Source organism: Papilio xuthus, unplaced genomic scaffold (assembly GCF_000836235.2).
Source record: "Papilio xuthus unplaced genomic scaffold, Pxut_1.1 DF827714.1, whole genome shotgun sequence".
In the NCBI taxonomy this organism is placed as follows: domain Eukaryota; kingdom Metazoa; phylum Arthropoda; class Insecta; order Lepidoptera; family Papilionidae; genus Papilio; species Papilio xuthus.
Genome location: NW_013530935.1, coordinates 4896835 through 4966749, shown reverse-complemented (window position 1 = coordinate 4966749; position 69915 = coordinate 4896835). Strand labels below are relative to the sequence as shown.

Sequence of the window (69915 nt, the reverse complement as noted above, 5' to 3'; positions counted from 1 at the left end):
CAATGTTGTCCTGGAAATTAAAAATTGCTTATAATACACTAGCGGACCCGACAGACGTTGTCCTGTCTATTAAAATAAAAAAATAAAATTAAAATTCGAATATTATTTAAAATTTGACACTGCGATGGTAGCGCCGTCTGTCGGATCCAATGTAAAACATTCCAAAATTAACAACTACTAATAAATTAAAAATTAATTAAAAAAACATTGTCCAGCGGACAAAATTGTGAATCTAAACCATTCCCAGATCCCCTTGAACACACACAAAAAATTTCATCAAAATCGGTCCAATCGTTTGAGAGAAGTTCAGTGACATACACACTCACAGAAGAATTATATATATAAAGATATAAAAACAAGTAATATTATCACGTTATTCTATTAGCGAAATCACATCATTTAATGCTAATATTTGGGAGATAGTAAGAATGTATTATTGGTCATTTTGTAGTGTCGGCCATCTTGGATTTATTCATAGTATACTTTATAACTTTTCGAGAGCGTCGTTGGCTCAGTGGTCGACTCGACTTGCAATCTGCAGGTCCTGGGTTCGAATCCCGCCGTGTACCAATGTGTTTTTCACGATTTACATATGTACATACATCAGACGTTGTTACGGTGAAGGAAAACATCGTGATGCAACCTGCACATATCTGAGAAGTAATTCAAAGATATGTGTGATGTCAACCCGCACTTGGGTAGCATGGTTGACTATGGCCTAATCACCCTTAACATAGGGTAGGCTCCTAGCTCCTCGGTGGGGAGATATAGTGACCTGATGATAATACTTTACAAGTCAAGCCTTTTCATATGATACCCATAACGTAACTGTCTTCTTGGATTTTTTAACGACAATGATTATAAAAAATTGCAATGTCACCGATACTAAAGGTGACAGTCAGCATCAGTCAGCTTTGTCGGTGTACACAGAAGCGTGTCAGTAGTGATATTATGTGACTCACATGACACAATCCATGATGGAGTTGTACTGCTTCTCCCCGCTGCCCTTGGAGATGGTCTGCATGCGAGTCTTCACCACGTCCATGGGGTTGACAGAGATCGCGGCAGTGGACCCAGCCGCGCATCCAGCCAGGAACGACCACCTACACACCACTCACAATCACATATCCACTTTTTTATCGAAGCTCCTAATGGTTAAATGTAGGGATTTCCGAACACGAGGTTGAAAGTTCGAATCCCGACATTCAACTATTGTTAAACATATTAGTTGGAATGATACAAAAAATATAAGTAAATCAACAAAAATCTACAAAATAATTTTACTAAAAAAATAAGAGTGGGCTGGAAACACCGAGATGATCAACGATATCCATGAACATCCAGTACACCAGAGGAACTGCAAGTGCGTTACTGACTTAAATAAGAATCTTAGACTAGGCATTAACTTACAATTAGCCTTATCATTTAAGACAGTGGTTCCCAAACTTTTTTTGTCTACTGCCCACTTTGAGAATAAATATTTTTAGCGCTCCCATATTTTCACATATTTAAAAACCACTATAACTTCAAATTAAATTAATTAATTATTGTTGTTAAGAGTCGAGAGCTCATCCAGTCGTTGTCTAAAAGCCAGGCCTCTACACAACGCCCCCATTTTCTTTCTGGGTCTCTTACCCCCTTGAGACCTGCAGCGCCCACAAGGGGGCGTTATCGTCCACTTTGGGAAAGACTGATTTAAGTGAATATTACTTATTTAAAAGTGAATTGAGTAGTCAGCCGTTAATTAATTAAGTAGTTGTTTTAAATGAAGGTATAGATTACCAGAATGGCGGTGCCTGTCCGTTTTTGATGCCCATATCGTTAAGTATAGCGAACATGGGGAAGTATATGACACTGAAGGAGACATCTCGCGCGGCGGTGGCGGTCACTCCGCGGTACAGACCGAAGATGCCGCGCTCCGCCAGCAGACGCTTCGTCAGCGCTGTTGCGGTCAACCTCTCTACTTTACGACCCTCTGCAACACATATATTAAACTTTTTAATTTATTTTATAACAAACTATTATCAAAATTAAACATCTGGAAGAACCATTAATTTGAATAAAATTGGTTTGTCTGTGTGTACGTTGAATTACTTATTAGTGTCGAAAACCTCATGTAAATTTATTAATGCTAAATGGTAATGAAAGAACATTTCTATTGATTAAAGTAGGTTTCTGAGAACAAATCTCCATTTGTAACCTGCAAATGTTTGCAGTGTAGATGGATGGATCTTTGTTAGAAGATATCTCCGGAACGGCTTAACGAATCTTGTTGAAATTTGGCATAAATGTAGAACATAGTCTGGAAGAACACATAGTATAAAGTGACCTGCTTTCGCCTGCGCGGCCACTCTGCCCGCGTCTTGCATCTGGATCTTCAGCAGTTCCATGGGCGTGGTGATGACAATCTGACAGGCGCCAGCCAAACCACCCGCCAACATCTGGTTCACGATCGGCAATGTTCTGCACACATAAAAGTAACCATAAATCCTTGTTTAGCTAGTACAGTCAGCTGCATAAATATGTATACCTTTAAAAGGCTTTCAGAAAATAATATACGATTTTGGTTTTAAAATGTGTATACACGTACCGGTCCGTATGCTTCCGACCACTAGTATATAATTTTATCGAATACATGCAGAAGTATTTTTGAAGCAGAAAGCATATTAAAGTTTAATAATGTACAGTCAGCGTCATATAGATCGACACAGACAAGATATGCAAATATATAGGTACATCAAAAGTAATCAATTATATCGGTACAACAAAAGTCCTCAAAATAATAGATACATTCACCCTGCTCAAAAACATCGGTACATACACAGCGTCAAATATATGAGTACATGCAAGATGCTCATAAATATCGTAGCAGCCACAGCGTCATAAGTAACGAAGCAGTCAAGGTGCGCAAAAATATCGGTACATTTGACAAAATTGAACTCTATCCCTATATACTTGTGATACAATTTGGAATAAACTACTTCTGTTACATTCGTTTGACACTTTGCATCAAACCATTTTTCAAAATTTACTAAAAGTGTTCGACGCGGATGACAGATATTAGGTAGATAAAACCAACATCAAATTTAAGTTTGTCATCATATATGCTAGTTTGGTCTCGTGGCCTTACCGTTCGCCGCCGTTGGTACGTAAGGTCGGCGGTTCAAATCCCAAGCCACTATTTTTTTTTTTGATATTTAAACTTTTTAATTTTAATATCGAAGCACATGTAATTAAATTCTATCGCCGTAGTTATTAGGTACTTTTTGATATTGCCTTGGACTAATGAGTTTGACCGTTAAAGTATTTTTCTATTTCAAACAAAAATGAAGGAGATAAAGCGATGCTATTGGCATGTAATTTGTATATTAGTCAAGTTTGTTAAACTTGTACCGGTAAAAATAACACTTTTACTTTTACCTTTTACTGATACTGATTATATTTAAGAAACAAAGAAAAAAACTGAATGTCAATATCCAAACAACATCAAATTTTTGGTCGATTGCAATAAACATTCCAGTGTGCGTGGGCGCGCACACATATGTAGATAACACTTGTACGTATAGTTTCCGCGCGTACCATTCTTAAAACCCGCAAGGACAATCCACGCTCCGCCCACTCACTTCACCCGCGATGGTCTGACCTAATTGTTGTTAACTTTATTTAAATTTCTTTCTACCCGACAGCGAAAATTATAAAAAAAAATTGTCGAGCAAAATTTTACATTACCAAATTTTTACTGGTTATGAAAAAATAACCCCGTGATTGATAAAATGAAAAAAAGTAGCCTGAGATTCGAACCGGTAAACTTACATATTACGGCAAACATACTAGAATACTGCGCCAATCTAGTAAATATTGTGACAAGGCAAAATTTGATATTAGTTATTACGTATCTGTCATATTCGGCGTGACAAACTTTTATATTTAAGCGTTATGACAGGAGAAGAAAAATATTGGGTTGCCCAGTAAGTTCGTGCCGCTTTATAAGGAAAATTGAAACCCTGTTTTCTTAAATTTTTGGAAATGTTTTTAAATTATATTGGTACCACTCTATACCTAAAACGTCTTTTATTATTGGATAAAATTTTAAAAATTAGTTTTTATCTCAACCAATGAAATGAAATTATTCACAACATAGAAATTTTTGTGACGTTTGATAATGGTGGAAATCCGAAAATGAATCCACTTCAGCTACAGTCTATTTTAAGCTTCCTATCGAAAATCGGAACGAACTTTCCGGACAACCTATAATGTTAATACAAAGTGTCAAATGAATGTAACAGAAGTAGTTTATTCCAAATTGTATCACAAATATATAGAGATAGAGTCCAATTTTGTCAAATGTACCGATATTTTTGCGCACCTTGACTGCTTCGTTACTTATGACGCTGTGGCTGCTACGATATTTATGAGCATCTTGCATGTACTCATATATTTGACGCTGTGTATGTACCGATGTTTTTGAGCAGGGTGAATGTATCTATTATTTTGAAGACTTTTGTTGTACCGATATAATTGATTACTTTTGATGTACCTATATATTTGCATATCTTGTCTGTGACGATCTATATGACGCTGACTGTACACATATTTATGTAGTTGGCTGTACATTAGAACAGTAGCGCTCGAAATCAGCGCTGGCATACAAATATTGTAATCAGTAACTGGCGCCAGTACGTAGCTCCATTCCAGGCCAGTGCTACTCTCCTACTGTACTGTCATAATGTAAACCAGGCATAAAATCAGAGCTCTATGTGTACCTTACCGTAGGTTTCTAAGAAAAAAATACCCGTTTACAAAATATTGTTATCTCTGTTTTGGTCAAAGATAATGACAGGGGTGACGATATGTTTTATCCGATGTATTTATTTAGGTGCCAGAAACCCCAGGTTAGAGAGCCAGAGAGCAACCGCAAACTTCTTGTATCCAATTTTTGCGTTACTTCAATAAAAAAAAGTTACTAATAATTTACTCTGATACTAATATTTCAATGCATATTCACTATCTTCGTTTATCCGTTTACACTATAGATAACGTATTATATTTTGGGGGTTTGTCCAATGCTATCTACGTATAGCGACATGACGAAACAGATCGTATCTTGACGTAGAAACACGATACCAAGATTGAATGCTACATACCGTGTTGTTATGGAAAGATTTACATTTAAGTTTAAGACATTTTAAACCTAATAGACACGTAGTTAAACCTTAAATTTGTCCAGATCTCTCCTTTCGTGTTCACTTAAAAAAAAAAACAGTATTATTAGTCCAAATGTTTCCATACCCATCAGGTCTCGTGAGATAGAATCTGAAGAGATCGTTGGCGGCTAACTTGATGGCCTTCTCTGGAGTAATAAGTAATATGTTGACACCAGAACCCCGGTACATGCCGAAGTAGCCCTCCGCTCGGTACGTCTTCTTGAAACAATCCAGCCTAAACAATAATAAATATCAAGTCATATATGTCCCCACTCAGGAACTCTCAGACTTCCCTAAGTCAGCAGTTAATGAACTTTAGTCAGCAGAAGCACAGGGGGGTAGACAAATATCTTTGAATTTCTTCGCAGTTATGTGAAGGTTGCATCACGATGTTTTCCTTCACAGTAAGAACGTCGGATATACGTGTTGAAAATGTATTGTCTTTTGGATATTAGCATCATCTATATATATAAAAGAAATTCGTGTTAGTTACACTATTTATAACTCAAGAACGGCTTTACCGATGTGGCTGAAAATTGGTGGTGGAAGTAGCTTAGATCCAGGAGACGCACATAGGATACTATTTAATCCTTTTTTAATTGTTTTTTTTTTCGAATTCATGCCTTGATGAGCTGCCTTTTATCAAACTTACTAATATTATAAATGCGAATGTTTAGATGGATGTGATGTGGATGGATAAATGGGTGGGTTACACTATTTAAGTTTTTTTATATATCCACGCGGACTGAGTCGCGGGCGACAGCTATTATTTTATAAATTGCACTTTAGTATACGATTATAGAATAAATTAATTAGGGTCAATGCAATGTAAATACAAGCTATAACAAATAAACATTGATATGTTGATCTGTTTGTGTCATTATTTATTTGTGTCAAGTTATTGTGTAACTTATAGCTTAACTTATTAATTTAGTTAGTAAAAAAATATCTTAAACAAACTATGTTATCACTCGCTTTAAGCTTAAAAAGGGTAGACATCTGTTTAAAGCTAAGACTAAAAAATACCAGGTAAAGACTTGGCGAAAGCTAACACGAAGGATCAAAGATAAAGTAATTGCTTACATGCTGGAATATTGCTTTTCGCCATTCGGCCCTATGGTCTGGTTCTGCAGCCTAGTCTTGACCAAATCAATGGGGAAGACCACGGATACTCCCACAATACCAGCGATACTGCCATTGATGATCTTTGGTAGTAGACTGAAATTAAACACAAAATTAAAAAAAAACCTCTTTCTGTGCAGCCCCTTCGCAAATTAGTTTATGGTTTTTATATCACTTCGATATTAAATTATTCAAACTTTCGTGAGACATTATAATAAACTGATATAAAAACGGCTATTGCTGGTATTATTTCGTAGTAGCACTCATCCTGATGAAGGGCCCCCGATTGGCTCGAAACTAGTCGGTGCCACCACCGGACGAATATACGTGAGTGTTTAGCCGTTTTTATATCAGTTCACTTCGATATTTTGGCGAAGTTAGGTGGCCGCTTGTTTGTTATATCTTACTAATGTTATAAATGCTAATATTTGATCGGCTGTATAGATCTCGCTGAAATCTGGCACAGATGTGAAACAGTCTGGAAAAACACATTGGCTCCTAATTACATTTTTTAATTCCGCGCGGACGGTGTCGCGGGCGTCAGCTAATTATACTATAACTTTCGTAGTTTTATTTGGAACATGATTACAACTAACGAAAATTCAAATCGTTGTGACAACGCGACGTTAAGAATCTTTGTAAATTACAGCGTGTTCACATTTCCGCAACATAAATAAATAGAAAAAATAAAATAAAAAAATGTTATTTATCTCTCTCTCTTTCTCTATGAATGTTGAGATAGCAACATTAATTAAAAAGTAAGTGAACATTTTATGTGATAAACCATCGACTATAATAACATCGATAATTTCGCGATTTTACGATAAATTTATTTTATTCTGTATTTAAAATATATTTCCTATTTTATACTATTACAAGTCGTTCATAAATCAATATTTTATATCAGACAAATATGTTTACAATATATCTAAAATGCAAATATCTATAATAATAAACGAGATACGAGTTTGCATGTAGAAGCAAAAGTCACCTTGAAACAAACTCGTTAACTTGCTAACATAATCTATTCTTTAAGCAAATCCACTATTCAGTGTCCAAACACGTCCAACGTAAAAACGCAAAAGTATGAAACTCTTTCAATTACAATAATAACTGTTTTACACAACTGCAATTGTTTTTAAACTCTATTCCGTAACAATTAAGGTGTTTATTCAAATAATACGTTATTTAAATTACTTGTTGAGCTGTAATTACTTAAATGAAGTCTATTTGACTCAATTATGTTAAATGTGGACTTTACTTTTTTTAATTTAACTAGGACAGTATCGACTATTGAATATCTTACTAATATTATAAATGTGAATGTTTAGATGGATGGATGGATGTTTGATTCTGATTCTGTCAATCTTGATTGAATTTTGCACAGATGTAGATGAAGAACATATAGGCTACTCATAAAGATTTTTTTAAATTATTAATTTATTGTCACACATTTTCATCCTTTTGTTTTTTTTTTATATCATAAGGTGACAAACGAGCGAGCGGCCACCTGGAATCGCTGAAATAGCGAAGTGACCATTGCCCATAGACATACGCAATTGCATATGTGTTGCCTACCTTAAATCGACGGAGGAGAGGATGCACAGAAAGAAGATATTTTCCATTTCCATGCATCCTCTCATCCGGAAAGTCCACTTCCAGTTCCCATCCTTTTCTTATAAGGAAAAGGGTGGGAAGGGAATGAGAACTAAATTAGGCCTCCGGGATGCACACTCATCAGACTTCTGTGTGGTTGTGGTATTTCACCGGGCGAGCCAGGCCAATTTGTGCGAAGATGTTAAAGCAGGCTCTACCACTGTTAAAGATATAGAGATTAGAGAAAGACTATGATTATATAAAAAACATAGCTGTCATTGGCATGTTCGTTGCCATGAATAAAGTCTATAACACGAATGCCTGCATCAACTACCTTCCCAACAAAGTCTTATCAAAATCGGTCCAATCAATCCAGAAATTACATGGAACATGCAACTTTACGGACAGGAAAAAACTTAAATATATAACATAAATATAAATACCCAACCAAATAGAAAAAAAAGGAACACTATAGAAAATAGTATTAAACTGACATATTTAATATAGTATAGACTGTCAAAATGTCTAACACAAGCCAAAAAGAATCTTATTTGTTGACTATAAGCCTTTTATCAATATTAAAAATATGTGAGTCATCATCATCAACCTGCCCTTATCCCTATCGAGGGTCGGCACAGCATGTACTACTCCTCCATACATCTCTATCAGCCGTCATATCCGAGTCTACCCCCTTCTTACGCATATCCTCTTTCACACAGTCATTCCATACTTTTTTTGGTCTTCCTCTACCCTTGTAGCCATCCACATTCAATCTCATTACTTTTTTGCTTATATCATCATCATCCCTCCTCATAACATGTCCAAACCACGCTAATCTTTTACTCCTCAATTTCTCGATCACTGGCGCTACTTTCAAACTTCCTCTAATATACACATTTTTAACTTTATCCTTCCTAGTCACACCACACATCCATCTTAGCATACGCATTTCAACTACATGCAATCTTCTTTCATCCGAAACCTTGGATAAAAAATATGTGAGTATGAAATACAATCTTTCCAAAATGCAATTTCAAAGTGAAGTTTATTTTGCAGATAAATATGATCAAAGTAATAATGTAAATGGTTGTAATGTTCACCATAACTAATTAAATTAAATCTCTTTGGTTTTAAATTATATAAATTCAACTTACTGGAATTCTGCTGTTTTCGGCTTATCTCCTTGCTTGCTCATTTTTGTGTTTTCTGTGAAATAGGTTATATTTAAGATTAAGACTAATTAAATGAAGACTAAGAAGAATAAGATTAAGAAGAGAACAATTATAAATATCGTATAAATATTATAAGTAACAAAAATACAGTTCCATGAAATGCTACAAAATGAGTAATAAAAGCTATTTTTTTTTATTCTAAATAGCCTTAGATAAATTATTGGAAGCTTTAAATGTCACTATTAATTGTAATAATTCAAATATCTACTTAAATTCTGTTATAGTCTAAATCCAGAATTATTTAATTCAAAAGTATGATGTATTCCAGTCATATAATTGAGTTGCAGTTTGTAAATCAATACTGTCTCCACCCTTTTACCTAACACACCACTTTCATGTTACATTATTAGAATAACGAAAATAGAAAAATAGCTAGTCCAAGACATATTAGGTCGCCTTTTCTAAGACATAAAAATGTATTTTTAAAAATGGGATAGTAAAGAAAATAATGAAATGTCATATTTACCTTGTTACGAAGAAATATTTGAAGAGAATATTACACAGTAAATTTTTAACAGTATACTAGAAAATATTTGAGGTTGTTAAATCCGGAGTAAATTTCTTTGCAAATGAAATTCGAAATAGCAAGAATACGAAATAGAATTTGGTATTGTGGGATGGATGGATTTGTGGATTTGAGTTTGAGACTTAACTAGCAGTGTGACCAGAGTTTAATAAGAATCTGCTAGATGTTCATAATTGGCCAATATATTTCTGTCACATTTGATTTCTTCGTTATCTTATCTTTAACTTTTAACTTATTTTGTAAAATCTTTTTAGATTTGTTTTCTTTGTGTTTGTCCTTAATTTTTCTTAAACATTACCTGATGATTACGGACATTATTTCCCCGAAACCTTGAAAAACTATCTCAAAAATTTAAGCCATTTATTTTTCGCTGGGTAACTAATTATTTCGTAACTTAGGGAAATTATATTTAGGTTCTTGAATAGCATAAAAATACCCAAACGACAATTCTGCTTCAATTTCAACAGATATTCACCAGCTACTTATCAATATATGGCGAAGAATACTTTATTATATTAGAATGGACTTTGAAGAAGATTGATTAATGCGAATACAAAAGGTTAAATTGCCTTATTTTTGGGTAAATTTTTACAGTGGTAACACTACACACTCTGTCAGTGCTAGGAAATTGAAATCCTGTCTTGTCAGCCTGACACTTTATGATCGTCTGTTTATGAACTCTTTGGTTTGATCAATACCAGCCAATTGTTATATAATAAATTGTACATGCTAATGGTCACCATGAAAAAGCTTCTCAAAAGCTCGATAAACTATGAGATAGCGAATGTTCGGTTATTTTAACCAGTCGGTTAGAGTTCCAACGTAACTAAGGCACTCCACATCCTCGAAAACTCATTGTATTTCATAGTATTGCTTACTTGCAAATATATCACTGATTTGACGGCATCTTAGCTGCCTCAGGTTGAATTCCGGTTTCTGTGTCCGGACTCCGGATTTACAATCGAATCTCTAATAGTCTAAAATCATTACGTCGTGTTTTAAAAAAAAATATTAATTGGGTATTCAATGGTCATCAAAGTTGAAAAATGAAAATTTGTAACTTTTATTATTTTTCATCATTATATACATTTATAAAAATACTAGCTGTCGCCCGCGACTTTGTCCCTGCGGAATTAAAAAAACATAACTAGTATCCTATGTGTTCTTTCACACTATGTTCAAAACAAATGCGAAATTTCATCGAGATCCGTTCAGCAGTTCTGAAGATACCTTCAAACAAACATCCATGTAAACATTCGCATTTATAATATTAGTAAGACAAGATTTAAAATCTAAAATGTCATTACATCTTTGTAATTTTTTTGTCAAAGCATTTTTGTAATTATTATAAATACAAATATTTAAGTATTTTTATCTTAATCGAAATCTCGTACTTGAAAACGATTTTGTTACGTCAGAGTGTTAGTTTTAGAGATCATTTTGAAAGTGAGGGACTTAATAACAGATGCCCATACTTCGGTACTTTGAACAATTACCAACATTGATCCGTATTCCTTTCTACTTTTTGTTTCGCTGAAAGTCTTCCGTATGGTATCATATAAAATGTATCAATACTGGGCGATTTGTATCATACTTCTTTTTGTAACACACCAAACAACTACAAACAAGATGTGTCTTAAAATCGTGGTAAGTTTTTTTTTAATTACAAAAAAAGTTAGATGGTTAGCCGTCTACTATGCCAATACCAAAACCATAGATTCAATCCCGAAAGGAGTTTTACGGAAAAGCTTCAAGTTCCGTTACACCTTAAAAATTCTTATTGTAATTCTTATTGTATCTAAAAAAGTGTTATTTAATTTTGTAGATAATTGCTGGTCTAATAGCCGTAGCATCTGCTACCGAGATGGCGGACAAGAGAAGTGCGTCCTGGGACTTAGTCACCTCGTCCGGATGGAACCCAGCCAGTGGTGGCAACGGAATACCCGCCACGCTGGTCATAAATAGCGGCGGCAACGGTAATTATATTCATAAACAGACTAGCTGTCGCTTGCGCGAATATAATTCGTAATAGATCTAGCATATATATTTTCTTAGGAGCTATGATCTGACTGGTCATCACGCGCATAATTTTTCTTCATATTTTAGGTGGTTGGTCATCCGACTCCAGTAGCGAAGTGGCGGGCGCGGTGGCGGCGGCTAAGGCTGCAGCTGGCGCGGTGAGGGCGGCGCAACAGCAGGTAGCAGCTGCCAAGCATGCCGCGTTGCACCAGCAGGAACTTGCTGGCGCCAAGGAGGCAGCAGCTGCGCATGCCGCGCATAAAAGGTACAATCGAATTACCTTCCCTTAGTACCTAGATCCGGTTTCATGTCACTATTAGAAGAATTGAAATAGTCGTCGCCATTCTATTTTAAAAGCGGGATAGTAAAGATAATACTTTCCTTCTTACGAATAAAACATACAGACGAATTGATAACCTCCTTCTTTTTGAGTCGGCTAAAAACTTAAAGAGGTATTAACTATATAAGGAAAATAAAGTAAGTGATTAGCGGGGTTGACTAAGTTTTAGTTTTTACGCCTAGTTACCTATATTTATTGATTTTAAACTAAAACGTTAATATTACTATAAGCCACACAAGCGTTCATCCGGCAGATAGTCATCCGCTGGATGATCGTCAGCAACTGGCCATTAAAAGACGTAGTAGCACAATACAGTATACGTATAATTCTTTTCAAATATTTTGGCGGCTCAGGGTCTTGGGAGCGCTGCTCAATGTATGTATCCTATATCCCGCTATGCCATAGTACACTTAAAATTGTGTTCTGCGCAGCGACTGGCGCATGTTAATAGTTGGCAAAATATCTGAATACTACTATATGTTATTCAAACCTCTGCGCAAACTCGCCCCCACCTCCAGATTCACGACTCGGAGCAATTTGCTTTAACGTTCAGTAGCGCGGCGTAAACCGCTGCAGTGGGCTGTCTGCTCCCCTGCACCGATTTACGTCCAACAATAACTCATATAACATTCATATAACACTGCAACTGGACAGTGTCTATACATAAAAAAATTATAAGATACATTATTACAGAGGGTGTTTACCAACACAAATTAAAGTGTTTTTTATTTAATAATTTTCGTCTATTTGTCGAGATGTCTGTAAGTTTGTGCCCTCAAAACATAAAAACGGCTTAACCGATTTGGATGCCGTTTTCATTTTTGGATTCATTTAAATTTCCCTTAAAATATAGTATCTGTTTAATTTCAATCGGCGCATAAATGAAAATGTTATGTCAATTGAAATGGATAGCTTCGAAAATTTTATTACCAATGACACTACTACTACAAATGAATAAAAAGTAACAGTGGTTTAGCTATAAATCTTAAAGTCTGAAACTAACAATAATATTTGGTCTCACACCTATTCTTTTAATGCATTAGCGAGGAAGCATCAAGACGAGCACGTGCGCGTGCGCTTGAAGCCGCGCAGTCCGCAGTGCATGCGCAGGCGCGTCTCGCAGCGGCCAAGGCCCGCGCCGCAGCTGCGCAGAGGATCGCCGCCGCAAGGGAGGCGGAGGCGGCCAAAGCTATACAACAAGCCGCTCACACACAAGCTGCTAGGCTTCAGAACGCTGGTATGATTTGCTAGTGTAGAAAAGTAGCAAACGATAAATTGTGTATCATCATAAGCATCTCCACTGAGGAGCTCGGAGCCTAACTCTATGGGTTCAAACACGCTGGCCCAGTGCGGGTTGGTTGACTTTAGACATATCTTTGAATTGTTTCACAAATGTACAGATGTAAAACGAAAAACACATTAGTACATGGCGGAATTCGAACCCAGGACCTACAGATTACAAGTCAAGTGCTTAACACCTGAGCCACCGACGCCCTCTAAGCAGTACTTAGTTTTAACAGTGGTAGAGTCCGCATCCAGCATTTGCTGGTTGCACGAATGGCCCGCTCGCCCGGTGAAATACCACGACCGCACGAAGACAGGCGTGAAGTGGAAGAAATTCCGCGTTTCGTCCTGATGAGTGTGTGCGGACACTTCTTTCCTACACTACCCCGGGTACAAGCTCGAACACCGCTTTTTACCACGGGCTAGGGTGTGCGTGTACGTCCGTGAGGATATCTGTTCTCGTCGCCTCGACCATCTTGAAGGCCGGGACCTATCCGTTTTATGGCTGCGCGTAGATAGCGATGATCATCCGCGAGTCTACGCGTGCCTTTATAGGTCCCATGGCGGAAATACCGATACAGACCAACGCATGGAGCTAGTCCAAATGGGCACAGATTCCGTGTTTTAGCAGATCCCTTCTGCTGTAGTCGTGGTACTTGGTGATTTTAATGCCCATCATGCCGAATGGCTCACGTACATCGGATCACGCGGGGAGGTCTGTTCATGACTTTGCCTTAGCATATGATCTAACACAGCTGGTTACCTCGCCTACGCGAATCCCAGATGTTGTTGATCATTTACCTTCCCTGTTGGACCTTCTGCTGACCACGCATCCGGACAGCTATTTGGTTTCCGTCGACGCCCCTTTAGGGTCGTCGGACCACTGCCTGATCCGGACAACAGTGCCAATCTCCAGACGTTTTCGGTCACAACCGATTGGTCTTCGTCGAGTTTGGCACTACAGGTCAGCAGATTAGGATAGGATGCGGTCCTTCTATGCATCCTACCCATGGGGGCAGGTTTGCTTCAATCTGGACAATCCCGACGCCGTTGCTGACTATATCGCCGATGTGGTACTCCAGGGGATGGAACTTTTTGTCCCATCAACTATGGTGCCCAGCGGTGGTAGATCTCGGCCTTGGTTCGGTCGTTCTTACAAGTTATCTTTACGCTACAAGCGAGAATGTTACCGTGCCTGGGCCGAAGCGTCGGCAGCGGGGGACCAAAACTCCAGCGCGCTTAAAATGAAGTACAACTCTGCCTCCAGGTCCTTCAAAAGAGTAATTGCAAGGGCAAAGTCCGAACACGTGGCCAGCATTGGCGAGAAGCTAGTGCGCCTTCCTTCCGGAACTCGCGCGTTCTGGTCTCTCGCCAAGGCTGTCCAAGGAAATTTCTGTCGCCCATCGCTACCATCTTTGCGCAGGGAGGACGACTCGTTGGCCCATACTGCTAAAGAGAAAGCCGATCTTCTGGTATCCCTCTTTGCATCTAACTCGACACTGGATGACACAGGTTATTCACCGCCGAAAATCCCTGGCGGTGAGACCTCTATGTCGGAGATCCAGTTCATCCAGAGATCAGTCCGTAAGGCGCTGCTATCTCTGGATGTCAACAAGTCGAGTGGGCCCGACGGTATTCCACCTCTTGTGCTAAGGACATGTGCTCCTGAGTTGGCACCGGTCTTGACGCGTCTTTTCACCCGATCCCTAAAAAAGGATTAGCGATCGCCAGTACGGATTCCGTCAACGTCGCTCAGCTAGTGATCTTTTAGTGTACCTCACTCACAGATGGGCGGAGGCAATAGAGAACAAAGGGGAGGCCCTGGCGGTAAGTTTGGACGTAGCGAAAGCCTTCGATCGGGTGTTGCATAAAAGGCTTCTTTCGAAGCTCTCTTCCTACGGGCTTCCCGAGAAACTATTGGCCTGGATTACTAGCTTTTTGGAGGGTCGTAGCATCAGGGTCGTTGTTGACGGTGCATGCTCAGACCCTAAACCAATTAATGCTGGTGTCCCCCAGGGCTGTGTACTGTCGCCCACTCTCTTTCTTCTGCAAATCAATAACTTGTTACATCATAGTAACGTCCATTGTTATGCAGACGTTAGTACGGGTGACGCTTTGTACACGGCCCGAGATAATGTTTCTCGGGATAGCGTGTTCGAGTACCGGAACAAACTTGTGTCTGAAATTGAGACCCTTTTGGGTAATGTCTCAGATTGGGGGCGACAAAACCTTGTTGAATTCAACCCCAAAAGACACAAGTTTGCGCGTTTTCCGTCAAAAAAGAACCCTTTGTCGCTAACCTCAACTTTGAGAGCACTCCCCTGGTTGCCACAGCCAGCATTGGTATCCTCGGCTTTGACATATCGAGTGACGTCCAATTCCATGGTCGTTTGAAAGGGAAGGCTAAGCTGGCCTCTAAAAAGCTTGGTGTCCTAGGGAGAGCGAAAAAGTATTTCACGCCAGCCCATCGCTTACAGTTGTACAAGGCGCAGGTTCGGCCACATATGGAATACTGCTCACATCTCTGGGCCGGAGCTCCTAAATACCAGGTTCTTCCTTTCGACCGAGTGCAACGTCGTGCCACTCGAATCGTCAACGACCGAGATCTTACCAATGGGCTTGACACACTGGCTCTGCGAAGGGATGTCAGTTCCCTTTGCATCTTCTACCGGATTTACCACGGGGAGAGTTCCGAAGAATTGTTTGGAACCATACCTGCCGCTGAGTTCCGTCATCGTACGAGTCGACAGAGCGCCAAATTCCATCCTTTCCATCTCGATGGCTGGCATTCCACAACGACGAGATTTTCGCGTAACTTTTTACCTCGCACAGCCGCGTTGTGGAACACCCTGTCCTCAGCGGTATTTCCAAACAGTTACGACTTAGGGACCTTCAAGAAAAGAGCGTACACCTTCCTTAAAGGCCGGCAACGCATCTGCGGTTCCTCTGGCGTTGTGGATGTCCATGGGCGTCGGATCAAATAATATTAGGCGATTCGTTGCTCGTTTGCCCCCTTCTCCTATAAAAAAGTACCATATTATAAATATTATCTTCCTTCCTAGATATAGAATCACTGAAATTGTCAGTGCTACAAAGTTCAGGGGCCGCGGGCGCAGCCGGCGCAGCGCAGCACGCAGCGACATCAGCCGCCGCGGCCTTACGTCCTGATAACCAAGGCTGGAACCCACAGGGTTGGCAGCCTAGTGCCAACTCCTGGGACTGGTGAAATGATACAACGAAGAATACAACGAATTAATAATATAATTTTAATTACTTAAGCTCTTATTTGAAAAACGTATTTTTTTATGTATTTTCTTATATTATTTGTGTTTTATACCAAGTAAGTAATGTTAATATGTTTAAAAATGTTTACAACATAGAAACCTCAAATAAATAATATTTTATGAGAATTTTTGTATTATATCTTTTAAAATATTATTGTCTATCAAATGTTATTTTTTATTGTATACTAATATCATAATTTTTAATAAATTGCTTAAAAATATCTTTTGTTTAAATATTAAACCTGCTTTTTAAAAAAATGCGTGATTAATTACTACATTTTTCCTTAAAAACAAAAAAATGTTCTAATAAACATTGCAATTTCTACAAAAAATCACATATAAAATACATTATCCATACATACTTTCGCATTTTATTCTAATTTCAACTTCAATCGATTAGTTCCCAGCGCGACTGCGCGGTCTCTATGGCGACCCGAGATGAAAGCTCCATCTGGCGTTGACGTGCAGCATCCAAAATATTATCCTTATGTAACACGCCTTTAATTTTAACATGTGAAAACAAAATAATGTGAGTGCAATTGAAATTAAAAATCAAACAAGTGAGTAGTTTATAGTCCATAAGAAATAATTAGCAATGATTTAATAGTGAAACTTAGCTATTTAGTTAAATTAGGCATAAGATATATGATTTTTTTAGGAGGTATCGTATAATTACGTACAATTATTCTAAAAAAACTATTGTTTTGCGATAACGTAGTAACATTGTTCGTTCTATCAGTCATATTTTCTTGTAAGTTTTCAAAAAATATCGCCTAAAATCAAATTCAAATTATAATAACAAGCAATAATTTAACATCTATCGTATCTTCAAAATATTAATTATTAATTAATATTCATTTTATTAGGATGTGGTGCCGTCTATTACTCGTTTTCATTTGGAGCAGTTATTTTACTAACGCTGAAATAGACCGACGCCGTTTCTCAAACCCGACCTATTACAATGTAGGAGGGGTCCTGTCTAGTAACGAGTCAATTGCATTCTTCAAGGACACAATATCCGTAAGTATTTGAAGTAATTTAAACTCAATTTCCATGAAGCGATTAGTCGCATGACTCCAGCGCGTAGCTACCTTGTCTACTGACGCGACTGTTATATAAATAAAGAGGAAAAAGCCACTTAGCCGCATTAGATTAGCATCACACACCTTTATTCTTGAATAGTGTAAAGTTTTTTTTTATTCTTAGGACCTTTTTAAGTATAATTATGTATTTCAGAATCTTAATTTCAAAGACAAGTATGTTCCGCGCGGCGTTACATATCACGACTACTCAATTTTGATGGACCCTAATCCTATAAAGACGGCTCTTAACGTTTGCAAGGATTTAATCGGACATCGAGTAAGTAAAGCTCCGTTTTAATAACAATTTCTTTTAAGAAAAAGTTAATTTAATTTCATTGTTTTACCACTGATGTTCCTCATATTTCCTATGTGATGACAGTGAAAACTCACTCATATAAATGATATTTGTTTACTTATTCTACGTTTTAATTTGGAACAACATCGAATGGACATAAGTGTAGGATTCCACTGTTACGACATTTCAATAATAAATGATTTATCAAAGAAAATGAAAGGAATGTTACGACAATGAAGTACTACGGTAGAACTTTCTAGCATTCATAGTTTAATTTCCTTTCTCAGGTGTACGCAGTGATTGTCTCCCATCCGCTTACCGGTGAGCTCTCTCCAGCTGCGGTATCGTATACGAGCGGGTTCTATCATATACCGGTTATTGGTATATCGTCCAGAGACTCTGCGTTCTCGGATAAGAACATTCACGTGTCCTTCCTACGTACTGTCCCACCTTATTCTCATCAGGCAGATGTCTGGGTGGATGTGTTGAAGCATTTTAATTATATGAAAGTTATAATAATACATAGTTCGGATACGGATGGCAGAGCTATACTTGGCAGGTATGGAAATATGTGAAGAATACTTAGGACTGTAAACTAAACTAGATGTGGAACGCGACTATGTGTTCTTCCAGACTATGTTCTACATGTATGCCAAATTTCAGTGAGATCCGTGCAGTCGTTGACGAGATAAATTCAAACAAACGTCCATCCATCCAAACATTCACATTTATAATATTAGTAAGATAAGATGCTAAGAAGTAAGATATTAGTAAGATAAATATTTCTTCTTACTAATATTATAAAAGCGTAAAATGTTTGGGTGGATAGATGTATGGATGTTTGTTACAAAGTAACTCCAGAACGGCTACATGGATCTCACTGTAATTTGGCATAGATGTAGAACATAATGTGGAAGAACATATAGTCAACTAAATAAGTTTTTCTTTTATTCCGCACTAACGGTGTCGCGGACGACATCTAGTATACAGTAATTTTCATGTAATCTGTGGTATCTGTGGGACTTAATTTCACTTTTTTTACTATTTCTATATTTTTGTTCATAGATTTCAAACAACATCACAGAGTATTGACGAGGATGTAGACAGAAAAGTGGTAGTGGAACAGGTGATAGAATTTGAACCTGGTCTTGACGCGTTCAGTGATCGTCTTATCGACGCCAAGAGTGCACAGGCCAGGGTCTTTCTCATGTACGCCAGGTAAGCATTAAGTATTATAGCAATAAAGTATAATCGTATAAGAGTAGGTCGCAAACGAGCAACGGGACACCGAGGACATCGACGCTCATGGACATCTGCGAGACCAGAGGAACCGCACATGCGTTGCCGGCCTTTGAGACGGTGATACGCTTCAAAGGCGAGCTGCGATTCATAATTCATAATTTGTCAGAGAATAGACAAACTTATCAACATCTACTTTCCATCTGTTTTATTATATAGATAAAACTTTAAGTTATATTACGCTTTGCTCATTTATATGTTGTAGCCATAAATTGATCATTTTAGTCTTTGATAGAATCGACGCCGAAATAAAGTAATTTTAATTTGCAGTAAAACTGATGCCGAGATAATATTCCGAGACGCGACCTACCTGAACATGACGACTACGGGTTACGTGTGGATGGTGACGGAGCAGGCGCTGGACGCCGCCAACGCGCCCGAGGGTCTCCTCGGCCTTCGCCTTGTCAATGCCACGAACGAACACGCACATATACAAGACTCAATGTGAGTAGATTTCGAGAAATCTGTGTCTTAAACTATTAACATTCAGGACTGACAAATAAAAACATATTTATAAAAAAGTTGCAAGAATAGGCTTTTTAGTAGCTGATATTTCGACGCAGTGGCATGCGTAATGCAGGATGAATGAAGTAATGCGGTAGGTTTGAATAAAGTTAACATATCGAACTACCTTCTCTCTGATTCTGCGTCTATGACCACTTCTATTGCAGAAATTCTCACAATGCATTAAGGCTTTTACCGTAGTAATTTCAAAAGTTAAAATGTTAAAAGTAAAACTTCCTAAATAACCAAAACCTCTTTCTAGCTACGTACTAGCTTCGGCAATACGCGATATGAACAAATCAGAGGAAATCCACGCGCCACCGTCAGATTGTGACAATTCTGGTTCTATTTGGACAACTGGGCGGTTGCTGTTCGACTACATACGACGTCAAAGCTTAGAGAATGGCGCAACTGGTCACGTGGCGTTTGACGACCATGGTGATAGAGTGCACGCGGAATATGATATGGTAAATGTACGCGCGCAAGGAGAGCATGTAGCTGTAGGCAAATATTTCTATTCTAAGGTAAGCTAGCTTTACAAATATATGTCGTAATTAAATACCAATAAGGTCTAATTTTTCAACACGGATTTTTTTACCGGAAAGTAGATTATTGCTTATCAATTTTTGTACAGGACACACAAAAGATGCGACTCGAACTAAAAGAACACGAGATTATTTGGATGGGACGAAGCTCGTCGAAACCGGAAGGTTTTATGATACCCACCCACCTTAAGGTAAAACACTAATGAATACCACAATAAACACAAACACTGCCGCCAAAGTATACCGGAATCAAAACAACTCAACACGAAATACTTGAAAGAGAACGTAGACTTTGCGTCACATTAGATTCGGTTACATGCAACTAATTTGTTCGAAAGTAAATCCATATCAACATGAGGTTCGATTTTTAAAAGCAAAAACTAAAGAACGTATTAATTAATTAATTATGCTTTTGTTCAGGTACTAACAATAGAAGAGAAACCATTCGTGTACGCGCGTCGTGTCGACTATGAGGGGGACTGTACCCCAGAGGAAATACCTTGCCCGCATTACAATACCAGTGATGATATTGGTATGTAATAACCGTGAGATTACACTGACGTAAAGCAAACTTACAGTTTGATATATAAACATTTTATCAACAGACCGTATGTACTGCTGTAAGGGTTTCTGCATGGATTTATTGCGCTATCTCTCCAAAGCAATTAACTTCACCTACTCATTAGCACTGTCTCCTGACGGACAGTTTGGAAATTATATAATACGGAACCTATCCGTGCCTGGAGCTAAGAAGGAATGGACTGGTCTTATTGGTATGTAAAAATGACTGAACGTTACTTGAATGTACTAAATATTTGGAGGGATACATGATACTAGTTGTCGCCCGCGACTCTGTATAATAATTAAAACTTAATTAGTAATTATGTTCTTCCAAGCTATGGTCTATATTTATGCCTAATTTCAGCGAGAAATATGCATCCATTCTGGAGATATTGGTATCTCTCCATGTTTGGACATTCGCATTTATTTTATAAATAAGTAAGATTTTTCGCATAACATTGTTTTAATTGAAGATTGTTACACTTCACACCTTACCATCTTATTGTTTGGATGGATGGATGTTAAATTGAAGATACCTCCAGAACGATTGCATGGATCTCTCTAAAATTTGGCATAGATATAAAACACGGTCTAGGGACACATAGGCTACTAATTAAGTTTTTTTTTAATACCGCGCGGACGCAGTCGCCGGCGACGGCTAGTTATAAAAATAATTATAAAAAAGTTATTACGTTACTAAAGCCTGAAGCAAAGGAATTCCGGACTTTGGAAAATAATTTCCCCTTTCCGTTAAGTTTAACTTCATGCCTCTGCATTTTATTCCTGTAATAAATCTTATTTTGCCGTATCCATTTTTCTTAACCTTTATTTTGTCTAACATTTTAATATGAACAGGTGAATTGGTATATGAACGCGCAGATCTAATCGTCGCTCCGTTAACAATAAATCCTGAACGCGCTGAATTTATAGAGTTCAGTAAACCGTTCAAATATCAAGGTATAACTATTCTGGAGAAGAAGGTAAACTTACCAAATGATTTAATTATAACATAGCTTAGACCTAAATAATTATTTTATTTATAATGACGAGTTATTTTATGACATAAAAACTAGTTTAGTTATAAATTGCAAATAAAAACCGTAAATTTGTATTCGCATTCACTAGTATCTTGCATTGATTTAAAATATGCTAGCAAATAACCATTTTATTTTTATATTTTATAAAAATACACAGAGAACTTTCTCATGGCATATTAGAATCCAAAAACTCTACGTTTTTTCCGAACATCCTGTATATATCGATATTTTTAACCATTGGTCTACAAAAAAAAACTTTTCAGCCATCTCGTTCCTCAACTCTGGTATCATTCTTACAACCATTTTCAAACACACTGTGGATACTAGTGATGGTGTCAGTTCATGTGGTGGCGCTAGTGTTGTACCTGCTCGATAGATTTTCGCCTTTTGGAAGATTCAAACTGGCCAATATAGATGGCACGGAAGAGGACGCATTGAATCTGTCCAGTGCTATATGGTTCGCTTGGGGCGTGCTGCTGAATAGCGGTATTGGTGAAGGTAAGGCTTTAGTTTTGTACGATTTTTAGCCAGGTATTAACAAACATTTGACAACAATCACATTTATCACATAATCATCAGTTTTTTTATCAGTTGTTTTTTTTTCTTGGTTTGAGATATAAAATAAAATATAATTTATGTGTGGCCAGGTACTCCCCGCAGCTTTTCCGCCCGTGTACTTGGCATGGTGTGGGCAGGGTTTGCCATGATCATCGTAGCCTCATACACCGCCAACCTCGCTGCATTTCTCGTGCTCGAGCGTCCTAAGACCAAGCTCACAGGAATTAATGACGCTAGAGTATGTCACTTTTTGAAATTTTTCACCCAAAAACAAAAAATATAATTAAACTCGATCTCTCCATTGCTATTTTTGACAAATGGATTTTAAATTTGTGAGCTTTGAGATATTGAGTTGATTACGATTTCAAGCATCCTGTATAATAGAGCGATGTTTAGTATATATTTTATTTTCTAGTTGCGCAATACAATGGAGAACTTGACATGCGCTACAGTAAAGGGGTCGGCAGTGGATATGTATTTCAGACGACAAGTTGAACTATCAAATATGTACCGTACAATGGAAGCCAACAACTATGATAATGCTGAACAAGCCATACAAGACGTTAAGAATGGGTAAACATATTGTTTATTTAAGAAACTAACTCAATGAATGTTAAGCAATAAATATTCACGTTATTTTTAATTAACATTTTTAAAACAAAACATTTGCACTCAAGTTCAAAGAAAGTTATTAAATTTTAGGTCAGTTTGTAGTTAGTAAAGAAACCTTATTTCTTTTGTAGTAAGCTAATGGCATTCATCTGGGACTCTTCGCGGCTCGAGTTTGAGGCGGCTCAAGACTGTGAGCTGGTGACAGCGGGCGAGCTGTTTGGCCGCTCCGGCTACGGCGTAGGGTTGCAGAAGGGCTCGCCCTGGGCGGACCTAGTTACACTCGCCATACTCGACTTTCATGAAAGTAAGTCTTATGACCTTGGAATAGAGTTGATAATTAAACGCTCTTTTATAAGATCTTGAGGACTATAATCGTGATTGTGATTACAGGTGGCATCATGGAATCTTTGGACAACCAATGGATCTTACGAAACAATATGCTCAACTGCGAGGAAAACGAGAAAACACCGAATACGTTGGGTTTGAAAAACATGGCGGGCGTGTTCATACTCGTATTGGCGGGAATTATCGGCGGGATTGTGCTGATAGTCATTGAGGTGGTTTACAAACGTCATCAGATACGGAAACAGAAGAGGATGGAGATAGCGCGCCACGCCGCCGACAGATGGCGCGGCGCAATAGAGGTAAACCGCGCGAACTTCGCAGCAAACAACCACGTCGCCCACAAACCGCAAATCGAGACCAAAATGTAAAACTAATGATCCCCTTGAACATTGTTAACGACCAATATTGCCATATAAAAAATAATTTTATTTTAGCTTCTATACAAAATAAACGCGTTGCAATTTGTTTGTAGCTTTTCGATTTCTCTCATACTAAGCTCTCCCCGCTGCGACGTGAAGTTGTAAGTAGTATACATATTTACAACTCGATTACTCTGAGTATACAACTCTTGGGATAACGTCATCTCCCACCAAAATTGAAAGAAATTTGTTTTTTTCCACCGTACTGCACTATTATGACGTCATCCAAGCGATGCATACTCGAAGTACTCGGGTTGTATACATTTATGAACACAGTACATTGTAATAACTCTGACATTTATTACAGAAACGCAAGTCACTCCGTGCATCGATACTGCCGTCTCAACGACGCGCCAAGTCTAACGGGGTCAAGGAAGCAGGCAGCATTAGCCTGGCGGTGGACAGAGGCGTCAGGAGACGAGATGAACCACGTATACCAAGATATCTGCCCGCTTATACGCCTGACGTATCACATCTTGTAGTTTGAACGCGATTATGCCTACAAATACAAAACTATTATTTTTGACAGCCGTGACATTTATCTTGACACGTATTGTTGTCTTTGTTTATTCAAAGACAATGTAAGGGATGACAATATCTCTCAATACAGTGGAAATCCATAACAATACCAAAATTTGAACAGAACCGTACCTAAAATTATACAATCGCTTGCTGTACTTCTTATCAATTTAAATATTACGCACCTAGCAGTTTGGACGCGACTGTACGATTATAGTACCAAAATTTCAAAGGAAATTTACCTAATTTATAGTATCACTTACTGTTATTTCAATGTGTCGCATTTAGTAGTTTGAACATGACTGTAGTTACAGTACTAATGTAGTTACTTCACGATGCAGCGTTTTTCAATTACAGACGAAACGCATCAAGATAGCCCTTTTGGTTTGAATCGTAGTATACTAAAACTTACTTTTACTCCTTTTTAAATTCTTTCTTCTTTTTTAAATTTTTAGTGAGCCACTCTGGTTTATTGCAAAATGTTACCATTGATTACAAATCTGCCCATTTATTAGTTTTTAATTTTGTAACTAATAAAAATTAAATGTTCACTTAAATATAAATCATACTAGAAATAAGGCTGTGACTTACAAGTAGATGTAACAAAAAATATTAAAAAATATAAAAACGTATTATTCACGTAATTACTGTTTTAGTGGCACTATATGTGTTGTATGTCGTTACTATAACAAGGCTATAAAATACTAAGTAAGCTATAAAAGTATTAACTATCTTACCGTTGGTTTCTAAGACCAAAATTTTCTGGTATAAAACATACCCCTCCCATTAACTTTCACAAAACAGAGATAACTATGTTTTACGATTTCGGTCTCAGAAACCCACGGTTAGACGTTATCTCTATGTGTAATAATTAAAGTGAAATATAAATGTTTGTACAAATACGTTTCAATTAAGAATGTGCGTGATAATAACCTAGAAATTAGAACTGTCAAAAAATCGATTTAATTATAATACTTTTTGAACTTGTCGATTCAGATAAAATCTTCGTCCCGGAGGCCTAATTTAGTATTCCTTCCCTTCCCATAATTTTTCTTATAAGGAAAGGATAGGAAGTAGAAGTGGACTTTCCAGATGTGAGGATGCAAGGGAAGGGAAGATATTCTTTGTGTGCATCCTCTCCTCCGTCGATTAAAGGTAGGCAACGCATATGCAAAAGCGTGTATTTTATATACTCTTTGATGTCTATGGGCAACGGTCACTTCGCTATTTCAGCGATTTCAGGTGACCGCTCGTTCGTTTGCCATCTTATGATATAAAATAAAAAAAAACCTTAATTTTCTGACCCCACTTTTTATTGAGAGCTATGACGTCACAATGTAAGGTTCATGCACATTTTTATTTCAAACTTATTTTAGTTATTTAGAATATCTTATAAAAACTAATATTGAATTTATGATGTATGTGAAGGTTTTGTGAAAAATAAACAAGCAATCTCTGCCTACCCTTATTGATAAAGAGCTTAAATATATTTTAATCAAAATAGTATTTGTGTTAAAACAAAAACCCTCAAATATTTTCTGTTATCATAAAGTTTAAAATAATTTATTTTGTTGTATATATTTATTAATTTTATGATGTTTGTATGTTTAAGATTGTAAAATTTCATATTAAATGTATTTGTAGGTAAATAATAAAAAAAAAAAAACCCTATATTATTAGTGTGTAAAAAACTTTCATGTCTTAATAGCTGTCAACCTGGCAACTATGAAAAGATAAGTATACCAAAATGAAACAGATAATCCAAGCCTTGTGTCAAGTACCGGCGTTAGCATAGGGCGTTGTTGGGCGTCCGCCCAGGGCGCTGCACAAGGGCGACACGCGTCTTCGAATTACAGTCTCATATAACCTTAATTCCAACCCCCACACACATACACCCAAAGGCATGATAAAAATGGGGAATAGAAACAGAACCCTGAATCGATGAAACCAGCACTGCCTTGTCTATTGTAACATGGACCATAACTGTCGCAAGTTTTTCGTCTTTTCAAATAAATCGTAGTAACGAGAAGATAAGGTTTTCGAAATAAAACATCATTTCAACACATCTATATATTTACATAAGAATTTTAACAGTGCCATAATGGGGATTGTACATTGTGTTATACATAGCCATTATATAAGCCGCAAGATAGTAATGCCAGGACAAGGAATGTATTCATTGCTGTAAGATGTCAGCTGACTCTACACTCCGCACAGCCAAATCTTTATCTCGATTTGAGTGAACAGAGCATAGGATGCTGCAGTCATTCTAAAATCTTACAACACAAAATAATTCCTTTAAAACGCCATCAGAAATCTATTTCATAACTGGAAGATTTGATTAAATTTTAAATACACATTTTATATAGTGCTAAAACATTAGGTAACATTTATATATTGAAACATTATAGTATATAATGACAATTTTTATGAATATAACCTATACTACTACCCCTTTAAGTATATAGGGGTCTACACGAATGAATTGTATTAATTAAAATATTTTAAATATTAAATATATGATATTAAAAGGCGAAACTAATGTACTGTAGGATATTTCGAGTGTAAAGTGGGCGAAGAACCAGGTCAGATAACTTGCATGTTCACACATTTACAGTTTTAAATACATAACTCAATAGTTCATTCATTAATATAGCTAAAAAGAGCGATAAAATTGTACGCATTTTATATATAATTAGGCAAAAGGAAAAAACACTTAGTAGTATTTAATGTCTACTATAAGTTTAAATAGTTAGGGAAAGTTTGCACCTTAGTCGGTGAATTTACGGTTAGGGTTGCGACCGAAGAGCGCGGTACGGATCTCCGGCAGCAGCTGCTGGGCGATCAGCTCCAGCCGCGACTCCAGGGTGTTGCAAATCTACATCACATTAATAATATATAAATAATAATTTTGTCAGCGACTTAAAAATATAACCTTCCTTAGACAATAAAGCACCTTTTCAGTTAAGCAAAATTTTCTAGTAGCACTACACTAATTCGATTAAAATTACAGAAAGATTATATTTCATTTTGTGTAAATTATCAACAAAATATGTAGTGTATATATACTTCTATGTAAATATATAAAGAGAGATTTGATTGTTTGTTTGTCTGCATTGAAAATGCTCTGAAACTAATAAACCAATTTGAAAAATTCTTTCATTATTTGGAAGCTAAATTATCTCCAGGTAACATAGGCTATGTTTATAACTATATTTCTTTTTAATCCCGCGCAAATGAAGTCACAGGCAATTGGTAGTTATTACATTAATAGCTAATTTCGTAAGATGAAATCATGTAAATTTGCTCAAAACTTTAAAATAATATTCATAACATTAATATATTAAATTCATAAAATATTAGAAGATTATAAAAAAAATATTTCAAAGTTAAAAAGGACATACCTTGATGCGTCCCTTAGCGGCTATGAGCTCAATGCCACCGCAGGTTTCAGCGGGCAGATAGTTCTCCGTGTCGATCTTGAGCTGCACATCCTTCTTGATCTTCTCCTTGTAATCACTCTGAGCACGGCCAAGGATGGACTCAACCACGGCCTTGTCAGCCTGCCTGACTCGCAGCGTCACGGTCGGTTCAACCAGCTGCAAAAATATAATGAGTCTTACTATTTAATTATCACTTTAAAAAAAAAGCCAACAAACTATCATTGTGGCAGCGATGAGAAGAATGTCAAATATGTTCACACCCGTGCAAATATGTTCACCCTCTTAAACTCTTTTTATTGCTCAGCAAACTTACTCCTGTGTCAGCCAGGGAATAAAATATAAATGTCTACAGCCAAAAACTTGTACAAATACAAATCATCTCCACTATTTGCATAGAAATTTGTTCATAAATTTTTTAAGTACATAAAGACTCAAAAATCATGAAACAAAATTTCATTAACCAATATGACTTGTGGAGCTTGACCAGTAGATAAGTCTAAAATTACACATTTCACTTACAGTTCAAATCAGAATTAGTAGTGGACATTTCATTAGTAAGGTTTGACTTAACCTGTATAAAAATCTTTCTAGTTTATGGTATACCTGGAACAGAGCCTGCACAATGAGTGTGACGAGCAGGTCTGCGTACATCTTGGAGTCCTTTGGCACCTCGGCCAGGCGCTTACGGGCCTCGTCCAGTACTGTGCGGACATGATCCTCACGCACTTTGAGCACCTTAAGACGGGCCTGGTTCAGCATGTTCGATGAATTGCTGCATAAAAATATTCAAGTCAAATGTTAGCATATTTATGAAAAATAAATACACCACATAGGCACATGTACTTTTTACCATTATTTTAATGTCTTTGATACTTTTTGAAGGAATAAATGTGAAATATCTATAAAACCATGTTACTATGGTTCCATTACACTATCTGACTTAAATCTCCTATCTTAAGTCCACTCATGGCAATCAAGATAAAATAAAAATATCAAATCACATTTATACATCTCTTATACAGTTCTGGATTAGAAAATCTGTGTAAGCAAGAAACCTCTATAAGTGAGAATCTAGTTGCAACAGACAACCTCCATAAGCAAGGGACTAGGAAGATAGAGAATCTACTATGAAAAAAATACTGTGGTCCCTTGGACTCTTTTTTATCACATGTTGATTTAATATAATGGAACTTATTGTGATCTTAGGTTTTGAAACTAAAGAGATAGATATGTTTTTGTTAACATGTGATATTTTTGGGCAGTGTAAACTCAATGCTTAAAACTTATCTATGAACATCTTGAATTAATTAAACAAACAATAATTTGTAACTTTTACATAACTTGTGTTATAGTTATCTGAACAATACATCTTATATGAATTTGCACTATACAGATAAATCCTTTAAATACTGGCAAATAGCCAAAAAATCTCTTTTTTCTATTTGATAAATATGGCAGAAAAGTATAAGTTAACCATTTAAAAATTAATGGGATATAATTTATTGATTATTGAAGTGACAGTAAGTTTAAAAATATCCCATTTAGTCATAAAAGTCCCATTTCTAGTGATTTTTTTTATATTTTGAAAACCTTTTCCTATTAGAAAAAAATGTACTGTTACTTTTAAACAGTATTGTGAATAACAAATTCTACTTAAATATGTGTGGTTAAACAAGAATAACCCTACTTTCATTATTATTTTAACAATTAGATAATCTTCAGTTGAAAATAATCTAATTGTTATAATTTTATGATAGCATAGATTATAGAATGTCACATGCGCCGTATACGCGGTTCTCGAAACAGGTCAAGTTATGCTTTTATATTAAAACCTACATCTTTTTTTGCAGTTCAACTTGCTTCTCCTTCTTCTCGTAGTATTCCATGATCTTCAGTCGCTGTTGCTGCACAAGGCGACCCTTCTCAATGTTGAATTCTTCTTCGGCCTTTGCATCGATTTCTTCGGCCTTTTCATTGGCCTCTTGTTCGATGAAGGCCATCATATGCTTGATCTGGTGAATAAAATGTACAAAAAGCATTAGAATCATTCATTTTTTATGTCAATGTCTGTGCCATAAGTTAATATGGAAAACACAAGAACAGCGACATGGATCAATCATTCTGACAAACTCATGTCTCTATATAAGTCTCAAGGCGTATTTAGTATATAATTTCTTGTTCTTTTATTAAATTACCTGTTTTTGAACATCTGCGTCGCTTAGCGCCATGGCTGATGGTTATTATTTAACACCACTAACACGTAAAACAACCGATGATGAGCCAGAAAATTAAAAACTGGCTCGAAGAAGTATGTCGACGCCTATCAGACGTGCTTCTTCATTGAACAATCATATGATCTTCTGTCTTGCCAGAATCATCCTAAGTTTCTCCCGCATAAAATACCATAGACAAAAATTTTCGTGGCAATTTTTACGAAACTAAAACTCTCTTTCATTTTAATTCCTAATTTTACTTTATTATAATGCAAAAGTCTTTTAAATTAGAAATTAAGATGATTATGAACTTAAGTAAAACACTGTTTTGTTACTGATGAAAGGAAAAAATATTCAGTGGTATGGATATTGAACAAGATAATAAAAAAATTAAAGCATTTATAGAATTGAAAACAAGCTTTTGATTTTTCAAGATTGAATGTGGTAATGTAGCTAACATTTTTACACATATTGTTCGGAAATGTTTATGCAAAGATAAAACGGAGTTGTATTTTAAACAATATTTAGTGCCCGCTTTGTAGGTATACTGAAAAAAGTATTAGAGCATTGTGAAACAAACTAGATATCGAGTTTTCAGAGATTCGAGTTATATTATCCATTTCATTAGGGAATTCAATTAAAGAGGATGGTATAATTATATCCACTATAAAATAATTTAGTGGATTAAAATGAAAAAACGTCATTCAAAAAGTAGCGATACATCTCAAAGTCAAAAGGTTTGTAATTACACCATTGAAATAAATTATTACACTACTCCTATTACTTGATTTTTTTTTCGTTTCTGCACTTTCAATCAGTTTTTTGATTTAAGTAAAATAATTTTTCCTTTTAAAGCACATATAAATTTGAAAGGGTAACTTTATTTCATTGGCCATCAGGAATTTTAGTCAAATAAGTATCCGAATTAAATTGGCAAATCTTAATTAAAATTAAAATATTTTTTTACAAAGTGGATCATGTCTAAAAACCAAAAAGTTATTTAAAAATAAATGTAAATGTGTTCAAAAAGCTGTATTAAGGGAATCGTGTAGGTTGTGAGTGTGATAATTTTTTGGTTTCCGCTTTTATCAATATGGCCGCCAGTTGTTTAGGGTAATGTGGCGTTCGACAAATCTGAGTGAAATTATTAAGATTTATACTACCAACGTAAAGATGCATAAAGTTTTCAGCGTTTTATAGCAGTGTTTCATCAAAAGGCAATATTACGAATATTTTGACTTGAAAATTTTGAATGCATACAAATTGCCTTTGAAACTGAACAGTCAACAAACTTTTGTTTGTTGCATACAAGAGGATTTATTTATTTCTGTTTGGAATATACGATTATGAACCATCCATATTACTTCTGAAATAGTGGTACAAGGGCTGAAGTTGACACTAGGTAAATATTTATACTTTTTAAATGGGACGTGAAATTAGAACATCTTCCAGAGTCGCCATTATTGACAGATGGGAACTGATAAATAACCATCTTAATCTACGTATATGTAATTGTTATTATTGACGACCTATGTTGTCCATCGCAACAAGATATTTCGTCCACTTATAATCTTATTGACATCCAAGAAAGATTTATTTGGCTAAACTAATAAGTTTCATTGTTATTATACAAATTAAAATGTTTCTAAACAAATACTTGGTACTATTAAGGTCAACACGAAAGTTTCGTGGCCTGTTTTCCTGTAAGGAAACCACATTTGGTTGATAATTTATAATTTTATTAACTTTTGTTTGATTTAAATCTGTGACCTTTTTCAAGAAAAATCAGAAAACTAATGAGAAAGTTAAAAAATACTTAACTAATTCAACTATAAGGGTATTAATGACTTGAAGTCTTGAATTTATTTACGTTAAAGTGCTTTTAATGACACAAATAGTGACCCCATTAACTATCTACTACATTGTAATAAATACTAAATAAAGTTCACTATAGTATTTATTAAAATGATTAATTTAATATTAAACTTTTTTTAATGATTTTAGACTTATAATTACTTATTTATTGTATATGCATGCAATATGCATTAAAGTAGAGTATTATTCAGTATAGTATTTGACCTCAATACTTTTGTACCGAGATAGCAATTATTTTCTTTATTTGCATATTTCCTATAGATCTAATAAGTTGGATTATATAGTGTATTTTGGTATAGATTATTTTCTTTTAATTGATAATTATTTTGTTAATTTTTAGAAGACACTGAATCTTATATGATTACTTATACACTTATATACTTATAAAAATGTATGGAAAAGTATGGACATACTGTGCAGACCCTTCATAATGATAGGCACAGGAAGTGGATTGTGAATTTTTCTTTTAATTTTCAGGTTATGGCAAACTTGAACTTCCAGCAAGCACCTAGAAGCCTAGCAAGTGGTGTAGGTGGTGTCAGTGTGGGTGGCAGAGTGACATCGGGCCTGGTGAGCGGAGTCTCGGGCCATGTGACACCGACCTTCGGCGGGGCGCTGTCGCCCGGCCGAAACTCCACAGCGATGCCGGGGGGCGCGCCACCCGCTATGGCCTCAAGGTCAACATTATTCGGTCAACGAGCCTTTGCGGATAGAAGAGTACCAATTCCAACACCTTTATCACAAGCTAATTCTAATTCTATGGTTAGTATTAAATTTTATATAAACTTAAGTATAACTTAGTTATTTAAATGATTAAAGGATGGTATCCATTTTTTATACTCATTCTTAATGTAATTTTTATTATAACGCTGTTCAGATTGAGTATAGTGAATATTAATAAGTTCAGCATCACCAACTTACCTGATAAGCTGATTTAATCTCAGAGGTTGACTTACACAGTGCATTTTCATTTTTTTAGTTTGAATCCAGCATTGCTTTAAATGTAGACATTTCAATGAACAAAATTATTTGTTGTACAGTCAAGTATGGGTAATCTATCGAGGTTCAACACGAGCAGTAACTATCATTCGGTGTTCGGCGAGGGCGGGGACACGTCAACGCCGCCCCTACTCGACCTCAGCGAGTTCCCCTCGCTGACGGCGCGCGGCGCGGGGGACCAGGCGCCTGCCGCCGCGCCGCCCCCGCCCGGCTCCAAACCCTACGGTCAGTGCATTTGTCTCCATTTGTGTTATACAATAGTTATAGATGTTCCTTAACTTACTAACATTATATATTATATAAATTCGAAAGGTTTTATGTATGGATGGTAGTTTGTTACAAGGTTAAATGGATCTTGCTGAAATTTATCATAGATGTAGAACAGTGTGAAAAAGCACAGGCTACCTATAAACTTTTTTTTAATCATGGTAGATGGATGTAAATGATCTGGACAATAATAATGGATCTTCGCAAGTATGTGCATAAGTTTAAAACTCTATGGTCAGTACACTGCTGACACTATTAAAAATGCATAAGTTACAAATATGAGGAGGGATAGAGTAGAGATGACATGATATACTATAAAACCTCTAACACATTTGATCTCTGGCCATGGTATTTCCCCAGTTAATCATTAACACTATTACTTTAAAACTTAACCACTGTGTGTAGTTGCATTCAACATTTATGTAAGGCCATTGATTTATTCATTTTAGACTTTACAATTTACTTACTATCTGTTACTAATATAAATTGTGGCTATTAAATTTCCAGTTGGTATGGTGAAGCAGCCAACGTCCGAGCAATCGGAGTTCACGATGTCGTCGGAGGACTTCCCCGCGCTGCCGGGCACGAGCACGGGGGGCGCGGCGGTCGTGACGGGCGTGGCCACGGCGGGTGCGGTGGGCGCGACCGTAACGCACGCGCCGCCACCGCAGCCACCCACGCCACAGGCCCTCGACTACGCCAACCACAACGACGTCAAGCCCAGGAAGGGCATTCAGACATCGCCCGATGGTATGTACACACAAATGTTATGCTTCAAATGATGCCACATTGGCGGTGCACATGTATAGCTTCACAATATAAATCAAAATAACTGTCCACGCAGTATGTAAACCCGTTGTTGTCAAACGACGATTTTTGTCGTGCGACATACTATGGGTTTCAAAAAGTGTGTCGGAACGCATTGTCAACGCACCGCCCATGTGGCATCTCTCTTAGACAGCCGATGTCTTTTAAATCACTTTTTTGTTGTACTTTGCATGATCAATGTTTATAAATGTTGGTATCAATTATAGTTATTATTTTTGGTTTTTCATAAATTATTAAATTCATATGTTAAATATTGGATTCATAAAGATCAAATTGGTTCATTATTTTTATGTTTTACAAGGCATTTTTTATTATTTTTTTTAAATTAGTGTTATAAAATTATGTTATTCTGTATGCATGCTCCTTAGTTGTATTAGATGTTTGTAGATTTGAAAGTAATTGTAGTAAATGTGATTGCATATTATATAAATGTCTGAATTGGGTTTTTTCTGTCCCTAAAGTTGTCAGCCAAGGAGCTCATACGGAATATAATGGTGGGTGTATTATATATTACATAAAATTAGGTATCGATTACTTGTAGGTCATTAAAATACGATTTTATTTAAGCATAGATATAGATATGATATGAGACATTGTTGGGTGAATTTGAAAAGTGGTACTGAGGTGGTTATTGATTTTTAGGCAAAGTGACGAATATACCGGAGACGATGATACCAAACCAGTTTGGTATCGTGGGACTGTTGACGTTTATCCGTGCTGCGGAGTCCAACCCCAGCCTGGTCTCGTTAGCTTTAGGTCAGGACTTGACCGCACTCGGCTTGAATTTAAACTCACCCGACAACCTTTACCTTACATTTGCCGGACCCTGGGCGGACACGCCCTGCAGGTAAACTATTTCTATTATAAAGTAATGCATCTGCACTGATATTGCAAGCTCCCAAATGCTCAATACCTTCAAACATGAATATCATTAAAATATTCCTTCGAATGTGGTAACACTACTCAAAATTATAAATTTTCATAATGTTGCCACTGTTAAAATTAACGCACAATATATTCGTCCAGGTGTTAAGTGCTAAAACATATATGTTAGGATAATGCTATGCGTCGCCTCTGCTGCTGTTAATCTCTGGCCGGAGAAAAATGGTACTCCATTTACTTATATCTGTATTAACTATAACCAATTGGCAATTTTTATAATTTTATAAATAATAGAAACAAAATTATGAATTTTATTATACAAGTTGAAGGAATTTGAATACTATAGTTGCTTTTATCATATTTATTTGCTCCTTCACGTGTTGTATTAAAATGGTATGTCAAATTCTTTCACAATTAAAATTCAAATGGTTAATACAATGTAGGAAGTGTAAGTAAAATTATATTTTTTACTTAATGTATAATATAATTGTGTTACGAATATGTAGAAAATTTATCTAAATCTTATTTTTATTAATATAATTTAAATCTGATCGTCGCTTTTTATGTTTGAAGTGATGCAATTATTGGATTTACTGATAAAAATAGGCAAAGAACCTCACTCGTTTTGAGGTAAAACTCATAATAAATTCAAAAACTTAAATAAACGTTGGATTTGGTGTTAATTAGAATATTCGCTATTTACATAATAATAGGAATTTTTGATAATTATTAACGGCAATGCAATTCTTGCTTTGCCGGAGTGAATTACTTCACAACAGAAATAGCCACACTCAGTTTCAAATGTTTTTAATCAGTTGTAAATAAACTGATTGAATTGCTTAATATTTTGAATTAAATCATATAAAAAAGAAAGGTCGACGTAAAATTTTTATAAACTAGTAATTAATGTTAACCATTTTACAGAGTGTCTAACCATATCAAATGTTTCTGTTGCTCAGGCCACAAGATTTGGACTACCATGTGCCCCCCGAATATCTGATAAACGGAGCTATTAGGGAAAAATTGGCACCCCTACGACTGAGTCGATATAAGGAAGATCTATTGTTCTATTTGTTCTACTGCTTCGTGGGCGACGTGCTACAGATCGCAGCGGCGGCAGAATTGTGAGTATATCCAAAAAATATTCCATTTTACGATTATACTATTTTTTATTAATGGTAAAGATTGCAATAATATTTGTTACATTTGTTCACATTGTCAGTGATTGTTGTAACTTACTCACATAGACACAGTGGCCATGTTGTATCTTGTGCACATTGACATTGGTTATTTTATACTTTGTGCACATTGACTATAGTCATGTTATATTTTGAGCACATTTACTATGTTCATATTATATTTGGTGCACATTGACTTTGGTCATGTTATATTGTGTTCACATTAGTATTGGTTGTAATAATTTGAGCACATTGACTTTGGTCATGTTATATTTGGTGCACATTGATATTGGTAATGTGTAGTGTTTAATGCACATTGTTATTGTATGTTGTCAGATACAACCGCGAGTGGCGGTACCACATGGAGGAGAAGGTGTGGATCTCGCAGGCGCCCGGCATGCCCATGGTGGAGAAGACGTCCACGTACGAGCGCGGCACCTACTACTTCTTTGACGCGCATAACTGGCGAAAGGTAAATAATATCGTATCGTACTACGTTATTGGATACAGTGATTAAACCGGAGATTTACAAATATTTTTCTAATAGACCCTGTTCTAAATTTTACTGGTTTCACTGGAACACTGCTTCCACTTTTCTTCTTCAATTTGTTTTCAACTTCTATTACGATCCACGCCTGTTATCGAGAAGGTTAAGCAGAGATTATAGATTTTATTTGTACCATCTATAAGTCCTTTGAGTTGGCTTGAGTGCATATTAATTTTCTCTGATTTATATAGCAAGTTATGTTTGTTGATATGTATTATTTCTGTTTGTGTGTACGCAGGTGGCGAAAGAGTTTCACCTGGATTACAGCAAGCTGGAGGGGCGGCCACAGCTGCCGCAACTGACGCCACAACACCTGCTCACATAGCGCGCCTCCACAACACCTATTGTAGTTTTGTTATATAAAAAGTACAAGTTAAAACAAATAACTTTTATTTTAACCACACCCAAACTATGAAGCTCCCGTATTTAGACTATTCACAGAATGATTGAATACTTAATACCCAACGGAAACACCATACAAAGAAAGGCATCAAACAGATATTGATAAAAAACTAACTAGCCGTAGGTCTTATGAAAATAATGTCATTCCATTACTTTAAGATAAAAAACATATCAATTTCTTTAATAAAGCTAAGAATATGTTTTTATATTGATGTTTTGATTCGCACCTATTAGTTTCATCCGTTCAACGAATTTTATTTACTTTTGAAGAAACAAGAACAGCGAAATAAAACCAGTAATGGTTGTAAGAGAATTTATTAGTGTTGCAGGATATATACACTAAGCATTAGAAATAATTCTCTACATATAAGCGATTTGCACAAATAATAGACCAACATCGATTCTTAGATCTATTTGAGTGAGTACATATTGTCTCTATTTCTCAAAGACAATTTTTTTCTTTTTTATAGGAGAAATTGCCCCCAATTTGAAGGGTGACAAGTGAAAATAATAGTCAAAGATGTCTGAACTGGTGAGAGGCGCTGCTATCGCAGTTGGCTATGGCAGGATATATAAAACCTACTTACCCAGAAAATTACATAAAAGAAAAAAAAATGACATGACAGCTACAGTACGCAAAGGATATTGTCACAAGGGCGCTAGTGAGCTTCTATAATTTAGTTTTTCTGAAGCCCAGCGGCTCAGATAACTTTGCAGTGTATATAAATAAAAAAGCATAATACTGATGTAAGCTAAACGATGATTTTACTAATGAATTTCGAAATCAAACTTAATTTAACACATTTATTATCAATTTAATATGCAATTTTATTATAATTAAATTGGTTATTCAATAAAACTATAACCTGATTATTATACTAAATTATATTAAGATACAATTGAATAAAAAATGTAAGCAAAAAGTGGAATTTTGAAATATTGATGTTAATATAATCTATACTTTTACGTAGGATAAAGTTAAAACATATTAGATATTTTTTATTCTCGCAGTAAAAATATACTGCAGTTGACACTTGTAGATAGTCGAACATGGAAAAGCAGAGCCGGGTTAGAAAGAAAGCTCTATAAACGAGAAAAAGAATACCTTTGAACTCTCACTTATCAAGATTCAACTGTATTGTAGTTTCTATTTTGTCAAAGATAATAAATGTTTATATTATTTTTACAAGTGTCACAGCATTATACAGTTATAAAGCTTGAAACTGATTAAAATCAAATTGTTCTACAATTCAAGAAATTACTAAACTTGACAGGTAACTCTAAATATATTAAACAAAGTTAAATTTATAGTTTCTCTTCTCTAAATATTTATGTGGCATAGTTAAAATTTTCTTAATTCATAGAAAATTAAATTCCATTAATTACTAAAAATCAAAGATCTGTTATCTGGCAAAAATTGTAATTTGCTTTCAAGGATTTATTTCAAATAAACGGAAAAATCATGTTGCTATTATTTACACGGATTATAACCAATCATTGCAGGCGAGCGACACAACGCGACAAGACTTAGACCATTTTTCCACAAGTTGGCAGGTAGTATGCAACTTCTACACATTAGTGGAAACAGGCTTTAAATGCGCGATTAAGATTTTCGTGTCGCAATGTGTCGATCACATACAACCGGTGATAGCGAACAAAAATGTGGTTAGTAACCTCAGTCTACATCGTCAGTGACCGATGGGGTTCCCGAAGGTTCTTCCACCTTCTCCTTCATTCTCCCCTCGCCTTCCTCGTCTTTCTTCTGCGGCACCCAGAGACCGGCATCGACGCACCTCTTCATGAAGTACACTGCCTCTTGTTCCGGCATTTTGGCGATTGTCTCCTGCAGCAGCGGCACGTCCTGCGCGTCGAAGCATTTTTTCAGCTCCTAAAATGACAACAGAAACATTAATCTATGATATTTTGGATTTTTATTTTGTCAATTTTCGATATTTAAAATGTTTGATTAACATTTTCCATACATTGAAATGTTATTGACAACCAAAAAACAATTAATATAACACTTCAATTTGGATCTGGCACCTTATATAATAATAAAATTTATCTGTTAATAACATATGTTTTCTGGGTTGTCCAAAGTCCAAAGTAAAAATTATTCAAACTTTCGTGAGATATAATCATAAACTTATATAAAAACGGCTGAAACAAACAGCAACATCACGCTTTAGTATCAACATCGTCAACAACGCCGTCGCCTTAGCGTTTTCATATAAGTTTCCGAGGTAAAAATGTTAACACTTACATCAGGCAGTTCCTCATAAACTTCGACAGGGTCAAGACCACCAGGACCCAGCCTGGCCCTGCGTTCCTCTTCTTCCTGCTCCCGGATAGCCTCCTGTATTTTCTCTGCTGCACGCTTCTTGATACGTGACTTGAATTGTTCTAACTCATCATCAAATGAGTCCTTGTACGTTTTCTCGGCTAATTGAATCCTGTTAGATATTGATATAATTAGCTGTATATAAAGAACAAAATCAGTGGTACATTCACAAATAGAATACATGAGTCAGGTAAATGGATATTTATAAAGAAATGTTTATTTTTAATTTCTTACAGTTTGTTTAATATATTTTCAATTGAGCAAGCGGCCACATGAATTACTCGAAATAACGACTGCTGCCCATAGACATTTGCAAGTGCAGATGCAGCCTGCCTTTATTTAACAGAGGAGATGTATTTTACAGTATCCATAATTTTTAAAAATATTGTACACTTCCGAGTCTAAATTCTCCATTTAAAACATATTATCTCTTTGTTGTCAATGATAATAACACAGACTGCAATCTTACTAATATTATAAATGCAAATATTTACATAGATAGATAGATGGATGGATGGATGTTTGTTTAAAGGTATCACCCGAAAGGCTGAACGGAACTTGATGTAATTTAGCATACATATAGAACATACAGTGTAGAGCAGTAGTCTGGAAGTATACATAGGCTGCTAATTATGTTTTTTTTTAATTAACCTCTTATATGTTTTATACAAAGATTTTGGTGCCAGTAACCCACAGTAAGTACTTACTTGGAGAAGAAAGAGCTGACACAAGCTCTTGGGTCTACATCCAGCTGTTTAGAGAGCTCCAGAATGTACTGCATGCAGATAGTCTGGTGCGCCACATGCTCCATAAGATTGTGTTTCTGAAATTATATTGATTATTATGAACATAGACAAGTTTCACATCATTTTTTGTCATTTAGGTATTTATGTATATTACAAATATTTAAAGCAGAATCTCACTAATTCAGCATTTTAATTCACGAACAAGTCAAATAATCTGATTTAGGATGGTGATTTACATCTAAATATGTATTTTTGAATCACCCTGAACTTAGGGTAGGCTCCGAGCCCCTCGGTGGGGACGTATAGTGAGCTGATGATGATGATGATGATGTATTTTTGTGTGTATATTTTAGGTTTTGCTATGCTTTTTACAAAAATAGAGGTAACATTATCTTTTTGTAGAAAATACAGGAATAAATAAAGCCTGAAACACTAAATACTTATTGGAACTCTATGGATTATATGAATGGATATTTATTATAACTTAAATTTAGAATAAGGGAATGTAAATTTACCTCTTCCATTTCTAAATTGATGCACCATATGACAAGATAATTTGCAGTTTCTTCACAAACTAATTGGTTGTGATCTAACAGGAATTTTTTAGAATCATCATACTTCCTCAACATTCCAAACTGTTTCAATAATTTCTCATTTTCTTTAATGAATTTCTTCATCTTTGCCTCTTTTTCCTCTTCAGTGAGATTTTCATCTTTAGATCTAGCTGGCTTTGTGTTTATAACTGTTTTTGTAAATCCTGGAGCACTAATTGTGTCGACATTCCAAGGAGTTTGCTTCTCTTTCTTTCTCAATTCTTCTTCTTTTTTAAGAATCTCATTCTCAGTCTTCTCCAGTTCGCTAAGGGCTTTTTTCAATGATTCCAAGTTGGGACTAGACGGATCAGTCTCTGCAATCTTGCGTTTGGTTTCGCTTATTTTCCTAAATGTTTCAGACTTCTTCTGCTCGAACTCCTCTTTTTCCCGTTTACGCTCCTCCATTCTTTCCACACGAGCCTGATGCCGCCATCGGAACAACGATGGTGTGTCAATATTTGGATGTGTTTCATCTTCATCGTCAGAAATCTAATAAGGAAGATATTGATCGTTAATTTATTGGAGTAATCATGACGTATACGGTGGTTTCGATAACTTAGCTATCTCCATTAAAAAAAACTAACGATATTTATGGTTTTTACAGGTTAAGAATTTCAATTCAAGCATTTCATTTAAGAATCGTGTAATATATGATATAGTGTCACATCGTATATATTTCATAATAAAAACATACAGCAACTTAACAAATATACGTTAAAAGAAAATACTAATCATTTCTATTCGGTACGTCATTGTATTGTTTACGTACCTCAATGTCCTTCCATTTGCTGTAATCCACCATTGTTTTATTTATAACCGTTTACTTTCCTTTAAAGCGTTTGCAATTATACTTTTCTCGTCGTAAAACTGCTATAATCAATTTTAAAAACACAAGGCGTGTACACACAACTTAACTTTGATTTGACAGTTGAATAATCCGGAATATTCTTTCAATTTTCCAGAAAAACTTGCCATATCTTAAAAAATAAGGACGTAGAAAACTTGTGTTGTGTAAAGTAATGGTAATACGGAGAAAACTGATGGAGCTCTGAGAGTTAATATCGTAATGAGTAAGAAACCAACTATCATATGATCTCAGAATTTATTTTGTGCCTGTAATAAAGACGAGCTTCAAGATGCAGTTTACCAATAATTTGCCTATAATCTGACAGGCAGGGTAGGAGGAGGGAATGATTATGTTGGGAGACTCGGGGAAAATGCGATTTTTTCATTAGATAAAAAACAATATTATGTTAAAAAAGATTAACTTGACTAAAATTCTAAATCGAAGATCTTTATTTTGTTTCATAAAACATTTGTCGCTCGGAAATTCGCCGAATTTTAGTGGCCGCATGCCGCATGCTCATTTGCCACCTTATGATATAAAAAAACATATCTTCGTTTGGTAACTCGTTCTCATTTAATTAAATAGAATGATTGAATGATTAATATATGTCTACAAATAAAAAGCAATATATTAGATTTCTTTACAAACCTAATAACTAGTATTCTCTACGCTAAATCATAGAATTGTTTTTTTTTATTTACTTTTTATCTTTGTATTTCAAAATATTTATTGTTTCTTTTTTTTCTTCGCCAGCGTTGTTAAAATTGTTGTAATTGTAGTAGGAACACTGGACGACTCAAATGGTATGGTATCGTTGATAAAAGATCTTCCCCCGTAATCCATTTCACCTTGGTTATCATCAGGAATACTTATTTGAAATTGTAGAAGTACGACTAAATATGTAACCATTGTCGCTAAAAGCTGAAAAAGAAGATTTCCTTTTTTATTATTATATAATATATTGAAAAGTTACTATCAATAAGTTTTATCCCAGATAGCTGTCGCCCGCGACTCCGTCCGCGCGTAATTAAAAAAAAAAACATGATGAGCCTATATGTTTTTCCAGTTTCATCGAGATTCGTTCAGCCGTTTTGGTGATACCTTCAAACAAACATCCATCCATCTATCCATCTAAACATTCGCATTTATAATATTAGTAAGATATAGGAAAAAGTTTTTTTTCACTTCAAGGTTATTTTTCGATCATTTCAACATTAAGAACACTATTCAGAACTACTCACCGATTTGAATAGGTTCCTATTTACATCGAAAAATCCGCCGAGACTTATTTCTGAGGGATTCATTTCAGTGGCTCGTAGAAACATATTAACTTCGGTTTGCGCGTCTGTATTCATCCAGGAGAGTTCGACCATTAGCAATTTCTTTTGGAAATTTGTACGTACCTAATAGAAACATTATAAGAAAATGTACCCTTTTGAACCCTTATAATTATAATATAATTTAAACACGCTAAGTTTAACAAGATCGTGAGTTCCATTTTTTTACTTTTTAAATATAATGCATAATTTACTGTATTGGAAAAAGACGAAATATGTTTAAATCACAGGTTCTTTTATTTGAGAAAGTCAATGATGAGTGCTATTAAGATAAAATATCCTAAGAGAGATATCCTTAGTAAAAACCCTCCATTAATTATAACTAGCATCTGATGGAGTTGTCATTACGTTCTATAAAAATCATATCTTACATTCTGTGAAGCATAATGTGCTTCATCACATATAAAGAAGAGTAGAAATATACTGCAAGTTGCCGTTACAGCTAATCCAATGTCTTTGATGCCGAAACCATCGGAAATCTGGCTCAGAAGACCATAGATTGATAAAGTAATGATCAAGAACAAATAGAGGTTGACAAAGGTGAAAGTGTAGCAGTTGGCTATGCCAGTGTCACGTGCTAGTTTGCTCAGACGCAGCCATAGGGCACGGTATTCGGCGACTTTTCCCGCCGGACCAATGTGCCGGAGAGCCTGAAATATTATAATTCTCAATTCAGATTAATTGAAATAAATTACGACTCAAAAAAAAAACAATATAAACGAGGTAATGTCCTGTCGATTAAAATCAATTTAATGAAAATTCGACACGATTCGCTATTGTAAAGTTTGACCTAAAAATCTACAAAGAGGTTTTCACAAACGGGTGCTTAATGTTCACATGGTAAAATGTTTGCTCTATTTTATTTTGTTTATTTTTTACTTTAATAAATTAATTTCTTTTAGCCTATCCAATTAAAAAAATCATAATTTAGTTAAATTTAAAATCTCACCAGTTGAAAATCGTCAGCTAATATTTTAGCGCAAATACTCAATGTCTCACAGAGTAGGTACCAGTAACCTCCCAGGATATACGTCAATATCTCCAAAAATACATATGGTATGATTTGCACCAGCTTGAAGTCAACCATCGTAACATGGGTTATTATAACCGAGGTGGTCGATAGAATAGGTATTATAATCGCAATAGCAAGAGATTTTCTATACAAATGTACAGGCAGCACATGACCGGATAATTTTTTATAGGTTACCTGTGTCGAAAAAAAAAGCTGTTATACAAACTATATATTTAATCTTTGAGATTGATTCGACAATTATTTCAATTAGTATGAGGAAGATTGCAATCGGTTTTTGAACCGATTGGATGAAACTTACCTCGAAATCGACCCATCCATTGAGAACTCCAGCAATTTTTCTCGTTTCATACCACATTATGGGGACAACAATCATCGGAAATAAATACACCGTGAATAGATACTCGATGACAGCTTCCTCAAACTTTCCTTCTGCAGTTCGTAAAATTTGAACTTTATGCAAAGACAGATACAAAATGTAGCTGATGAGTAAAAGATATAATACAGCAGAATAAACCATGGATATTGATTTTACTGTGAACTGGTTTAATCCAGGAGACTTTCTTGTTAATGGCAAAACACCCATGAGTCTGAGTAAATTAAAAACGGGACCGATATTCTCATAAATTATGTCCTTATATATTTTTGTTTCGATCAAATTATTTCTTAAAGGTAAAATCGCGTTCTTTGAAGATTTATAATTGGGCGTCCTTATTGGAGTTACATCTAAAAATACTATTTTATTTTTCTTTTTTTCATCAAAATGACTAACGAAACCGTTCGGTATTGGTAACGTTTTCGAATATAAATTTTTGTTGCTATGATAATAGGACATTTTAGACGCGTATTTCTTAGAAAATGGATCCTTTCGAATACAATTGCGGAGTAAGAATGGGGAAAAGATTTCAATTTTGTAAGGGGACGGCAAAAGTAATATTTCAAAAGTTGACATGATGATTATGGCAGTATGGCGGAGTGTTTTGACGTCTTTCGTTAATCATTCACGCGCTCTTCACCTTGGTGCGACCTTGGAAGACCTTGAATGGGCTGCTTTTGTTTATTTTTCTACAATTCTACATGTATTTTCAAGCATATCATGTAACTATTTAATTTTTAAACAACTTTTCCTGAACAATACTTTATGAGACTTGGTTAGAAATTTAAGTTAAAAGGTGAGCTGTTGACACACAAATAGATATAAATATATGCAAATTATTTATCAAATAGTGATCTAATGAATTCAAGTTAACCATGATAAATAAATAAAACTATTGTGTGAAATACGATAGTATTTTTCCCGCCAATTTTATTGTGAATCAATAAAGACGAAAAAAAAAACATATTATTTTTTTGTTCCAAAGTGCACATATAATTTGGCGTTTGTTCAATAGAAACTTACCAAATGTTAATTTTGGATGACGTTGTTTTTAAGAAAGAAAATTTCCCTTTAAAAATATTTGCCGGACACTACAGTGTAACTTAATGAGTTACGTCCGAATAAATAAATTCTGTCGTTGCGTTAGTAAGCAAAGCTCTTTATTTTATTGAGCATAAAACTAGGAGACCGCAACAAATAAAGTCGACTCGTAGTATTCTAGCCATGTTAAATGTAGGCCGTAAACGAGCACTTTTAAATATTGTAGCATCAAGTGAATAGGACTTCGGTAATGTACATCTTGGATTTTATTACCTGTGACGTCATAAACTTTTAAGTCAACAATGTTGCCAGTGACAAATATTTTTATATAAATTATAATAAATTGTGAATATTGCTTATTGTGCCTTTGTTGTAGTTTTGCTATGACAGGCCAAAAATGATTTAAAGTAAATTCGCTCATTAAATATTGGTTCTCTGGATAAATTATTAATAATAATTATTGAATATTAAACTAGATTTTCTTCGTTATAACGTCATTTGTAAGCGGAAAACTTTATAGACTTATTTACCGCAGTGAACAATAGTATTTAGAATAGGATTATTCTATATCTAATGCAATAAAATCTTAGATTAACAGGGTTTTCATATTATCAGTGTTACAATATGACTTTGTATACACAAACATAGTTCTACTAACACTGAAAAATGTAACAGGCGTTTAAAAAATATTAGCCTTTATTTCTTCAGAGTGACTGAGGACTTTGGGAAACCACTGTTTCTCAGAACAAATCATGATTTAACTCTGCTTATTTTTTTAAAATTTTGTTCGTATTACAACAAACTTAAATTACTATATTACTGCTTTAAATATTTTGCACTCATTTTTTTCAGCCTTATTGTAAAACATGCTGTGCCATGCCCGTTCGCTCTAAATTAAAAAAAATAACGTAATTAGTAGCCTGTGTGTTCTTCCAGATTATGTTCTACATCTGAGCCAAAATACATCAAGATCCGTTAAGCCCTTCCGGAGATACGTTGTAACAAATATCCATCCATCCATATAAATAATATTAGTTTTATTATGGACGAATACCCTTGACCTAAGCCATCTTGTATTTAATTCGTTAAGTCCTTTACAGCACGTATGTGTAAACAGTATTTATAAGCAAGGTCGGCTATTAGTTTCAGTCCTGTATGGATAGCAAAAAAGGGATAAATTCGGCAAGAACCTGGCGCTTGTGAGGTGGTTGGTATGCGTCGAGTGTGCGGGCTTGCTCTGAGCCCTTGACAACTTTGTCACGCCCTACACACGTGATTTGATTTCCTTTTACAACTACCTACGATTAGGGTGACTGTATATTATATATTTCTTGGATAGTTTTTGTAAGTATAAGCAAATACATAATAAATACTTTGCGTCGTGCGTATAAATTTGGAACACGAAATTTTTTTTACACATTGCAATACAGTAGTTTAAATATTTTAACGAATTTTTAAATTGGTTATGGTTGACCATACAATTATTGTTGTCTATTTAATTTCATCTTAAACTAGTTGTCGCCCGCGACTCCGTCCGTGCGGTATCGAAGATAAAAACTTAATTATCAGCCTATGTGTTCTTTCAGACTAAGTTCTAAATCTATGCCAAATTTCATAGAGATTCATATAGCCGTTCTCGAGATACCTTCAAACAAACATCCACATTTATATTTTAAGATAGGCTTTAAAAGATTTTTTTCCTACTAAAGCGTTTATCATGAAAAATATGAGCTATCATGGTGACTAAGATTTAAAAAGATAAATATGGACACTCTTTTACAAATAGACAACGTTTGCTTTGGTTTTGCGTGGCCCTTTATTCAATTACTGTATGTTTACTATTATTATGTGTTAGAAATCTAACAGATAAATAAAACTGGAGTATCTCTATTTAATATGTGAATATTTTTTTTATATTTCGTACATATGATGTTTTTGTGTTACTTTAACAAAAACATTAAGGAAAACAATTAATTAGATTTCCACTGACGCAGCGACCCAAAGTGGGCCTTTGCCTCCGAAAAAAAGATAATTAAAAACACAATCAATATTTCAGTATATTTTTTAATTTGCGTAATATAATATCTTAATACAGATAATAAATTTCAACTTAAGATAACACAAGATTGCTGATAAAAACATCGGCAGTCAATCTATTTCGCACTTTTTTTATAAAGATGTCTAGTGAGGAACGTTTATATTATGTCGTGTCTCAAATAGCGAAGAGTCTGGAATTAAAGAATTATAAATATACAAGAAGTGGCATCGACGAAAATATTGAAAATTATTTAGGTGAATTAGTATTTGTTACGATAAACGGTGAAACGAATGATGGGGAAATTAAAAAGGATATTGTTGTGAAATTCGCACCGAATAATACATCGCTTAGAGAATCGGGAGCTCTTGAAGTGGTTTATAGTGTTGAGGCAGCTGTATACACAGTTTTATTGCCATATTTTAGAAGATTATCGAAATTTGATACAAGAGAATTGTTCCCGGAATGTTTGTTCACAGATTGCACACAATATAAAGAAGTTCTAGCAGTATCGAACATGTGTAGCAATGGATACCGTAGGCATATTGATAATAAATTTCTTGATATAGACCATATGATAGTTTCTTTAAAATCATTAGCAAAATTTCACGCCCTTTCAATGGTACTGAAAAATAATATTAAAGAAGAAGATTGGAATAATTTGTTGCCAAATTGTTTTGATTATCCACCGAAATATACAACTTCTTTGAGGTTATCTTGGCAAGGTAATTTGGATAAATTGTTAGACACGAAACGTGATATATTTAGCAAGATAGATGCTAATTTTGATGACGTCATCATTAATAATATAAAAGATGCAAAATGTTTAATATACGCGCATGGAGACTATTGGAAAGAAAATATTTTATTTAAATATGAAGTAAGTCTTGTACATATACTTATTACTTTTTATTTTCATATAATAAGAACCAATTTTCTTTGATAAATAATTTTAATACAATTGCTTTAACGGTAGCGTTTTAACGAATTGTAGTTGTAATCAGGAATATCAAATGAAATGACGTCATACTTGTACACTAATACTACTGCTATCTTTGTTTTATTCCAAGAGAATGAACGAGAGGGATGACAATATAGCAGTAACACAAGTGTTAGGACTGTTTAGAATCAGTGGTTCCCAAACTTATTTTGTGTACTGCCCACTTTGAGAATAAATATTTTTTTAGCGCCCCCAATATTTTCACATATTTAAAAACCACTATAACTTCAAATTAAATTAATTAATTATTGTGACCTATGTATATTAACGGAGAATTCTAAACGAAACTTTTACTTTAACCCGCAACTTGAGACCTGCGGCGCCCACAAGGGGGCGTTATCGCACACTTTGGGAAATGCTGGTTTAGATCCACCGTACATCAAAAAATGACATATTTTGTACACAATAATGTGTTTGCTGATAACAATTTTTTTTTTTAATTCTCTGTTTATCATCCTACCTTTCCGGAAGGCCGTGTTTGTTCCGAGTATTCTCCGGAAAGGATGGACCGGACCGATTTTGATGGGACTTTAACGGAAAGGTAACCGATGCACGCGGGATTATTACAGGCTTCTTTTTTTAAATTCTGCGCTGACGAAGTTACAGGCGACTTCTAATATTGTTCTGTGCTCACAGTTTTTTTATTGTTTCAGGACGACAAACCAGTTAAATCGTGCATATTGGACTTCCAATTGACTCGTTTTTTATCACCCGCTCAGGACTTTCTCTGTTTCGTATTTACTAGTTTCGATTGCAAACTTAGGAGACAGTATTACGAACTATTTATATCAACATATTATGATTGTTTGAAAGAAACTTTATTAGAACATGGCTTGAATGTCGACGACTTTTATTCTAGACACGATTTAAATCATGATTTTAAAGCAGTAGCTCCATATTGCATAATTTATGCTAATTTATCATTCTCTTTATGGCTTGATCTGGAAAAATATTCGTTTGTAAAAAGCAAAAATATCAATTCAGAAGAGAATTCAAATATTTTACAATATAAAGATATTATGCTTGGGATTGTAGAAGATTTTCTACAATTAGGCTATATGTAATTCAAAACTGGCCGTTAATTTTAAATTGTTCGTTTTTTAATACATTTTAAATTAAAAAGCAATAGTATTACGATGGAGTTGTTAATTATTTGTATTCAAATAAACAAAAAACTCATATGATTTTTGTTTTATTCATTTTGTAGCCGTAGCAACTTCTTGGTCGAGTTGGCACCGGAATTCCTTAGTTTTACTGCCACAAAAACTTGCATATGTAATTTTACTAATATTATAATTGCTAATGTTTGGATGTATGGATATATATAGATGGATAGATATTTGTGAGACATTATCTACGTAATGGCTTCATGGATCTCGCTGAAATTTGGCATAGATGTAAAACATAGTTTGGAAGAACAAATAGGCTACTAATTAAGTTTATTTTAAATTCCGCGCGGACATAGTTGCTGGCGACTGCAAATTTACTACTTTTATAAATGCGAATGTATGGATGGCTGAATGGATGGAAGAATGGATGAAATATTTTTTGAAGGTTTCTCCAGAACAGCCGCATGGATCTCGTTGAAATTTGGCATTAATATAGAATATTGTCAGGAATGACACATGGGCTACTAATAAAGTTTACTTTTTGTTCCACGCGGACAGAATCGCGGGAGACAGCTAGTAATTTACAAAGATAACAACTTGTTCTATGTATTTAATAGACAGAATAATATAAATACGAGCATATTCTTGGTTTTACATGCATTATAACAGATAACGAGTAAATAATATAAACGTATTTGAGCAGCAAACATTCATTATATTGATAACCAAACGTAAAATACGTTAGGAAGATAATACCAGTGCAAGTTCAAGATAGCGAAATGACACACGAAGAGCGTTTAACTGTAACATTAAAGAAACTGGTCGAAAAGTTAGAAATAAAAAACTATGAATATCATTTCCGTAATATACAAGAAACAATAGAAAACTACTTCGGAATACTTATACCGATTACTTTGAAGGGAGAAAATAAAAATGGCGACTGGTTGAAAGAATTGATAGTGAAAATGCCACCGAATCAAGCAATATTACGAGAACTTGGAGTTATTAAGGTGCTATACGGTTCTGAGGTTTTTGTTTATAACGTTTTAATTCCATATTACAGGAGATTATCAAAAATTGATTTGAATCAACTGTTCCCTAAATGTTATTATGCAGATTCTACGCTAAATAATGAAGTTATTGTTATGAAAGATATGTGCAAAGAAGGATTCCAACGATTCAGTGGAGATAGATTTTTAGATGCAGATCATATAATCGTATCATTAAAATCATTAGCACAGTTTCACGGACTTTCAATGATTTTGCAATATAATGTAAAAAATATAGGTGATGAGGAAATTATGACTCCATATATTTCTAGTTATCCGAGACAATTGATGGTCGCTTTAAAAGATTCTTTAAGAAATCATATAAATATATTCAAAGATACTGATTACGAAGGATTTTATTCTATGATTCTTACTAATTTTGATCATATTGTCGATAATAATACGTACAAAGCAAGCCGTTTAGTCTACGGCCACGGAGATTTGTGGAAGGAGAATATTTTGTTTAAATATGAGGTAAATATTTATGTTATTGTTACGACTACACTTTTCGTATGATTTTGTTTTTTTAAAGCATAACGGAGTTTATAATCAAATCAGCTAGGATTAAAAGTCAGACATAAAAATAATGTTTCAAATTCTAATGTGCTACTTAGTTCTGTAAGTATTTTTATCGTTCATCTTGTTTTTTTTTTCAGGACAATAAACCTATAAGCGCGTGTATGCTGGACTTTCAAACAACTCGTCTTTTATGTCCCGCTCAAGATGTCTTAATATTTATCCTTACAAGTGCAGAAACAAAAGTCAGAAGGAAATGTTATGAATTTTTTCTATCAACCTACTACGATTGTCTGCAGCAAACTCTATCACAACATTCCTTGGATCCCGAAACCACATATTCAAGAAGTGATTTCAATCGCGATCTTAAAACAGTGGCCTTTTATTCCTTTATAGCAAGTAATTTGGCTTTTGCCTTGTGGTTAGGTTTAGAAGAGAAAGCAATAATACAAAGTAAGAATATTTGTGAAGAGGGAACTGAAAAAAATTCAACTACACTTTATTATAAACAAATAATGCTTGATATTATACAAGATTTTGTTAATCTTGGGTATTATGTACCGAAGAGTTTTGAGTAATATTATTTCAGATTCCCTATATTTGCGTTGTGTTTTTGAAAGCAATTTTGTTGTATCGAAGTGAATTTGATAAACCGGCACAAATCCGAATTTGTTCTTCCTTTAGTACTAACAAAATAATGAGAAGTAACTTTACACATAATACATGCAATAGTAAAATCAAATTCATAATCTCTGCGTGTCTGCGAATTTATATTTTTGTAGGTAAATTTTAGTAATTTAATTTAGTTCTAATAAAAACTTTTAAAAACGGAACATAACTTTGACATATGACATTGTCAATGTCAAACAAATTGTAAACAAAATAAAAATGACACGAGAATAACGCGATCGCGAGGATGATAAGAACACTTCTTAAAGTAGTATTTTTCATTTATTTTATACATTTTACTGTATAGGTTTAGTTTTTTGTTCCACTTAGATAATATGTCTGTATTAATTTCTTCAAATTATATCGAAACTGTTGTAAATGACGTAGCCGTTGCCTGCTATTTAAAGGAATGGAGTTACATAGAAGAAAGTTTAGACGCGAAAGCCCAGAACTATTTTGGCGTTCTTATTCCAATATCTTTAGAGGGGAAAATAAATAACGAAAATGTATCTTTAAAATTAATGTTGAAATTAGCACCGACGGATGACAGATACCGTGTTAGCGGGGCAGTGACAGCTATGTTTGCGCGGGAAATATTTGTATATTCGAAAGTTTTTTCAAAATATCAAGACTTACAAAAATGTTTACAATCTCAGTATATTATACCAAAATGTTATTATGTATGCAAGGACTATTGTAAAGAAGCTTTAGCAATTCAAAACATGTGTGAAAGCGGTTACTTACCATTTATTCACAGTATGTTTTTGGATGTCGACCATTTGATTGTGTCTTTGAAAAGTCTTGCAAAGTTTCATGCTCTATCTTTTGTTATGGAATTTAAGGAAACTGAATTATTTGCTGAGGTGAAAAATATTTGTTTACCATTATCAGAAAGTACCAATAAAAGATACATTGACATTTTACTTGATAGACTGGAAAAGGCTTTATTGAAGTTTGACAACACTAATTATGTGCCAATGTTACAGCATTTAAAACAGAATTGTACAAAATATATAGAGGATGTGTATTCATCGTCTGAAAGGAACTGTTTATGTCATGGAGATATTTGGAAAGAAAATATACTTTACAAATATGAGGTGATTAACTTTGATTTCTTTTTAATTTTGCATTATAAATTCATCATTTATTACTGGCTTTATACTGATTTCTTTTTCCAGGACAACAAACCAGTGTCTGCTTGCTTAATAGACTTTCAAACTGCAAGAATAAGTAGCCCCGCTTTTGATGTGTTATATTTAATAACAAGTAGTGCTAATAGTAAACTGAGACAAAAACATTTTGTATCCCTTATTGAGATTTACTATAGTACATTGTTGGAGTTTTTCAAGGATGCCAACTTTGAAAATGTGTACAGCCATAGACAATTGGAGAAAGACCTAAAGACAGTTGGACCTGCTTGCTTTATAGTTGCAAATACAGCTCTATGGTTGTCAAGTGGATTGCAACAAGAGGGCCATGTGCGAAGCAAGAAAATTTTACAGAGCGAATTTGAGATAGCAATGGCCGTTGATAATTATAAAGCTATAATAAAGGGAATTTTAGATGATTTTATTGGTTATGGATATTTACCAGAGATATTAAGTTAATTTAACTTATTTTAAATAAAATTAATACGAATAAATGTTTGAAAAACAGCCTTTAATCAATGATCTGATTTTTAAATTTTATGTTTGTAACCATTTTTAATTTAAAAACATATATTTTTTATATCATAAATGTGGCAAACGAGCGAGCGGCCACCAGGAAATATATATTTAATATATATATTTATTTGAAAATTCTAACTAAACAAGAAATTAAATTTTATTTTAAATATCATAATTTATATGTTATATTAAAATGTATTGTTATGTTTAAAAAATATAATTGTTATGTTGACATCTTGTTTTTTTTTTCGTTCTGTAACTAGCGACATCAAGAATCGGGCTTTTGTCATTAAAAATAAATATCAAATTTTTATCTAAACTAGTTGTCGCCCGCGACTACATGCGCGCAGTAATAACCTAAACTTGGTACCCTATGTGTTATTTTATCCAGACTATGTTCTGCATATTTGCCGAAATTCTAAGAAATCCAAATATTAGTAAGATGGATAGGATTTTTTTTTATATCATAAGGTGGCAAACGAGCTAGCGGCCACCTGAAATCGACGGAGGAGAGGATGTGTAGAAAGAAAAAATATTCTTCCTTTCCATGGATCCCCTCATCCGGAAAGTTCACTTCTACTTCCCATCCTTTCCTTATAAGAAAAAGGGTGGAAGGGGAAAGATGACTAAATTAGGCCTCCGGGACGCACACTCAGACGAAACGCGGAATTGCTTCCACTTCACGCCTGTCTTCTGTGTAGTCGTGGTATTTCACCGGCGAGCCGGGCCAAGTCGAGCGAAGATGTCAAAGCGGGCTCTACCACTGTTAAATTTGATTACAGTTTATTTTTTTAATTCCGATACTAAAATAGTTTCATTATAAAGCAAATGTTTTTAGATTCAATTTAAATACTTTCACAATACATACTTTGTATAGCTAAGTACAATACAATAGCGGCACAATATTGCGACGAAGCCTTAACTTTTAGCTCCGTCACAGACGATTTCACTTCCTTTTTGCAACTCAAAGCAACGTTCCACAACTTCCTGTTTCAATGCACTACAAAGGATTTTATTTTGCTTAACTTATTGTACACTTATATTTTTATTATATAAAATTCGTGGCTCAGTTTAGCATGTGTTAGATATAAAACTACTGAAATAAAGAGTTCATATATTCGGACTTTTTTAAAATCAGTAATTGTGCTAAAAAGTTATTAGTATTTACGAGTTGTTATTATTATTAAACCTAAAATTAAAATTAAGTTAATTATTATATGATTAAAAATTTACTGTTTTATTTTTTCCAAAATATAAAGTGCTATGTTTCGAACATCGACTATCATTAAGGTAATGTAAGTACGCGGCTCTGAAAGCTAAAGGGAGTTCTTTCCGAACAACCGGCGTAGTTTCTTGAGCCAAAATGTTTGTCTTCGAACTAGACTTCGCTTTACTATGATCTTTCCTTGTACTCTGAGCTGTAGCAGTTCGTATTTGGTGTTTCTCATTATGTGGTCTAAGTACTACTTAGTTTTTCTTTATTGCGTACTAGCCCGCGACTCAGTCCCAGCGGAAGTGAAAAAAAACATAATTATTAACCTAAATATTCTTCCACTTCTGTGTTCTACATTTATACCAAATTTCAATGAGATCCATGAAGCCGTTCTCGAGATACCTTCAAATAAATATCCATCTAAACATTCGTATTCATAGTATTAGTAAGATTTCAAAATATAGTGACAAATAATACTGGTCAGTTTAGTAAAGTAATAATTATTCGAAGCGTCAATAGCCTAATGGTTAAAAGGGTACGGATTTCCGATCACGAGGCTGGGGATTCGAATTCCGCTATTCGGCTATTAGCTTAGTTTGAATGGCACAAAAAATATTACTTAATTGACAAAAATCTACTAACATGCATAAAAAAAACATAAAAATCATACTTCTCATATTTACAATATTTGCATAGACTTATGTAGGTAATAAAAGTTGCTCATTTATTTGCGAAGTAACATTTATTTTGGGTAACGTATTGATGTTGTTACCAACCTATCAATTCCAGTAGATTTATTTTAAATAGGACGAATCATTAAATGGAGTGAAAAAAGTAGGGTCTTGAGTAGCAAGGAAACCGTTCATTGAAAAAAAAAACGGGTCGGACCGTTTTTCAACGGTTTTGCAAAGGAACTGTATTAATTTATGTTATGCATTATAATATGTCTTACTAATATTTTTGCTGTTATTTTTTCTTTTTAAATTCAAAGACAATGTAGAACTTGAAGAGTTACGAAATAAGTTCCCTTAGGACAACTCAAAATAAGTTAGCTTTTTAATACAAATAAAGATATCTCAAGGGAAATTAATGTATAGAATAAAAAGTGCGTGTTATGATTTTTTTTAATTTAAACGGTAGATTTTGTATAAGTTTCAAAATCTTATATATAAAATTCTCGTGTCATAATGTTACCATACTCCGAAACGGTTTTTATTGATTTTTTTTTATATCATAAGGTGGCAAACGTGCGAGCGACCACCTGAAATCGCTGAAATAGCGAAGTGATCGTTGCCCATAAACATACGCAGTTGCATATGCGTTGCCAACCCTTAATCGACGGAGGAGAGGATGCACAGAAATAAAATATTTTCCCCTTCCATGCATCCTCCCATCCGGAAAGTCCACTTCCACTTCCCATTCTTTCCTTATGAGAAAAGGGTGAGAAGGGAAAGGGGACTAATTTTGGCCTCCGGGATGCACACTCATCAGACGAAACGCGGAATAGCTTCCACTTCACGCCTGTCTTCTGTGTGGTCGTGGTATTTCACCGGGCGAGCCGGGCCGATTCGTGCGAATATGTTAAAGCGGGCTCTACCACTGTTAATGATTTTTTTTAAATAAAATTGTATATGCAACTTAAGCTAACCTAAGAATCGGCTGCTATCTATTTTTTAATCCCGCGCGGACGGAGTTGAGGGCAACAGCTAGTATTTTATATAGGTTGCTATATGTCTTAACAAACTTTCTTTTTTTTTCAACAGGATTTTGAACGTAACGAACGCTCCTTCAGTATGTAAGAAGTTTGGTTTACTAAGCCTCCCATAAAATAGATCTACAATCTGGTTAAGATTGCGGAAGTTGTGTTGATAAGAAAGGTAACTTTTGTGGAACACGTACATTGGCTTCTATAAGTAGATGTATTTTTATCCTAACTGTATTCCTTTAACCATGAAATTTTAACGTACAGAGGTAGAGAAGAACAGCGGATATTTACTCTTCCCATACGAACCCTATTTTTTTTTCAGAGGGGAATGCTTTATGCATACTCCGCGCCCCGGGGGGGACGCGGTAGTTATGTGGGATTCTCCTCCATAGCGGAGGCATACCCACTAAACCTCTCTGTTCCTCCAACGCATCGGGACGGGACCACGGGCACGCTTTCGCTCTCGTCCGCGGCCTTCCCATACGAACCCTCTACCAATTCCATCTCGCCCTCAAATATCGGGAGGTATTACAAGAATCGAGTGGAATTTTAATCTACAGATCAGGATAGGTCAGCGAGTGGTTATTTTCCCTTCCTATGCATCCTCTTCTCTATCGAATTCACCTCGCCTTTCTTATAAGAAAAGGGTAAAAAGAAGAGGACTAAAATTAGGTTTCAGGTACACTGCAGTCAAAAGTGTCCCTGTAGGTGTGTTTATGAAGTTTTCGTTTAAGAATTTAATAAAATTTCGACTTTATAATATTCTGCATTGAATGTTTGGACGTAAAATTGAATCTTGTGAAACGCCGCAGTGAAACAGTCGTATATTTCCTTTATTGTGCCCGCACTGAATGTTCCTGCCCCTAATCGCTGTACGACGTGAGCGATTTAAAACTACTGAACGATTTATAAGGAATGGATAAGTGAACGGATTTTGATACAAGTATATAAAATCATTCACTATGTTTAGGTCACCGTTTGAATCAACATGAATATTAATGTACTTTTTAGCCGACTTCAAAAATAAGGAGGTTATCAATTCGTCTGTATGTTCTTTTTTTTATGCGCGTTACCGCGTAAATCCGCCCCTGGTGCTCAGATTTTGATCGAAAGGTTTTGCATGCATATGGGTCCAATTTTTTTTAAAATTTTTAAAATAAACGAGTCCGTTTAAATTTTTATGTTGCTGTTAACATCGAAATAAATATAAATCATGAAATGAACGTTATAAAAGCAAAAATTGTAAAGTTTAATAAACTCGAAGCGCCCTTAAAGTATCTAAACAATGTTGGGGAGGCTCATAAAGTGTTTTACGTCTTAAATATGCTAAGCTGGTAGCCGAATAATTTTGCAACAAGATCGCTATGAAAATTTATGCAAAAGAAATAAATCAGTTGATATTATATCCTTAAGAATTATGACTGACTTTGAGTTTGTCCCGTCCAGAGTTTTGTTAATTTTTTTTAATGTCGGAAAATAAGACGAAGGAATGATATAACATCAAGACGAGCACAATTTTTAGGTGAGAAAAAACGCCAAAGGATAAAATAAGGATTAAATTAAGTTACACTTCGTATGCATAGAATAGCCTAAATTCAAAACTTGTCTGTTATTGAAGAAAAGGGTCCTACTAGTGTGCTCTTTATACAAAATAATTTTACTAACAAATACAAATTTGGAATACGTAATAAGGTCTAAACCTATTTCACTTAGTCGGGTTATTGAAAAATAACCTAAAATCCAATCTAGATTTATAATAGACTTGGTACCTTGCAATCACAGATTTATTTTCTAAACAGAATTTTCACGTCGAACATGAATTTATTTTGCATAGATTTTAATAATGATGAAGTCGATAAATTATTCTATTCGGCTTTCCATATTATACGAACAAGATATAGCTTCTTAACTCCGTTTAAAAATACATTATTTTTGTAACAAGTTAGAAGTTTTATAGATATATCCTGCCTTGTACTCCTTGGTATCAATCTGCAGTATCACTGCTTTATTTTTAATAATGTAGGGCCAGTAACTTTTAATGCAACATTTTAAGAAAGAGGCGACTAAAGAAGAAACTAAGTCTTAAAACTATGATATAAAAATATATATTTATATATTACTTTAAATATTTTTAATTGTCATTAGTCATTGTCAAGTCATTGCTTTGACATGACAGATTTGGCTTCGTTCCGATTTAAGCACGCCTGTTAAAGTTCCTGACTGTCGATTTTACCTCTATTATTAGTTATAATCATAACATCCAACCGCAACCAGCAAAGCCTAAATGATGAAAATCAGTTAGTCACATAATACCAAAACATTTTTTCTTTAATGTAGATAATTTTAAAATATCAGTCTTTGTAAGGATCAAAATTATTCTAGAGTAATTCCACGCCTGAAAGCGTCTAGTCCCCTATTTCTGGGAAATCGGGTGTAAAAGAAATATAATGCTTTTAAATTAATACAGGAGCGATATCTAAACTCGGAATTGAATCGCGGTCCATTTTTTATAACAAGGACCTTTAGCATATTTTGGTAATCTTTTAGGTTAGAGTTGTGACTTTTATTTGGGTCCTGTCTTCAGTTAACTTTTAGATTTTTTCATTATTTGTATCCGAGGGTTTAAATCAAATTAGGATTATCAATTTTATTTTTCATTTCGACGCTGAAAGGTGCAAATCTCGATATTGTATACTTTTTAAAAATACGTTCTGCAAAAAAGTCTTAATTCTGTTTTGTAGTGCCATATGGCCATTCAGCCCAAAATGTATTTCAAATGAATTTAAATAGATTGTACTTGAATATTTGGAATTATTTTCTGTGATAGAACTAGAAAATAATTTCGTTAAATTGTTTAACTATTAAAAATTCCTTTTGGCAACAAATGAAAGTGCAGTAAACGCTTTTGTATTTCAAAGCTACAGGGAGAAGTATCCGAAACGAACGACATTGATTTATTCTGTAAGAGCGTAGCATTGAATGGCATGCATTAGGCTGAACAATACGGTACGGAGAAAATCCTTTACGAGATTTTTCACGAATTTTGTTACACAAAAATACATTTTGAAACTAAAATATTATCTCTCATTGGTTTAATAATGAATGTTAGTTTTTAATGTGCTTAGAAACTAAGTAAATAAAATTAAGTAAACTAAATAAAGAGCGTCGGTGGCTCAGGGGTTTAAGTACTTGATTTGTAATTTGCAAGTCCTGGGTCGAACCCAGCCCTGCAGATTACAAGCCCCCATCCCGCCATGTACCAATGTGTTTTTCGATTTTCGAGCCGTGCCGAGCCCCTCAGTGGGGACGTATAGTGAGCTTAACGATGATGATATCTCGATATACTGAAACTTTTAGTTTATACCAAGATATACTTTGATTATTTACACTTTTATAAAACACTCTCTTTCTCTCAAGATGCCTCTCCGCTCAGTAAACTTTCGCCGATCTTGTGCCAAGCGAAATAAATGTAATATAAAACACTAATAAAAGATTAAAAAATACGTAGAATCAAAACACCGACAAAGGTTATTTTTATAATCTATTTAATTATACAAACTATTTATATTTCATCTAATATTAAATTAATATTAATTATTCTGTAGCGTATGTGTTTTTTTAATAGATATAACAACGACTTAGATATTGGAAAACGTACTCAGACTAAATTACGTTTATTGGCAGGAAAGCAATATTTCAGTTTCATCTCTCGTAATAATTCCTTGAGGCAAAGATGTATTGTACACCAGGGATATTGCAAGCCATTTTGATAAGGTTTCAGATTACAAACTAAAACTATACGATTAATATAATTAACTCTATTGAATAATGAACCCCAAATTCAGTAATTTTTAAAAACAGTCAATTCATTCGCGATCTTATTCGTGGTTTCGCAATTCGTGGGCAAAAATAAATTGTAGACAAATCTCCGTATGCATGCTATATTTGTCAGTCGGTAAGGCAGTCAGTCGGTCATGTAGTCAGTCGGCCGGGAAGTCAGTCGATCATGTTGTTAGTCTAGTAGTTTGTCGATCACGTAGTCAGTCGGTTATTTATAAATGGTAGCAGTTCCTGTACCAGCGTCACATTTCTTATATACTTATTCGTTGTTTAATCGCCATTAAAAGGTTTCCAAAAGCGAGATAAATATGTGACATGATAAAATATGGTAGCTTCAATTAAATATTTATTGCTAAAAGGGAAAAAGTCACAGACTCTTTTTGTAGTTTGTAAATGTTGCCAACATAACTTTAAAATGAGTCAAAATTAAACCAAGACGATTTAATGCGGCGCCAGTAAACTTAGTGCAAACTTAGAGAGTTGTTTACTGAGACACGTTTAGTGCACAAACGGCACATTTGGTTAGGATTACTATAAAGCTATTTATTTAGTATTTAGGTATGTTACGCTTAGATATTATTTATCTTACGAGATATTACCAACATTACCGGATTACAAACACAAATATATGGCATATTTGGTAAATTTTACGTTAATTCTAGATCGAACATAATTTATAACAATTTCGTAAATTTTATCATTTAAGTATAGAATATTTCCTAAATTCTACGAGTAATATAATACTTTCTTTTTTTAATCTTTTAAACCTTTCCTTTTTAGGTCTATTCCTTTCCCACCATATGAGTCTCTTAGCAAATAAGATCTTACTAATATTATAAAATGTTTAGATGGATGTTTGTTTGAAGGTATCTCCGGAACCACTTAACGGATTTTGATGAAATTTGGCACACATATAGAACATAGTCTGAAAGAATACATAGGTTACTTATAAAGTTTTTCTTTAATTCCACGCGGACGGAGTCGTGGTCGACAGCTGGTCAAAAATAAACCGCGCAGTTTACGCAAAATTCTGCCTCGCTCAGCCGCGTTGGGGAATGGTCTGTCCAAACTGTACGACTTAGGGTCCTTCAAGAAGCGAGCGCATCACCATATCAAAGGCCGGCGACGCATCTGCGGTTCTTCTGGCATTGCTGACGTCCATGGGTGTCGATGAACCGAGGTGTTCCCGCTGCTCGTTTACCCCTTCTCTTATAAAAAAATTACACTACGATCTTATTTGTGATGTCGTAGGTACCACAATTAGTTAATTGTTGTTTTATTTTAAGTGAGTTTAGTTATTGGATAATATACAATAGTTTTGTATTCCTATAAATGTTACTTTTGCCGTCCACATAAGTTATTGAAGCTATATTGTGTTCGATGTACTGTCGAGATAATACTCTATTACGTTCTATTGTTGCTATGACAGGAGCTTAATTGTACTACATTGTACCATTTCATGCTAAGTACTTACGGGCGTAACTGTCCCCATTGTAATTGAGTTATGTACCTCATTATGTTGATACAAAGCCAATTTTATATGTATATTGCTGGATGGACTTGTACATACTAGCTGTCGCTCGCGACTCCGTTCGCGCGGGATTAAAAATAGATGTTGGCCGATTCTCAGACCTACTCAATATGCTCACAAAATTTCATGAGAATCGGTCAAGTCGTTTCGGAGTAGTATGGGAACGAAAATTGTGACACGAGAATTTTATATATAAGATAGGCCTTTGGAGAATCATCATCATCAGCTCACTATACGTCCGTACGTGCTCGGAGCATACCCTAAGTTACTAGGTGACTAGGTCATAGTCAACCACGCTTACCCAATGCGGAGAATCGATTTTCAAAAATTGTAAATTATTCCATACTAACTTAAAACAATTATTCCTCATCCTCACGGGCGCTTTTTATCGTGGATTTCACGATTTAACGTAAATTACAAACGGGTATAAGATTTACTGATGACACCCAATTAAAAAGCAAAACCAAAACAAGTAGATAGTAAGAAAATTAGCAGTCAGTCGTTTCTTATGTAAGCGATAATTGAAATTTACCGAGTTTGATGGATTTTTGGTTCGCATCCAAAATGAATATTAAAGTTTTCGACTGCAATCATTTACACTTGGAAAACTAATTAACTATTTAATTTGGATGTCGATTTTTCAATGTCAAGGCGAAACTTTCTCGCTTCGAGATCTGACCAAGTTTTAATTGCTAAATGAATAATGCATAAACATGTCAAAGACATGAAAAGTTATCACAAACGAACAGAGATAGAAGATTAATATTTGTCTCGTATTAAATTAATGCATTATATAAAGGGTGATTGTTAATGAAGGGTGATTCACGTGGTAGGGCTTTTATAATGCGACCGTTATTCATGCAGTGTTGTAATCGGAAAGCCTTATGCCCAGTAGTGGGCAGATAAAGGTTGACGATGATGATTGCATAAAAGTTTCCCCGGATTTCCTCTACGAAAAGAAATTTACAAACACATTAGAAAGAGGCTTCTAATTCTGTGTAAAAAAATATACAAGTATTTGGACAATGGAAATTAATGTTAATGCAAGTAAAAGTAAATGAATATCCCATAATTTACTTAATTAAAACGGTTTATATATTTTTTTCTTATACTAAAATAAAGCTCAAACGTACATGCAATGGTGTAGACACGTTCGCAATATCGGCAAGAAAATATTGTTTGTAAATAGCTAATCTAACCTAACTTTTTTGTGATATATTAAAGAATACCGGTCACTGGCGACTTCGTCTTGCATAAAGAAAAAAAAACTAAAATTAGTAGCCTATGTATTCTTCCAGACAATGTTCTATATGTATGCCAAATTTCATCAACATCCCTTCTGCCGTTCTGGAGATACCTTGAAACAAACATCCATCCATCTAAACATTCACATTTATAAGATTAGTAATATAAAGAAACTTCATAAGACAATCTTAAATGAAGAGTGAAACACTGGATTGTATAAAATCAACAATTGCCTTCAAATAATTGAATCAAAGAGTTCCGTTTGTGCAGTCAGGCTGCAGCTTAGCTCTACAGAACTTAATTGATCCTTTTCTTTGCGGAGCTGATTGAACTTTGATCTTTGAACGTAACGTCTAACTCTTATTTAGGTAGACAGTAGGAAATCTACCAACAGTTAAAATACTTTAAAGAACTCTGAGGATTTAACTTCGATTTATTGGAAAGAGAAATTTGGATAAATTAATAATGATTATAGACGATGTATAAAATAGATACAAGATTGATTGATGATATTCATGGTGATTAATATAAGAAACCCCACGTTCGTTATTGGTTGGTTGTAGCAAATGATGGTGATGGTGATGATGATGATGATTTAATAACATAATTATCTAGTTTACCGCGTTAGTAATCGTTTCTGTTTTGTTCATGATAATATTATGTCGTTTAAAATTATTCGTTTTTAATATTTTATTTAATATCATAGATTTAAGACTATTCATTAGATTCTTTATTTAGGTGCTTAATAATTCAATTTTATGTTACACATATAACTAGGTTCTGCCTGCGTCTTCGTCCGTGTTATGTCGTTATTATATCGTTACATGTTTTTGTTTACAAATTCAAAGACGTTAAGTCCAAGTGACACTTTTTTATACAAATAGCTGGTTTTATTTCAGTGGTTGTGAAGGGATGGATAGCGATGTTTCATTTTTTATGTTAACGCTACATTACATCGGTTTCGTGTACCACCTGTTTCAGAAACATTGTATCCTATTTTCTTGGGTTATATATCATATGTTACATACTAATATATATATGAAAGCCTCATGCCGTGCCATTCCCTTCCCGTTTCTATTTATGGGCGAATAGAGTAAACGGAACGTCGTGTCGCGTTTGAGAAGAAGTCGTGAAAATATTAATAAATGTTTAATATCATTAAACATTTGTTTCGTTTCTTTGCTTATTGGTTTAGATGTCCATTTTACCCTGACTTCCCCTTATAAAGGGTGTCAATTGTGTCCAATGGGAGAAAAAATCCTATTGGGTCAATTAATCGTTAAGCCCATCGGAAGTTTGTTGCTAGTAGAAATTCACAGTATTATATACTTTTCTATGTACAAAATGTGCCTAGTTTTAATACTCTACGTAACATAATTCTTGAGCACAGTAGCTTTATCTTGAGGAAATAAATGGGAGTAATCAAGTTAAGGCGCGTAAGCGGTCCGCATTGTGTTGTAGGATATAACATAAAATCTTCTGATGGTCACTTAACATTGATAAGCTTGTTATAGCCTAGTTTTAAATACAACAAAAATACGAATTTACGAATGTAGTTCAAAAGTGGAGGCAGAAAATATGGACCTCCATTTGGCGCAAAATTGGTACACCTATGTCTCTCTCACATCATTGGCGTCGGTTTCTGGGTCTGTTAATACAGCTGCAGTATTTAGCCTAGCTTACTAGCTAAGTATTTCGTCAATCTGGACGCTATAAGTATGTCTAAAATGATCTCCACAAACATATACTTTTGCGTCATAAATTAACTTTCATTCGGTCTTTTAACGTGACCTTGAAACCATCGAAGAATTTTTACAAATAAAATTAATAATAATAATTCATAATTCCATTGTATATTTAAGTTAATTAATTTCGAAATGTCAAAGTTTAAATTAATTAGTTTGTTGTTGTGTTAATCTTGTTGAAACTGCGTAGTAAAGCGTGGGAGTCCATCGTTTATCTTGAGCATCTTTGTCGTTAACCGAGACCGCAGGTGAAAATATATGTTGCACGAAAATTTAATTAACTCTTTAAAAAGAGAAGATAGTTTATAATTAATTTTAAACTTTTTTAATTTATTAGTCTGAGGAAGAAAGTCAGTGTATTGACTCAACACTAGCCTTACTAAAATGTCGACGTTTATATCACCTCACTATTCATTCTGTCACTGGACTTTGTAACGAAAGCACGTCATTCGTGCAAAAGAATTCTAATTAATAATGTCTAAAATTAGGTATATCCTATACCTTACTTAAACGATTACGACATATTTTCACGAAGGGGCAACGAAATAGATTTATTGCTTTTAAAATTAACTGTAGCTTGAAATTTGGAACATGATTCAAATAAAAAAAAAATCAGATATAAAAACGGCTAAACAGTCACATATATTCGTCCGCCAACGTATGTAGTGAGCGACGGGCCGCGTCCGCGAAATAATACCAGTACCACTCATCCTGATTAAGGGCCCCCGATAGGCTCGAAACTAGTCGGTGCCGCCACCGGACGAATATACGTGTGTAGCCGATCTTATATCAGTTTGAATAATTAAAAAAAATCTGTTAATAAAGCAAGCTAAATGGTTGACTTTATTGAAATTTTGAAAGCAAATAAACAGTTTGCGGCTGAAGCACAGGATTAGACAGTGGATCGCATCGAGCCGTTATATTTGGCAACACGCCAGTTCAATCTTGTTTCTTTGTTAGCTTTACCATTCACATTTGCGTATTACGTTAAAAGACATAAAACAAATTACATGGGACTATATGCATCTCTTCACTCTGTTTTGTTATTTGAAAAACTCATTCTGGTTTAAATATTACCACATGTTGGTTATTAAAAACATTAAGATGGAACGAAATTGTGGATATTACAAGATTTAAAAATCCGTACAGAAAACGTAAATATTATTTTTCTGCGTAAATGCTTTTTTATCGTACTAATATTATAAATTCCAATGTTTGGATAGATGGATGAATGGATGTTTGTTTGAAGGTAGGCTCAGGATTTACTGGTCTGATTTGAAAAATTATTTTTTTGTTTGATAGTTCGTTAACAGAGGAAGGCTTTAGGCTATAAAACGTTACGCTGCGGCCAATAGTTTTTTTTTAATTCCGCGCAGACGGAGTTGCGGGCGACAGTTAGTCATCTTTAAATGTTTATATTCAAAAATAGGAAACAAAAGATGTTAACCACCAAAATATACAAATTGTGTTCTATACAAAGTGATATAAAAACGGCTAAACACTCACGTATATTCGTCCGGTGGCAGCACCCGAATTCGAATATACGTGAGTGTTTAGCCGTTTTTATATCAGTTTATTATAATGTCTTACGAAAGTTTGAATAATATAATATGTTCTATATGTTACATTAGGGTTACCGAAGGATTTGACGTGGCTGTGTTAATGTGAACATTAGTTGCTGTAATCAATACCGAGGGCTCACCCGACTCAAGGATATTAATTATACGGTTGAGAGATTCGTTATTAAGGTCCCTTTCCTGACGAAACTGTGTCGTTGCAGTTAAGCTACAGTATTGTAAGCAAGAATTCTACAACGTGAGACTTGATAATGAGAAGTGTACTTTCCGGATGAGAGAATGCATGGGAAGGGAAAATATTTTTTGTGCATCTTCTCCCCCGTCGATTAAAGGTAGGCAACGCATATGCAATTGCATATGTTTATGGGCAACGGTCACTTCGCTGTTTCAGCGATATCAGGTGGCTGCTCACTCGTTTGCCGCTGTATGATATAAAAAAACACATAATACATTTCCTAGAAAATGTATTCAATGACTGTTTACATTTGCGTTAATAAGTACGATAAAACCATCTTAGTTATTTTATACTAGCTGTAGCCCGCGACTCCGTCCGCATTAAAAAAACATCATAAGTAGCCTATGTGTTCTTCCAGACTATGTTCTATATGTATGTCAAATTTCATCGAGATCTGTTCAGCCGTTTTGGAGATACCTTTAAACAAACATCCATCCATCCATCAAAACATTCGCATTTATGATATTAGTAAGATAATAAAAAAATTAAAACATCGTATTTTCTTAAAGCATTCTAAAATGCTAGCGAGATATTTAGCTATATTTTAAACAGAGAAGACTGACAAATGTGTGTATTTAAGTCGGAGCGTTGCTTTTCAACTTATAATGTGTTGTCGGCTTTGCTGCTTTTCATATATTTTACGGTCATATTTCTCTAAATAATGTTATAGCTTTTGTTACTACGTTTTCTCCCCTACCCTAACCCCTTTTTATATAATATAATATAATAGCATAAACTTTATAATTAAGATTTTAAATCATAAACAAAGTTTTGAAGTTTATCTATTCCCTTAAAATCTAACTAATATTATAAATGTGAATGTTTGGGTGTATGGATGAATGTCTGTTAGAGATCCGCTGAACGGCTCAACGGATCTCAAGTCAAAGTCTGGAAGAACACATGGCCTAATCATTATTTTTTTAATTCCGCGCAGACGGATTCGCCGGAGACAGCTTGTTAACGTATAATCAGTAACCGATATTTGCTTGTGCAAGAAATAAATATAAAAATGAAACGTAACAATTTTTAATGTCGAAGTATTTCGTTTTATTTTAATAAACGTTGTAACACGAACGATCAACGATACGCATGCAAATTGCGCAGGTACACATTTGCATATTAACTCCGCACCTAACAAACGTTAACTAAATTTAATAGGCACGTTCCGCGCAATAGACCTGTTACTACAAGATTAAAAAGATTATTTAACTGTGTGGTTATAAATTAACGGTAACTATGAAAAAACCTTTTTTTTTTTACTATACAACAGAAGGGGGAAAACGAGCAGCGGGAACACCGAGGTGTTCAACGACGCCCATGGACATCACCAATACCAGAGGAACCGCAGATGCGTTGCTGGCCTTTGAGATAGTGATAAGCTCGCTTCTTGAAGGACCCTAAGTCCTAGCCATTTGGAAATACCGCCGAGGACAGACCATTCCACAAAGCTGCTGTGGGAGGCAGGAAGTTTCGCGCAAACCGCACGGTTGTGGATTGCCAGCCATCGAGATGGTGTGGATGGAACCTGGCGGTCTGTCGTGTCGTCCGACATTATATATTGTGAATAAAAGTTGTAAGTTAAGCATAGCCAAAAGACTATTGGTCTGTCAAAATCCTCAATTTACTGTTGGTTTCTGTGTTCGAAATCTGCATAAAACATCACCCTGTTATTTTATAAAAAAAATGATTTAAACAATGAAATTTAGTTTCAAAAACCTACAGAGTATACCTATCAAGTTGTAACGGAGACATCCGAATTCTTTGTGAAAAAGTATTTGAGGTGAGAAAACTACAAGAACAAAGATAAATGTGTCAAAAACCTAATGCAAAAACATCTCTATTATCATAAAGGAAATAAGAGGGATGGCAATATGTATCCATACCAATATTTCAGCAATGAAAACCCACAGTTAAAAAACATACAAGTTTATTCACAAGTATGCTAACAAATCAAAGATACGACTGTCTGAGATTAGCTTCAGTCGATACGTCGTTCTAAAAGACTTACAACGAACCTTTTGGTTCTTATCTAAAGCTCTTTGGTACTGTCGTATTTTATAAATTAAATAGAAAAAATAGTGCCTTCTGCATGTAATAAAATTGCTTATGAGTATCGAAATGATATAATCTTATCTTACTAATATTATAAATGCGAATGTTTATATAGATGTTTGTTTGAAGGTATCTCCAGAACGACTGCATGGATCTCGCTGAAATTTGGTATAGATGTGGACTATAGCCCGGAATAACATATAGGCTACGATTAAGTTTTTTTTTATATCACGCGGCCGGAGTCATGGCTGATAGCTAGTAGAAAACAATCTAAAGTATTAACCTTTTGGACACTTCTACCATTTTTGCAGGCTAGAAAAAAAGTAAAACGTTAAGCCTAGGTTTATATCTTTAATCATTATAACTTTTTTTAGTTAAACTATCATCGTCCTTGTCGGTTTGGATGGTCGGCACATTACCTACTAAAAACCTATCCATGAATACATTCGCATTTATAATATTAGTAGAATTGTATTTAAAGGAATATCGTTATGGAATATTTATTCTTCTTCAATCAGAATAAAGCGGTGACATTTATGTAAAAATAATTTTAGTTTTTTTCACAGAGATCGCGCGACAAAGCGTAAGAAATAAAATATTTGTCGACGTTATCTTAATGATGTTCCTTTAAAAGTGAATTCTTTTATATAAATTCAAATTTGTGTGAATTATATTTACTGTGGCTATCCATTGTAGTGACACTGGAATTAATATATTGTTGTCTCTGTTTTATTCAAGAGAATGAAAGGGATACGTAACAAAGTTAACTTAAGTCGAATTTCGTTATTGGAAAGCTGTTGTGTACTGCTAACTGGTGGCGGCGGAGCACCTTAATTAAAGTGTAAAGATAATTGAGTCGTGTTAAAGCTTGTTGTAGATTATTATTGGATATATAAGCTATTAAAATGATGATGGAGGAAGGTACGTAGAGGTAGGGGAAATATTTTTTTTGCGTGCGTCTCCTCCTCCGTTGATTAATGGTAGAAATCTGCAATTGTGGATGACTATGGGCAGCGTTCACTTCGTTATTTTGGCGAAGTAAGGCGGCCGCTTGCTACTTTCATCAGCACCTAAGTATACATCCCCACTAAGGGGCTCGAAGCCTATTCTAAGTTAAGGGTGACTAGGTCATAGTCAGCCGAGCTGCCATTGCGTGTTGGTTGTGTTAACATATATCTTTGAATTTATTAATAAAAATGTGCAGGTTGCATCACGATGTTTTCCTTTAACGTAAGAACATCGGATAATGAACGTCGATGCTCGTTTGCCACCTTATAATATAAAAAAATGCTCGACAGGGTCAACATACCATCTTTTTAAGCCATTATCATAATTAGTAATCACGTCTAAAAGTTTGTTAACGCATCTAAAACACACAAAAATTACTCTGATCAAGCTA

The 69915-nt window shown here is 34.8% G+C and overlaps 10 protein-coding genes across 15 annotated transcripts in view; 6 read left to right on the top strand and 4 right to left on the bottom strand.

The window, feature by feature from the left end:
- Positions 1-9857, bottom strand: part of LOC106116810 (mitochondrial glutamate carrier 1) — a 10153-nt gene extending 296 nt beyond the window's left edge. The window contains exons 1-8 of the mRNA XM_013310836.1: positions 9621-9857; positions 9077-9128; positions 6288-6422; positions 5290-5439; positions 2330-2463; positions 1783-1975; positions 963-1103; positions 1-10 (exon numbers count right to left, since the gene is read on the bottom strand). The exon at positions 1-10 is cut by the window's left edge and continues 296 nt beyond it. Coding sequence (XP_013166290.1) covers positions 1-10; positions 963-1103; positions 1783-1975; positions 2330-2463; positions 5290-5439; positions 6288-6422; positions 9077-9117 — 804 coding nt within the window. The 5' untranslated portion in view covers positions 9118-9128; positions 9621-9857. The remainder of the gene's footprint in view (positions 11-962; positions 1104-1782; positions 1976-2329; positions 2464-5289; positions 5440-6287; positions 6423-9076; positions 9129-9620) is intronic.
- Positions 9858-11079: 1222 nt separating this feature from the next.
- On the top strand, positions 11080-16593 carry LOC106116638 (translation initiation factor IF-2). Its single transcript, XM_013310529.1, has 5 exons — positions 11080-11327; positions 11506-11656; positions 11787-11964; positions 13083-13276; positions 16386-16593. Exons 1-5 carry the CDS (start codon positions 11229-11231, stop codon positions 16547-16549), a joined length of 786 nt encoding a protein of 261 aa, XP_013165983.1. The 5' UTR covers positions 11080-11228; the 3' UTR covers positions 16550-16593.
- An 881-nt stretch (positions 16594-17474) lies between these two features.
- Positions 17475-24654, top strand: Nmdar1 (glutamate ionotropic receptor NMDA type subunit 1). Its single transcript, XM_013310387.1, has 16 exons — positions 17475-17627; positions 17844-17966; positions 18272-18543; positions 19050-19202; positions 19554-19727; positions 20050-20311; positions 20422-20523; positions 20753-20864; positions 20938-21105; positions 21749-21873; positions 22194-22428; positions 22578-22726; positions 22904-23061; positions 23232-23404; positions 23491-23744; positions 24172-24654. The coding sequence occupies exons 1-16, from the start codon at positions 17475-17477 to the stop codon at positions 24349-24351; spliced, it is 2793 nt and encodes a 930-aa protein (XP_013165841.1). The 3' UTR covers positions 24352-24654.
- A 1787-nt stretch (positions 24655-26441) lies between these two features.
- Vha26 (V-type proton ATPase subunit Vha26) lies at positions 26442-30187 on the bottom strand. Its single transcript, NM_001312643.1, is given in 5 exon segments — positions 26442-27261; positions 27788-27982; positions 28430-28598; positions 29663-29838; positions 30022-30187. Coding segments are annotated over 5 exon segments (681 nt in total). The 5' UTR covers positions 30055-30187; the 3' UTR covers positions 26442-27153.
- A 393-nt stretch (positions 30188-30580) lies between these two features.
- Rga (CCR4-NOT transcription complex subunit regena) lies at positions 30581-37092 on the top strand. 3 transcript variants are annotated; one of them, XM_013310628.1, is made up of 9 exons: positions 30581-30776; positions 32392-32676; positions 32955-33138; positions 33688-33930; positions 34470-34502; positions 34651-34855; positions 35850-36014; positions 36405-36540; positions 36854-37092. In XM_013310628.1, exons 1-9 carry the CDS (start codon positions 30729-30731, stop codon positions 36938-36940), a joined length of 1386 nt encoding a protein of 461 aa, XP_013166082.1. In that variant the 5' UTR covers positions 30581-30728; the 3' UTR covers positions 36941-37092. The 3 variants fall into 3 exon arrangements, with proteins under 3 accessions (XP_013166082.1, XP_013166083.1, XP_013166084.1); XM_013310630.1 differs by lacking the exon at positions 30581-30776 and adding an exon at positions 30907-31441 and having other exon boundaries at positions 36854-36946; XM_013310629.1 differs by lacking the exon at positions 34470-34502 and having other exon boundaries at positions 30582-30776; positions 36854-36946.
- Positions 37093-37664: 572 nt separating this feature from the next.
- On the bottom strand, positions 37665-41651 carry Cdc37 (cell division cycle protein 37). The gene is made up of 5 exons (XM_013310638.1): positions 41467-41651; positions 40620-41186; positions 40066-40181; positions 39281-39470; positions 37665-38905 (listed from the first exon to the last, which is right to left on the bottom strand). Exons 1-5 carry the CDS (start codon positions 41497-41499, stop codon positions 38693-38695), a joined length of 1119 nt encoding a protein of 372 aa, XP_013166092.1. The 5' UTR covers positions 41500-41651; the 3' UTR covers positions 37665-38692.
- A 619-nt stretch (positions 41652-42270) lies between these two features.
- Positions 42271-44797, bottom strand: Gr63a (Gustatory receptor 63a). The gene is made up of 5 exons (XM_013310627.1): positions 44213-44797; positions 43831-44088; positions 43253-43531; positions 42786-42947; positions 42271-42465 (listed from the first exon to the last, which is right to left on the bottom strand). Exons 1-5 carry the CDS (start codon positions 44744-44746, stop codon positions 42271-42273), a joined length of 1428 nt encoding a protein of 475 aa, XP_013166081.1. The 5' UTR covers positions 44747-44797.
- A 2678-nt stretch (positions 44798-47475) lies between these two features.
- LOC106116702 (uncharacterized) lies at positions 47476-49493 on the top strand. 2 transcript variants are annotated; one of them, XM_013310636.1, is made up of 2 exons: positions 47476-48243; positions 49017-49493. In XM_013310636.1, the coding sequence occupies exons 1-2, from the start codon at positions 47506-47508 to the stop codon at positions 49425-49427; spliced, it is 1149 nt and encodes a 382-aa protein (XP_013166090.1). In that variant the 5' UTR covers positions 47476-47505; the 3' UTR covers positions 49428-49493. The 2 variants fall into 2 exon arrangements, with proteins under 2 accessions (XP_013166090.1, XP_013166091.1); XM_013310637.1 differs by having other exon boundaries at positions 47476-48088; positions 49017-49117.
- Positions 49494-50144: 651 nt separating this feature from the next.
- On the top strand, positions 50145-51636 carry LOC106116701 (uncharacterized). The gene is made up of 2 exons (XM_013310635.1): positions 50145-50995; positions 51178-51636. Exons 1-2 carry the CDS (start codon positions 50252-50254, stop codon positions 51613-51615), a joined length of 1182 nt encoding a protein of 393 aa, XP_013166089.1. The 5' UTR covers positions 50145-50251; the 3' UTR covers positions 51616-51636.
- A 47-nt stretch (positions 51637-51683) lies between these two features.
- On the top strand, positions 51684-53367 carry LOC106116700 (uncharacterized). 3 transcript variants are annotated; one of them, XM_013310633.1, is made up of 3 exons: positions 51684-52569; positions 52693-52803; positions 52885-53367. In XM_013310633.1, the coding sequence occupies exons 1-3, from the start codon at positions 52042-52044 to the stop codon at positions 53311-53313; spliced, it is 1068 nt and encodes a 355-aa protein (XP_013166087.1). In that variant the 5' UTR covers positions 51684-52041; the 3' UTR covers positions 53314-53367. The 3 variants fall into 3 exon arrangements, with proteins under 3 accessions (XP_013166087.1, XP_013166088.1, XP_013166085.1); XM_013310634.1 differs by having other exon boundaries at positions 51838-51974; XM_013310631.1 differs by having other exon boundaries at positions 51896-52803.
- Positions 53368-69915: the final 16548 nt, after the last annotated feature.

Bases quoted from the DNA above. Each gene is read 5' to 3' on its own strand.
- Rga (XM_013310628.1), top strand. From the start codon at position 30,729: ATGAAAAAACGTCATTCAAAAAGTAGCGATACATCTCAAAGTCAAAAG. The intron at 34,503-34,650 runs GTGGGTGTATTA...ATTGATTTTTAG, and splicing joins AGCTCATACGGAATATAATG to GCAAAGTGACGAATATACCG. The intron at 36,541-36,853 runs GTAAATAATATC...GTGTGTACGCAG, and splicing joins ACGCGCATAACTGGCGAAAG to GTGGCGAAAGAGTTTCACCT.
- Gr63a (XM_013310627.1), bottom strand. From the start codon at position 44,746: ATGTCCTATTATCATAGCAACAAAAATTTATATTCGAAAACGTTACCA. The intron at 43,532-43,830 runs GTGAGATTTTAA...ATAATATTTCAG, and splicing joins TAGCTGACGATTTTCAACTG to GCTCTCCGGCACATTGGTCC. The intron at 42,948-43,252 runs GTAAGATATGAT...TGTTTCTATTAG, and splicing joins CACATTATGCTTCACAGAAT to GTACGTACAAATTTCCAAAA.
- Cdc37 (XM_013310638.1), bottom strand. From the start codon at position 41,499: ATGGTGGATTACAGCAAATGGAAGGACATTGAG. The intron at 39,471-40,065 runs GTAAGTACTTAC...AATATCTAACAG, and splicing joins GTCAGCTCTTTCTTCTCCAA to GATTCAATTAGCCGAGAAAA. The intron at 38,906-39,280 runs GTAAGTGTTAAC...TTGTCATTTTAG, and splicing joins TTTATGAGGAACTGCCTGAT to GAGCTGAAAAAATGCTTCGA.
- LOC106116638 (XM_013310529.1), top strand. From the start codon at position 11,229: ATGGTATCATATAAAATGTATCAATACTGGGCGATTTGTATCATACTT. The intron at 11,657-11,786 runs GTAATTATATTC...TTCATATTTTAG, and splicing joins CATAAATAGCGGCGGCAACG to GTGGTTGGTCATCCGACTCC. The intron at 13,277-16,385 runs GTATGATTTGCT...CTTCCTTCCTAG, and splicing joins TGCTAGGCTTCAGAACGCTG to ATATAGAATCACTGAAATTG.
- LOC106116701 (XM_013310635.1), top strand. From the start codon at position 50,252: ATGACACACGAAGAGCGTTTAACTGTAACATTAAAGAAACTGGTCGAA. The intron at 50,996-51,177 runs GTAAATATTTAT...TTTTTTTTTCAG, and splicing joins ATATTTTGTTTAAATATGAG to GACAATAAACCTATAAGCGC.
- LOC106116702 (XM_013310636.1), top strand. From the start codon at position 47,506: ATGTCTAGTGAGGAACGTTTATATTATGTCGTGTCTCAAATAGCGAAG. The intron at 48,244-49,016 runs GTAAGTCTTGTA...TTATTGTTTCAG, and splicing joins ATATTTTATTTAAATATGAA to GACGACAAACCAGTTAAATC.
- LOC106116700 (XM_013310631.1), top strand. From the start codon at position 52,042: ATGTCTGTATTAATTTCTTCAAATTATATCGAAACTGTTGTAAATGAC. The intron at 52,804-52,884 runs GTGATTAACTTT...TTCTTTTTCCAG, and splicing joins ATATACTTTACAAATATGAG to GACAACAAACCAGTGTCTGC.
- Nmdar1 (XM_013310387.1), top strand. From the start codon at position 17,475: ATGTGGTGCCGTCTATTACTCGTTTTCATTTGGAGCAGTTATTTTACT. The intron at 19,728-20,049 runs GTGAGTAGATTT...ACCTCTTTCTAG, and splicing joins GCACATATACAAGACTCAAT to CTACGTACTAGCTTCGGCAA. The intron at 23,062-23,231 runs GTAAACATATTG...TTTCTTTTGTAG, and splicing joins ATACAAGACGTTAAGAATGG to TAAGCTAATGGCATTCATCT.